Source organism: Magnolia sinica, chromosome 3 (genome assembly GCF_029962835.1).
Source record: "Magnolia sinica isolate HGM2019 chromosome 3, MsV1, whole genome shotgun sequence".
In the NCBI taxonomy this organism is placed as follows: Eukaryota; Viridiplantae; Streptophyta; class Magnoliopsida; order Magnoliales; family Magnoliaceae; genus Magnolia; species Magnolia sinica.
Genome location: NC_080575.1, coordinates 109,038,836 through 109,097,677, shown reverse-complemented (window position 1 = coordinate 109,097,677; position 58,842 = coordinate 109,038,836). Strand labels below are relative to the sequence as shown.

The 58,842-nt window shown below is 40.0% G+C and overlaps 2 protein-coding genes across 6 annotated transcripts; one reads left to right on the top strand and one right to left on the bottom strand.

Moving 5' to 3' along the window:
• The first annotated feature begins 26,430 nt into the window (after positions 1–26,430).
• On the top strand, positions 26,431–37,883 carry LOC131240650 (transcription factor PIF1-like). 3 transcript variants are annotated; one of them, XM_058239031.1, is made up of 9 exons: positions 26,433–26,793; positions 26,912–26,984; positions 27,102–27,885; positions 32,231–32,329; positions 32,446–32,511; positions 32,605–32,670; positions 34,019–34,411; positions 34,775–34,838; positions 37,464–37,883. In XM_058239031.1, exons 2-9 carry the CDS (start codon positions 26,920–26,922, stop codon positions 37,466–37,468), a joined length of 1,542 nt encoding a protein of 513 aa, XP_058095014.1. In that variant the 5' UTR covers positions 26,433–26,793; positions 26,912–26,919; the 3' UTR covers positions 37,469–37,883. The 3 variants fall into 3 exon arrangements, with proteins under 3 accessions (XP_058095015.1, XP_058095014.1, XP_058095013.1); XM_058239030.1 differs by having other exon boundaries at positions 26,880–26,984; XM_058239032.1 differs by lacking the exon at positions 34,019–34,411 and having other exon boundaries at positions 26,431–26,793; positions 26,880–26,984.
• A 9,283-nt stretch (positions 37,884–47,166) lies between these two features.
• On the bottom strand, positions 47,167–53,948 carry LOC131240649 (probable leucine-rich repeat receptor-like protein kinase At5g63930). Of its 3 annotated transcripts, none has more exons than XM_058239028.1 (4): positions 53,597–53,948; positions 50,095–53,099; positions 47,612–47,990; positions 47,167–47,468 (listed from the first exon to the last, which is right to left on the bottom strand). In XM_058239028.1, the coding sequence occupies exons 2-3, from the start codon at positions 53,042–53,044 to the stop codon at positions 47,614–47,616; spliced, it is 3,327 nt and encodes a 1,108-aa protein (XP_058095011.1). In that variant the 5' UTR covers positions 53,045–53,099; positions 53,597–53,948; the 3' UTR covers positions 47,167–47,468; positions 47,612–47,613. The 3 variants fall into 3 exon arrangements, with proteins under 3 accessions (XP_058095011.1, XP_058095012.1, XP_058095010.1); XM_058239029.1 differs by having other exon boundaries at positions 47,167–47,447; XM_058239027.1 differs by having other exon boundaries at positions 47,167–47,990.
• Positions 53,949–58,842: the final 4,894 nt, after the last annotated feature.

The following is a 58,842-nucleotide window of genomic DNA, read 5'->3' as shown; positions in this document are numbered from 1 at the left end:
ACTTTTTCATATCGTGGGACCCACCTATCCATTGAATCCATTTGAATTTTGGGCCCATACCCTAAAATGAGATGAGAAAAATGATGGATATAGGTCAGATTTCCTACAAGCATCACGAAAGTCGATCCCACCTAACTCCATCGGGTTTTTAAAGTGGGTTGCAAAGGTTTTCGTATAAAAAAGAGAGATGGATAAATTTTTTCAATAGGAAAATACTTTGGCCAGAGCGTATGCCAAAGTAGCAATGAGCGGTTATAGGACCAACGGTGAAAATAATCGGCAGTTTTGGAGAAATAGTTTTTTTTTAAAATAGTTTTTTTTTTTTTTTTTTGCCATGCTCCAAAATAAAGGCGGCTTATGGAAAAATCCCTTAAAAGAACTGCTGCATGCAGCATGGTGATGCATGCACGAGGAATTATACTATCCGTCGTATCTTTGTATAGTAACACATGTTTTGAGATCTGACAAGTAGGGCCCATGGTTCAATCATCCAGACCGTTGGTCTTCTTACTACTACTGTGGATGATGAATAATCCAAAAATATCCTGAATCGGAAGATCCCACGGACCAAGATTAAAACATTTCAGTTGATGTACAGCACTGATGTATTTCTCTTCATTATATATATATATATATATATATATATATATATATATATATATATATATATATATATATATATGTCCACAAATCTGAAAGATAAGATTTCCGTATCAAGAATATTTTTCAGGTACAGTCCATCCGCATGTATCAAATAATTCATCCCATAAGAACCCCTCTGAAAGGAGCTGTTGGCCTTATCATAACCATCCATTAAGTCGAGCCCACTCTTCTTCTTCAACAGTGCAAAACATCATAGCAATACGACAGTGTAAATATCCACGACTAGATTTCTCTTCTGCAGACGATCTTATCCATCCATTCCTTGGATGCCGATGATTGTATATTTGGATCATCAATCAGGATGATTTTTGGCAGGAAGACTATGCGAGGATGGACAGGAGGACCTGATTGGAGGTGCAGATGGGTGATGCAGATGCAAAAGAGTCCAAATGCAACTATGTGCAGTAGAAGGTTGCCATACACATCCGACTGATATAATACTTGTGGTGACTAACTTCTAAACTACACCTACAACTACAAGCCAATCCTGGCTAGTGATATTTGCCGGGTGGTAGACTCTCAGGAGTTTCAACACCCGGCCAGTGATATTTGGCGGGAAAATAATTCTATGAGAAACGGTGGGTCACCTAGTGGATGATCTGAACCGTTGTTATGATGGGTGACCTGGTAGATAGGCCATAGCCCAAAAGGAATGGGAGGGGACTATGTTAGACATCCAATCAACGTCCTGCAAAAAGAACGGTTCCAATCACTGCAATCTATTTCATATAGCTATGAGAATTTAAGAAGGCCATTTTCTTCAATTTTCAAACCTGGTTTTTTATCACACGTAAAAATTTAGATATTGTTTGGTAATTTCTTTAAAAGGGTATGGAATTTCAGTAATTTTAAGGAGAAAATGATACAAGTACACCGGATCGCATTTATATATTCTGCTGTCGCGGGTTTCTCTGTTTGCTTCTTTCAATAAAGGAGTGGTTAATAACTTAATAAAAAAGCTGTGGGAAGGAACGAAGATGGGTTATCGTGGGCCATACATGTGGGGCCCACCTGTCGTCTGATGGGCCAACATGTCATGCAAAGCGGCTGCCACGTTGGCACACCTTACGATGATGAGGGGATGACGCGTGCCTCCCTTATTGGATTGGATTCTTTTTATGTATTGAAAATCCCTCATCTAGTCTCTAGTGGACGCGGATTGAGTACCAAGTAACTCAGTACGTGTGGGGCCCACCGTGATGTATGTGACTTATCCACGCCGTCCATCCATTTTACCAGATTCTTTTATGGCATGATCCTAAAAATTGAAGCATATCAAAAGCTCAAGTGGACTGCACCACAGGAAACAGTGTGAATTGAACGCTTACTGTTGAAAACTTATGGGAGGCCATACAAGTTTTTGGATCGAGCTGATACAAGTGGACTTCATAAACAGGTTGGATGACAAATAAACATCAATGGGAGCCCTGGGAAGGCTTCGATGTTGGAAGTCACTACCCCCACCTTTTCCTGTAGTGGAGTCCACTTGATTTTTGGATATGCATCAATTTCGTCTTAATTACGTAAAATTATCTGTTGAAACAGATGAACGGCATGGATATGACACATACATCACGGAGTGTCCCACGTAGATTACTCGGTACGATATGACGTACTGAGTTACTCAGTACGCAATCCAAACTCCTCTCCAATACATACCATTGACTGGGTCCGCTCCTCTACAACAGTAGTAGAATAAGATCATTCTACAATGCGGGAGTGGGGACCACATTGATGTATTCATGACATCCAATCCGTCCATCATGCGTGCTACCCTATTTTATATATAGATCCAAAATATCAGGCCAATTGAAAATAATTCGGGCTACACCATGTAAATTCATGCCTGAAACCGATAAAATCACGTTTGCGGCCCAAATGAGTTTTAAAATACTCTTATTCCTGATTTTTTCATTCATCCTGGTGAGGTACATCTTATGAATGGATTAGATGGTATATAAATAAACAATTTGGGCCCACAAACAATCTGGAAGGTTTCAGTGGGGAGTGTCCCATCCACCGTCCCCTGTGGCGTGACCCACCTTTTTGCTTTTTTTTTTTTCAGATCGGGCTGATTTTTCCTTTGTACGAGCTGAACTTGAGGGCGCACCTTTTGGACGGATGGATGGATTGGATGTGGGCCGTACGGCATAGTGGACCAACACACCGCACTGCCGAACATGCTTCTCAGTCGTAGAGTATGCGGGCTACACTTTCTGAGAAACTAACATAGGAACCATTTGCACAATGGCAGGCGTTTGGACCCATATTTCGCAACTCCCCATTAGGACACGTGGCAGACATGTACAGGAGGCCGTGAGCCCCACCATGGAGGCGGCATGTGCGCAGTGAACAATCCTACTACCTGCTATATTTGAGGTAAAAACAAGAGTGCTACTGACTTTTGGCCAAATTGATTTGGTTGAGCAATTTGGATCGTCGATTGATCTTGCTTTTTTTTTAATAAATTTTATGCGGTGATTATTATGTGGTGTGGCCCACTGTATAAGAGGTAGGTGGAATCCCTGAGCGTGGGGCCACTTTGATATATGTGTCTTATATCCACGCCGTCCATTCGTTTTGAAAGCTCATTTTAGGGCATGATGGAAAAAATGAAGCAGATCCAAATCTTAAGTGGACCGTAATACAGGAAACAGTGGTAATCCACTGTTAAAAGCTTCTCGTGGGCCACAAAAGTTTTGCATCAAGATGATATGTGTGTGGTCTCTTCATCCATGTATTTTTGACCTCATCAACAAGGTGGATGGAAAATAAACATTCCGGTGGCCCCATGAAGTTTTTGATGGTGGAGATTCAATCACTATTATTTCCTTTGGTATGGTTTACTTAAGATTTGGATCTACTTCATTTTTTGGATCATGCACTAAAATGAACTTTCAAAATGGATGGATGGTGTGGATGTAAGGCACATACGTGACAGTGGGCCCCACAGGGATCCACGCAAACCGCGGCCTCTGGATCTACTCCTGCGGCTGCACTAAGCCGTGAGCAATTATCACGCTGCTAAAACAGGGTAGTTGTGAATGACAGTCTAATTTATTTGCAGTTGCACGGAGTTATTTGACACTCTGGCAGAGTACTGACGCTACATACTCCTGCATTAAGAAAATGCATACGTGGCATGCATTAACTCTATTGAAGCCGGTTAAATTGTAGAATCCACTGTAGATAATTCACATACCCAAAATAAGGTTGGTTGAAAAATCCTGACAGCTGATTCATGGACACTAATTGGTTGAAATAGAACTGTTGGATATTTTCATTTCTAACCGTCCAATAAATATCCACCAATCCGATAGTTTAATGGTCACATAAAATATAATTTTGGTCCATGATCCATCTAAACTGGGCTCCATAACTTGAACAGTTCAAATCCAATCACTAGTAAGCCACGTACACAATTCCTTAGTAACTCTTAAGTGCCAGCACAGCATTCAATCACACCCTGCAAGAGCATGTATGGTATTATTATTTATTACCAAATTACCCATACCTTAGTTTCTGCTCGTTAGTCAAGCTGGCTGAGGCAGTGAATTGCCTGTCCTGGGCCCAAATTTCTATTTCTGTCCAAATTGACAGGGTTCCATCTACATTGTCTCACTCTCTGAATCTTAGTAGTTCTAATTCCATGCTGCCAAGCTACCTTTTTTAGACGGCTGAAAATGAAATAGATCCAATGGTCATATTTCAATCAAGCAACCCCCCACGAGTCAGACATTAAGATGATTTAATCAATCTATTTCAAGCACCGTGACTTAATGAAAGTAGGTTTCACAATTTAGCCTCTTTAATTTAAGTTGATGAATGCATTGTGTATACTTTAAGCGCCTGTGTAGCAAGCATTATAGCAGACAGAGTATGAAATAAACGTTTGTCTACAAGGGCATTATGGACTTACATTTTATCTTGCTGTCCAAAAACAACATCTTTTGGGCTTGAGCCGGTACCTTATTGGAGTATGGCCCATAATCATCTGATTTCGCCTTCAAGTAGGGACCATTAATAATTTCCTTTCCACCGTCAATTTGATTGCATCTGATCGAATGGTCAGGATAGCATGATAATATAGATGGGGCCCATAATATAGATGATACGGATTGTCACTGCATGGTATGTGTGCGGTGCATGAGTAGGTGGATTCAGTACCTCGTGCTTGCCATTTCCATGTCCTAGACCACGTTTCATGTTTGCTAACTTGCTACCCTGTTGCACCGACTCCTCTCTCTCCCTCAGCTAGTTGGACCATTCTCTTAGCATGCAAACAATGAATAAAGGTAAACATATCAACTGAATAAAATAAGCAAGCTGCCAAAAAGGTGGGCCCCACTAAAAATAAATAAATAAAATAGTAAAAATAAAAACTAAGGCTAAAACCAGATTGATCCATGTGGGACACACTACATAAAACAATGGACAAGTGCCACGTGTTGACAACATAAGGAGTTGATTGGTCTGATTTTTTATTTTTATTTGCTAGATGATCTTAATGATGGGTCCGACCTGGATAACATACAAAAATGATGCTTTGGAAATTTCGCATTAGTTGGAAGGGAACAATCATTGTAAGTTATTGAAATCTTCTCTTTGTAAAACAAGAATTATTTCACAGCAACTAAAGTTTAGCATTTTGTTAGAAAGCTAGCTAAAAGAATAAAAACCGAGTTGTCAATGTTTTTTAGTCGTTACAGGGCTTCTATTATTTCTAAAAAAGATGAGACCTATTTATCTCAATTATGAAATAATACTATTCTATTTTCTTTATTGTCACATGTGTTAATGTGACATGTGTCACCGTCCAGGGAGGGGATTGCATACTGAGTAAATTGTGTGAGGACCACCATGATTTATGTCTTTTATTCAGACAGTCCAACCATTTTATCAGATAATTTTAGAACATGATACCAAAATTGAAGTATATCCAAAGCTCAAGTGGACCATACCATAGGAAATAGTGCGGATTGAACATACCTTTGGTTCAAAACTTCTTGAGGATACATAAGTTTTGGATGAAGCTTATATTTGTGTTTTCCCTTTATCCATGTCTGTATGATGTTATGAAAAGGTTGTGACAAATAAACACCGTTGTTGGCCCTAAGAAGCTTTCAATGGTGGACATCATTATTCCCATGGTTTCTGTGGCGTGGTCCACTCGAGCTTTGGATATGATTCAACTTTGGGCTCATGCCATAAAATAATACGAAAAATAGATGGATGGTGTGGATAAGACACGTGCATCTATTGTGGGTGCTCCATATAAGTATACTAAGTAACTCAGTACACAATCTACTTCCCACGTCAATTTTCAAGAAATGCAAATATACAATCTACTTCCCACGTCAATTTTCAAGAAATGCAAATATTTAATCTTTAAATTATCTTCATGCACTACATTTGTTACATATGCCACACACATGACACTTATGCCACTGTATATATATCCCCGAGCACCCCAAGTGATGTTATATATCTTTAAGCATCATGCACGTGCAACTATATATTTTTTCAAGCACTGAACATATAACATGTGTCAAATAATTTTTATTTCAAGTAGATAACATATAATATGAGAATTATTAATCCATGAAAAAATCACTAGATAAATAAAATTTGACCGTGCTTAACAAATATAGCTCTTTTAAAACTAAACTTTTACATCTTCAGGAACTACAAATACAATATTTAATCTTTAAATTCTCTTCATATTCAGCATTTTCTACATGTACCAAGTTATATTCATGACAACTGTGCCACCATATATTCTCAAGCACCCCACATGCAACTATATATCTTTAAGCATAACGCATATGCTACACAGGCCATCGTGGATCTTACGTCGGCAATATAGTAACGCGATCATCGACAGAATAATGTCGGTAAGAGATAGGAGCTCAGAAAAGACAATAGGGGGAAGGGTCATTCTAGTGATGATTCAGCAGTTAGGGAAAGCCAATTATGTGAGTGGTGCCCTAAAGATGTTCAACGTCAACATCCAACAAAGGTAAATTTCGCGCCAAAGAAACTTGTGAGTGTATTCGGTGCAAATATTGTTCAGAAATACCAAACTGCAAGCTTAAAGAGAAACCCATCACGCTTGTGGTAAAGAAATTCTTTTGAAAAATATGATAGAAACGACCAAGAATGGTCAAGCATATTGAGTCTATGGTTAACCAATAGGTTAGAGCTGTTAATCTAAAATTTTCACAATATCCACAGGAGATGACAAGAACCTAAAAATGATGTTGGCAACGCCAAAGAGTGGCAAAGAAATTCATGAAAATGTTAAGCTAGAGGTTTAATGGACTAACAAGACTAACAGTGTATGGTCGAAAATCTTTTGGTCGAAATTAAACTTGGGTGGTTAATTTTGGGAGACAGCATGCCATCAAAGAAGATGTCGTCCAAAGATACTACATGAACCAACCAAGGTAAACATGATCAGATCAGCAAAGTTAAGAAAGATAACATCTCAGAAGAGGCTTAAACGACCCAGGTTCCCTAGACGAAGGTTTATTGATTAAAGAGATGTTGGTAAATGCAAAAATTCTAGAAAATGGTGTAGACTTTCAACGAGCAACAGATCTAGATAGTTCGAAGAATCTCGATGAATAAGGAAAAATGATAATTACGTTTGGAACATTGTCATTGTTACGTGTGAATTGTCATATGGTGTTCAAACTTCCTCTAAATTTCTTAGCAAGCCCAATCAAGCAAATATTATTGAATGAGATGTGGAAGAAACAGAAGCCATAATGATCTCAGAAATAGTGATAACTCGAGAACTTGTGAAGTGCAAGAATATATCTGCTGTAGTTAAAAAAGTATCACAATCATATATTTCCTCTACAAAATAACAGACATAAATAACCGCTATACAAAGTTTAGATCCTAAAGTTTAGGACCGAGTATCTTTAAGCTAGAAACTTATATCTCTAATCAGGAAAAATATTTACAGAATCAAATCAGTCTATATATGGTAGTACATCAACTTGGAGGTGATTCTGGAATCACATCAATTGTCAACACTCCCCCTCAAGTTGGTGCATAAATGTCGTTCATTCCCAACTTATCGAGACCGTTATTAAATGCTCGACTTGACACGGCCTTGGTGAGTAGGTCAACGAGTTGGTCTTGAGACGGAACATGAGGCATTTCAATAATCTTTGCTTCTAGTTTCTCCTTGAGGAAATACCTATCAACTTCAACATGTTTAGTTCGATCATGTTGAGTTGGATTATGGGCAACATCATAAGCTGCCTTGCTATCACAATATAGCTTCATTAAACTGACGTATTTAATACGCGGATCTTTCAATAAATTCCTGATCCACAATAATTCGCATACTGCCTTAGCCATTCCTCTGAACTCAGATTCAGCACTGGATAGAGCAACGACAGTTTGTTTCTTGCTTCGCAAAGTAACTAGATTTCCACCTACAAAAGTGAAATATCCCGACGTAGATCGCCTATTTTTGATTGCTCCAGCCCAATCTGCATCGGTATATCCTTTGACATCCAGGTTATCTCCTCCTGTAAACATTTTCCCTTTTCCTGGAGATGACTTCAAGTAGCATAAAATACATGTAACTGCATCCATATGTTCTTTGCTTGGGGAGTGCATGAATTGGCTGACAACACTTAACACATACGCCAAGTCAGGCCGAGTATGCGCAAGATACATCAACCTCCCAACTAGTCTTTGATATCGCTCCTTGTTCATCGGAACTTGATCCAGATATATGCCTAGTTTCACATTTTCTTCCATAGGAGTGCTAACTGGACTACACGCTGTCATACCAGTTTCACTTAACAGATCTAAGGCATATTTTTGTTGAGAAAGAAAAATACCTTCCTTTGACCTTGACACTTCAATTCCAAGGAAATATTTCAATAGACCAAGATCCTTCATTTCAAATTCCCGGACAAGGTGATTCTGCAATGCATTCATTTTTTTTAGATAATTTTCTGTTACTATCATATCATCAACATACACAATAAGACAAGTAATCTTTCATTTATTATACTTTAAGAAGAGGGTATGATCTGAGTTACTCTGCTTGTATCCAAAAATCTTCATAGATTTCGTGAACCTTCCAAACCATGCCCTAGGAGATTGTTTTAGACCATACAGGGCTTTTGTCAATCTACAGACATGTTTGCTATCTTTTGACTGCATATTACATTCGGGGGGCAGCTCCATGTAGACTTATTCTTCAAGGTCTCCATGCAAAAATGCATTCTTCGCATCAAATCAGTGCAACGGCCAGTTAAGATTCACTGCTAGGGATATCAAAATATGAAAAATATTAATTTTTGCTACTGGTGCGAATGTCTCCATATAATTAATTCCATAAGTTTGAGTGTGCCCCTTAGCAACTAGTCTAGCTTTGAATCGTTTAATGGTTCCATCTACCTTGTATTTAACTATGAAGACCCACCTACATCCAGCAGGTTTCTTCCCTTCAGGCAACTCAACAACTTCCTAAGTTGAGTTCTTTTGAAGGGACTTCATTTCTTCATTCATTGCTTCCTTCCACCTAGGATCTCTCAGGGCTTCCTGCACATTAGTAGGAATAGATACAGTAGATAATTGATTCACAAATAACTCACTTTCCTTTGACAGTCTATGATAAGATATATGGTTGCTCATGGGATACTTAGGGTTGGAACTAAGAAAAGGTTCATAGTTTACTCTAGGTATACCTCTGGTGGCTCGATTAGGTAGCACTTTTAGAAGAGGTTAAGAATTTACCTGTGGTTCGGGAAAGGAATCGGCTTTAAAGGGCAATTGGTTAGATGGTACCTCGTGAAGGGTGGAAGCTGGTGCTTGGGGCGACTGAGATACCGGTTGCTCATTCTGCTCATTTGCCTCCTCTGGACGTTCACCACTATTATTCAAAGTTTCACAACTTGTAATGTCCAAGTTGTCCAAAGAAGGATTCAGAGTCTATAATTCATGTCTACTCTTCCCCTGAAGTGGAGACTCAGGAACAGAATAGTACATGTTATTTTCGTGAAATACGTCGTCAAGAGTAACATATAGCTTTCGAGAAGGGGGTGATAGCATCGATAGCCCTTCTGAAGTGAAGCATAGTGAACAAAGACACATCGGAGAGCTCGAGGTTCCAACTTACCTCTCAAGGGTTTAGGGAGATACACAAATGCTACACATCAAAAAAATTCTAAGTGATAAATTCGGGATAGGAGGAGCACTTACAGCCGAATGAAGGACATTAAAGGGAATTTGAAATTGTAAGGAACTGGAGGGTACATGGTTCATGAGGTAGGCCGCAACACTGAGGGCTTCATCCCAATAACTGGTGGGCATATGGGGCCCAAACAAAGAGGCACAGACAACTTCAATCAAGTGGCAATTCTTGCGTTCTACAACCCCATTTTGTTAAGGAGAATAAGGACAAGTCGTCTGATGAGAAATGCTATGTAACTGCAGATACTGCTTCAAGTCTTGATTAACAAATTCTCCACCATTATCAATGCGGAGAACCTGTAAGTGAGATTGATACTAAGCGGCGATCATCTTATGAAATTTCTTAAACAAGGAACTAACTTCATTCTTTGACTTCATCAAGCAAACCCAAGTCATACGAGTGTGATCATCAATATAAGAAATAAACCAACAAAAACCAATCAAAGAAGGGGCATTGGTCGGCCCCCATACATCAGAGTGAATCAACATAAAAGGTATGAGACTTTTATTCATACTCAATAGAAACAACACATGGTGACTTTTTGCCAGTTCACACATGTCACATTTGAAATCTGAAGTAGTTAACTGGGAAAACAACTTTAGAAATAATTTTTCAAATATCCAAAAGACGCATGACCTAAGCACCTATGCCACAACCAAATTTCGGAGGTTTTGTCAGACTTATCTGCTGAGAAAACTTAAGCCAACTGATTTGAGCTAGCAGGCTTCAAATCCAAGTAGTATAGGTTCCCCCTTCTAGTACCACAACCAATTGTCTTCTGAGTTCGGATGTCCTTAAAAATACAAAAGTTAGGCCAAAAAATTACAACACAATGCAAAGCACAGGTTATTTGAGCAATGAACAATAAGTTATGGTTGAGGGAAAGTACGACTAAAACAGAATCGAGATTTAAATTGTTTGGAAGAGTAATTGAACATTTTCCAGTCATAGGTGAGAGAGTGTCATTGGCTATAGACACTATATGTTCTGTGGATGGTTTCATAGACTGAATATGGTGAATGTCAAAGGTCATGTGAACTGTAGCTCCAGAATCAATTATCCATGTACTACTACTACTAAGTGCAGAAATATGTAGAACCTTACCGGTGTAACTTGAAGTAACAATCAAAGAGGAAGCTTTTGCAAGAGTGTCACTGGGAGGTTTGGCCACGGCAACAGAGGCCTGGTGATTCGGTTTCAAATTACATTTGCATGGTGCCTTCGTTGGATCCCACCAATCTAGATAGCCAATCAAGTCATAACACCGTGATTTCGTATGTCCCGTTTCACCGCAGTGAGTACATAAGCGTTCGGGTTTGGCAACACCTATTTCGTAACTGCTCTTCTGAGATTGTGTTTGGTCAGATTTGGATTTTGAAGTAGGATGTCGAGGCTGAGGCTTGGCTTGGCCAACCATCAGAGTGGAAGACTCAGGGTTGTTAGGTTCAACATTCAAGGTAGCTCGGCGTACAACATCCCGACGTACATAGGCATAAGTGTCTTTGAGATCCACCGGGGGGTCCTTCCGAAGAACTTCACTCCGGATCTGTTCAAACTCTGCATCAAGTCCACTAAGGAAGATGTGCACACGCAAGTGTTCAACCAATTTCTTATAGGTAATAATATCATCGAGATCCTTCATGATGATTTTATCACGATAATCTAATTCTTGAAAGATTTCGACGAGCTCACCGTAATAGGTTGATAGGGGGCGGCCAACTTGTTTGGTAGATAAGGCACGCTGATTCAGTGTGAAGAATTGTGTCTCATCCGATCCATCATAGAATGCTTTGGCAAGAGCACTCCAGATCTTCCGTGCAGTGCCCAGTCATAAGTAACGCTTCATTATTTCCGGCGACATAAAGGTCTGCAACCAGCCTTTAACCTTTTGATTTTTAGCATACCACTTTGCATAGGTGGCGTCGGTTCCCTTCAGGGGGTCAGTATAACCCATAATATATTCGAGCTTCTCACGTCCTGCGATCTATATCTCTAATATTTGGGACCATACGTCATAGTTAACTTCAGTGAGGACAACACCAGCATGGAAGCCAGAGTTTTCGGATTGGATATGGATAACTGGGGTAGATGATTTAGGAGTAGAGGATTCGGGTTTGTCGTGAGCTATATGGGTTCTTCGATGGTGGGGGTTTGGACAATACGGGAGAGGCTCTGATACCAAGCTAAAAAAGTATCACAATCATATATTTCCTCTACAAGATAACGAGCATAAATAGCCGCTATACAAAGTTTAGATCCTAAAGTTTAGGACCGAGTATCTTTAAGCTAGGAACTTATATCTCTAATCAGGGAAAATATTTACAGAATCAAATCAAATATTTACATAATCAAATCAGTCTATATATGGTAGTACACCAACTTGGAGATGATTTTAGAATCGCATCAATTGTCAACAGTTGTCACCATTGAAGAAGGGGTACATGCGGAAAAGGCAGTACTTGACCATCCTTCTCATGCAATGTCTCAACATCTCAAGCCATTATTCATATCTGCACATATGATGAGTGTCCTACTCCTTGCATTATAGTGAATAATGGAGCAACAATTAACATTTTGTCAAGAAACATAGCGAAGAAGTTAGAAAAAACTAGGGCTGAAAGTCGGGCAGGTTGGGTCGGGTTCGTGCTCAACCTTAGCCCAACCCAACGTTCCTATACCTCAACCCTAACCCAACCCAATCCAACCTTGGGTTTGGAATTCTCAACCCAAGCCCAACCCAAGCAGGCATGGTCGGGTGGATGCATGATAATATTTTTGTAATCATATTAGTATATTATATTTTCAATATACGTCTTATTTTTTGTACGTATGATTTTATTAATTATATATGTAGTTATTTATCATAAAGAACTTCCTTTTTTTCTAAACAAACAAACTAAAATATAGGACAACCATTGCTTTAAAAGTCATGTTGTGTAACAGGCAATCTATTTGGGAGAGAGAAATCCGGCATATCTTATTAGCTTGAGTAATCGAAAATGACATATACTAATGAAACCTGACAGCATTGGAATTTCTTGTGCCTTCAACACAGACGATCTGCACTCAATTATAATTTATAAGTAACTTATATATCAATCAAGTTTGGGTTGGGATAAGCAACACAGGACCTCAACCCGAGACTAAACTTGATGCATCATACCCGAGCCCAACCTAATGTCGGGTCGATCGGGTTAAACCCGCCCGACTTTCACCCATAGAAAAAACTCATTCTAATACAATTGCCCACGAGGTAACGGTCACGAATTTCACAGGCAGTATAACAAATATAAAATGGATTTTATCAATTGAGTTAATAGTTGGAAGTAATAAAGCATTAACAACCTTCTTCGTTGTGCCTTCTACTTCGACAAATAATGCTCTTCTGAGAATAGATTGGATTGACACCAAGTATTACTTTCCTTCATTTCTACATCAATTGCTTATTTTCTATAATAAAGGAAAAGTCAAATTGGTTTGGGTAGACAATAAGCCATCTCGGGCTAAGTCCAATGCGTTCAAAGCTTCTTTTTATGAAATGAGGTCGGGTCAATATCCTTCACAAGATGAGACCGTTTTGGCCAACCAACGAGAGTTTCAACATTGAAGAATCCATTGATCAAGATAAAGGATGTAAGCCTTGTTGCTAGTAAGGAACTTGTTGCGCCTAAAACACTTGTTGCATATCACCCAGGACAGTCTTCTATTGTTGAAGAGTCACCATGATCAAGACCCAAATGAAAGAACAAGAAGTAGCTAAAATCACGGCTTGGTTCGCAAAGCTCAAGTGAGCTTGGGATGAATGAGAATTAAAGAACGACTATTTTGTCAACGTAGCCGAATGTATATTAGAGCATGACGAGATTATTGAAGATGGCATATCTTTCGAAGAATTTGAAGTTGCACCGACAAAGTTAGATGATCTGAAAGCTGATTTACAAGATTCATTGAAGTCAATTTGGGAACCGACCAATGTCTTCAACCAATTTACATCAGTGAGCATTTACTGCCTAAAGAATACGAGGTGATGGTCGAATTATTACGCAAGTATAAGGATTTCTCTACTTGGAATTATCATAAGATGCTTGATCTAGACCAAAAGCTAGTTGAGCATCGATTGCTGATAAAAGAGGAGTTCCAACCAATCAAGTAGCCTCCAAGAAGGATGACAATTGAGGTCACGACCAAAGTAAAAGAGAAAGTTTAGAGGTTATTGAAAGCTGGCTTCATTCGGCCAATCAGGTAAGCCACATGGGTCTCTAATGTAGTACCGGTAGTATTTTTTAAAAAAAAAGAAAAAAAAAAGAAAAGAAAAAGGAAATAGAAAATAAGGGTTTGCATCGATTTTAGAAAAATTGAATTATGTAACTTTGAAAGATGAATATCCTATGCTGATTGTCGATCAGCTAATTGATTGAGTGGTAAGTCATAAAATAAGATCATTTATGAATGGTCATTCTAATTACAACCAAATTTATATTATGGAAAATAATATTACAAAGATGACTTTTGAGTGTCCAAGGCTTATCGACATGTATTGCTGGAAAGTAATTAGAGGTGTACACGAATCGAACTAGCTCGGTTAGCTTGCTCGACTCGACTCGAAAAAGCTTGGTTCGAAGCTGAGTTCGAGCCGAGTCAAGCTGATTTTTTTAGCTCGAAAATGAGTTTGAGCCGAGTTCGAGCTGGCCCCCAGCTTGACTTGACTCGGATCAAATCCAACTCGAATTGAACTCAGATCGAACCAGTTCGGTGACTTGGTTACTTTGATATTGATGTTGCTCACCAAGTGTTTGATGAAATGACTCAAAGAAGTGTGGCCGGTGGCAAGGACGGTATGTATATGAAACCAATACCATTTTTTTCTTGATTTTTATGTTGCTTAGAAGGTGTTTGATAAAATACCTGTAAAACCATTGCTAATGTCTCAAATACAGTGAGATTTTAAAGGTGCAGTCCAGTGTTTGTGAAAATGTTGCAATGGCAAACTCGACTCGATCTTGGCTTGAACTGGCCCTAGCTGTTGACCGAATCCAGCCGAGCTGGCCAGCCAAGCTTAAAGACCAAGCCGAGCCGAGTTCGAGCTGAGGTCAGCTAGTGGCTGAGCTCAGTTCGACTCGATGTACACCCCTAAAAGTAATGCTCTTCGAATTAAAAAATGCCGGAGCAACCTATCAGAGGGTCATGAATACCATTTTTCATGTTATTATTACACAAATGTTAGAAGTGTAGACGTACTATTTGACACTTAAATCGAGCCTTTGAGCATGTGAGACAACACATATTAAAAATAAATTCCTTAAAATGTGCATTTGGTGTATCAGCGGGGAACTTTCTACATTTCTTGGTTTATCAAAGAGGCATTAAAATTTATTGAAATCAAACACGGGCCATCGTCAAGGCCAAGCTTCCAAAGAACAAGAAGGAACTGCAAAAGTTCCTTAACCAAGTCAATTAACTACTCTGATTTATTTTGAATTTGACAGGAAAACCTAATGTTTTTTTTATCTCCTGCTCAAGTGGAAAGCATGAAGAAAATTGGAGGATATATAACTCTTGCCGCATGCGCAACATTAATGATCAAATGATGGTAGGAGTGATATTCGAGGCAAAAAGCTACTGCAACTACAACAGTATCTTATCCGGGTGATGTGTGGTAAATCTACAGAAAGAATGAAACGACAGAAATGCTATTTAAAAGTCTAAATGAGTGCAAATACGTCACATGGAGGAAGATCGAAAGACAATTTCATGTTTCTCTTCATTCTTTGCTGAATGACAAGAGGGGGTAGTGTTCGTACCAAAACCTGGTAGAACAATACCAATGGCGCAGATGGAGACACATGGCATATTTAATATCTTTATAGCATGCGCGAATATATGAAGGACAAATCACATATTTGAAAAGCTTTGTGTCTATACTATCTCCAGATAACGACGAGTAGCCGTTTGAGACACGTTAGCACTGAACACGTTCTGGGTGTTCACCAAAAGTAAGATTCATGATCGAGAAGAGAACCATTCTTTTCCAGCTGGTTACACGCGAAGACTTCACATGGACAAGCAATTATTTTCACACCTCTTCTGCGGAAGGCTATAAATAATAAAGGCAGATACCTAATCAAGCTCAATCCAATTCAAACAAATCAACCAGTGCAACGTTACGTATCTTAGCACAGTTAAATTTTAGTAGTCTAGTCCAATCTGTCCCTGTGATCACGCCGACCGACTCTTAGCTGTAGCAGTAGCTATAATTCCTTTCCATCTGCGCCTGCGTGCCAAATCTAAAGGAAGATTACAGCTTTAAGAATCGTCCACCTATATGCTCATACATTGGGCCGACCATACTTGTAACTTTTGGTATTGATATCACCTCACTCATCAGCATGCCGCTTTGCGAAGCGCCCTGCTGCTCTTAGTCAGGTTAGTGATTCCGTTTTAGTAGTAAGTATGACTTATCTCTATATCCATTTGTTTCTAATTCCGTTCAACCATATAATTGTTGTACTTTCAAAAGTCCTTAATTTTCAAGGAAAAAAGAATTCATTAGAGAAAAGGCCTCAAACTTTCACCAATCACTTGATATTACGCGCACTCAACAGTTGACTGAATAGACGATCCGTTGAACCACGAATGAGCAACACTATCCAATTGATTATGGCATGCCAGTAAACTTTACACGTGTTCTACATGGCTAGATTCGAGACCAACACCATCCATCTTGTCTAAACTTGGAGCCCTATTGTAGATGGTGGACATGATAAATTCATCCCAATCGAACATCCTAACCATCTAATTTTGCCTATTCAATTTAGATGACTTACAATTTTCTTATCAACCGTCTAATTTGTTATTAGAATTGTACAATCCGTATAAATCTTGGGTGCTCCATTTACAATGGGCCCTATGATTTTGACTATTAGCTTTAACATATATTTGTGAAAGATAGAGTGTAATTGTTAGACATATATAATTATCCATTATGTCACAAGTGCCATATGGCTGAGTCGTATAATTGGATGACCATGGTGGAGGGGTCTAATCACTCACTTGTTTATATTTTGTTGGTATTATTTCTCATTTTTTTTTTCTTTTATCTTTAACTCATGTTGAATTGCTACTTCTATATATAGATATTTTTGTACATTGTTCTCTTTCTAGGGTTAATATATATTGTTATTTTTCTCAATGGTTTGACATAAGGCAAATCTTATTAATCTAGAGTTATGTTATATGTGTGAATTTTAATGATTATCTCCTAGACTTACCAGTAATAGGGGTCCACCGTTTGATAAACATTCTTTAAATATGGTCCACCATTGGATAAACTATCAAATTACATCAGACTTAGGCCCCGTTTGTTAAATCCGAAGTCTAAAGCCTGAATCTGAAATCTGAAGCTGAATCTGAAATCTGAAGCCTGAATCTGAAATCTGAAGTCAAAAAACTTGTTTAATAATATGGCTGAAGTCGGAAAATTATGCACTGAATTTGAAACAATCTGTTTGTTAACAAACATCTGAAATGTCTGAAATATGTTAATTTGACACATTTGCCCGTATCTCCTGTTTGGAAATGTTTTACACTTGATGCAGATTTCCTGCCAACTTTGATCTCCTTTAAACCATTCGTACAACTCAGAGCTCAATGATCGTCAGCGTTATATAGCTACTGTTTCCTCTCGTGTGGCCCACTCGAGTCTTGGATCTACCTCTTTTTTGTGGCTTGTACTAAAATTAGCTTTCAAAAGAAATGAATGGAGTATATTTCCTAAAAACATGGTGGTGGGCCCCACCCAACATCCTTGCGCTGGAACTTCCTACGAACGGCTTTCGCAAGAAATCCACGTCCATCCAATTCGCGCCCGGTGTACCACACGGAAAATCGATTGATTCCTTCGTGTGGACTCGAGTCCTAAGCTCATGGGCTGGACTTGAACTATGCCCTAACCTAGTGCAACAAGTACTCGATCGGTGTACTCCGCTGACCTGAATCACAAATCAAGACAAAACCTCTCTAGTGAGCCATAGATGAAGAACTGCACCAATTTCAAGGTTTAATAGCTGTGAAGTAGAAGCCTAACATGCGTTGGTCTACTCCTATTTCTATCATTTCATTCAAATTGGGCTCGTTGTTGGCATTAAAGCCAATAAAAGCCTATGTTTGAAAATCCTAACACTTCAATTAGAGGGCATCAACCAGTCAGTCACAAAACAAATTAATCAACGTACCCAACAGGGAAATTGATGGAGATCCAATAAACATGATACCCAATAGGGAAATTAATCAGTTACATGCCATCCATACTGTTCATAACGTCATTCCTACTGGAATGAACTGAAAACACAAATATTAGCATAATTCAAAACTTCTGTGGCCCCACGAATATTTCAACTGTGGATGTTTAGTTATCATGTTTTCGGCCCACCTGAGCATTGGATACGGTTCATCTTTAGCCTAATGTTCTAAAATGAACTCACAAAACGGATGGACGGTGAGGATTTCTCACAAACATCCCAGTGGCCCCACCTACGTTCCTAGCGCAGGACCTTCCCACGGAAGGCTTTTGCAGGGATCCGCGTCCTGGGCTGGACGGAAACGGATTGGCTACTCCCCCAGCCACCGTGGTCAATGCTCTGTTAGCCCCTCCATGATGTATGTGTTTCATCCATTCCGTTCATCCATTTTTAAAGATCATTCTAGTGATTCAATACAAAAATTAGAGCGATATAAATCTCAGGTGAACCACACCATAGGAAAACAATAATGAATGGATATGCATCATTAAAATCCTCCTAAGGCCCATTGTACTGTTTATTTGAAATCCAATCTTTTTATTAGGTCATACAGGCCCAGATGAAGGGAAAAACAAAGATCGGCTTAATACAAAATTTTTATGGCCCCCAAAAGGTTTTTAATGGTCGACGCTCATTCAACATTGTTTCCTGTAATGTGGCCCACTTGAGATTTTAATATACCTAATTTTTTATCCCATACCATGAAATGATCTGAAAAAATATATGGATGGCATGGATGAAACACATACATCATGGTAGGGCCCACAGAGCACTGACCACAGCCACTCCGGTGGCAATGGGAGTAGCCACTGGCCGGTGCCATGTTTAACGAGGACGCGGACTGCGTACTACCCCCGCACATCCCTGGCTCCGAACGGGTAGTTTTGTGGGCGGGCCCACCTTGATGTATATGTACATCCAAATCATAAATCCCTTTTCTTAGATTATTTTAAGGCATGAACACAAAAATGAGGTAGATCCAATGCTCAAGTGGACCACACTAAATAATAATCTTGGTTGCATTAAAAAGCACCAGTTGCATTAAATGCAAGAGTCATCTTTGATGTGGTCCATTTGATCGTTGGATCTACCTCATTTTTTTTTTAATGCCTTAAAACAATATGAGAAAAGAGATAGAGGGTTTGGATGTACAGATACATCACGGTGGGCCCGCCCACAGAACTGCCCGTTCGGAGCTAGGGACGGGTGGGGGTATTACGCAATCCACGTCCCTTGTACGAATGGTTCAAAGAGATCAAAGTTACATGGCCTGCTATGATGTTTTTTACCATCCAACCTATTCATTAGGTCACGTAGACGTGGATGAAGTGAAAACACAAATATCTGCTCGATCTGAAACTTCTCAAGCTCTCAAGAAGTTTTTAACGGTGGACGTTCAATCCCCACCTTATGATCCAATTAATCATTGAACCTGCTTCTTTTATTGGATCATATCTTAAATTATCTGAAAAAGTTGATGGACAGTGTGGATCAAACACATAAATCATAGTGGGGCATAAAGAAGTTTCACAGGTTAAAGGTTGATTTTGTATTGCGCAAACAAATGGAAAGAAAAATTTTCCGTAGTAACTTGAAAATGGGTACTTTTGGAAGCAATAAATTTTTGTTTTATAAAAAATCACGAAGCGCATTCCACGCTCACCATTAGGCCAGACTCCTATCACGGATAGAATTAAGTGAAAAACTACTTAGCGCTTTTCGTCTTCTGCGTTAACAACACATTAACAAACACCACTAAACATGGAAAATTTTCCCCATTCCGTGTTAAGTGCAAAAATTCAGCATTAACAAACACAACCTTAGCTATGTAATTTTCTTTTCTCTCTTCTACAAAGATATGGACGTTTCTTCTTTTTAAGCAATTCCACCATACATGTGGCACTCATCCCGATCACCCATCTGGTGGGTCAGGGTCACCCCATGAGGGCCTACAGGTCAAAAACTACACCGATCACGCTATCACATTAGCATCCTGCAAATGGACGGTTAAAAGAAAGTGGAGAGAGAGAAATATGAGCAATGACAAATATTCTATAGCCTGTTTACGTGGTGGCCCCACAAAATGATGGGTCCATCCAAATGGTGGCCCACCAGTTGAATGGTTCTATTCAGACCTGGATGTGAATCTCCATGACCTCTCTCTTAATAACCTCATAAATTCCAATGAGCGGATTAGGTGAGACCGAGTTGGGTGGACCCCGACCGTGGGGCTCACAGTGATGTATGTATACCTTAAATCCACACTATCCAACCGTTTTGAAAGCTCATTTTAGGTCATGTAACGAAAAATAAAGCAGATACAAAATTTAATTATGTGGACCATACCACAGGAAACAGTGGTAATTAACCATTAAAAACTTCTCGTGTACCACAAGTTTGGATCAAGCTGATATCTGTGTAGTCTCTTCATCCAGATCTGTGACCTTATCAACAGGTAGGATGGTAAATAAACATTCCTGTATTATGGTCCACCTGATATTTGGATCTGCTTCATTTTTTAGATCATACCGTAAAATGAGCTTTCAATACGGATGAATGACATGGATGTAGTCACATACATCACAGTGGGCCCCACAGTCAGGGGACCCACCCATGGTGGATCCGGATCTCACCTAATCCACTCCGCAAATTAAAGAAGGGGATCAAAGCACACTTACTATCGTGGCACGTGGGAAAGATCAGGACTATTCATAAAACGCGGCGACGTGAACATGGTTGGTCTGAAGTCAGGCAGTCCACATCAGGTGGGCCATACCTGTAAAGGAGAATTGGCTGGTTAAATTCATTTAGAAGAAAATACAACATCTCGTATTCAATTCAGACATGGCCCACCTAACGAAGAAACGATCCCGACATTTGAATAGGGCATTTCACAGGAATCGTTTGCCTTCCGTCGCGAACTCATGATCCAGCGTACGTTGTACCTACTGGGGCCCACATGCTGAGATCGCTGGATGATTTAAACCGTGCAATTTCTCTCGACCACCATAAATAACCCATGAGCCCGTAATCACCCTTCCGTGGTGATCCTAACCTTTGATTATTAGAGTTGAATGCCAGCCGTTGATAAATTCTTCTCATGGTTCGAACTTCATCTGCACGTACACCGCGCCTGCGGCAATCATCCGCAGCGCGAGCCTGACTACACGTATAGTCATACAAGGCCTGCCTACAACAAACCGATCCGCACGTGGGGTGGGGGACAACGTGCATGAGATCCATGCCATTCACCAGGGAATTTACAGGTTTATGCAGATTTTACACTGTTTCCCGTGGTGAGACCCACCTGAGTACTAGATCAATCTGATGCTCCTGATCAAAGCGTTAAAATGAAGTATTGCACCTGATGGATGGTGTGGATCTAATAATCCACACGAAATCTTCCATCCAAGCCCGCAAATAATCTCACCCTAGCCTTTTGGTTTCTTGAGCCTACGACATAGACGGTCCCAGGGCAACGACAACACACGCTGAACTCTTTCCACGGTGCTGGCCCACCACACGAATGCTGGGCTCAACCGCACATGTACAAATCTGGCTCCTTACTCTTTAACGAGAGCGGAATAGGTAATACCCGTGGGGCCCACCTTGATGTATGTATTATGTATCCACTCCGTCCATCCGTTTTTTCAGATCATTTTAAGGCATAATAAAAAAATGAAACATATCTAACTATCAGGTGGACCATACTATAAGAAACAGTGGTGATTGACTATAAATGGGCCATAAAAAGTTTTGTATCAAGATGATATTTGTTTTTTTTTTTTCCCTTCATACAGGCTTATGTGACCTTATCAACAGATTGGATGTTAAATAAACACAATGGAAACATTAAGGTGTGCCATAAGAAGTTTTTAATGGTAGGACAGTCAATCACCACTATTTATTACGGTAGAATTGGATCTGCTTAATTTTTAGGATATTGCCCTAAAATAATCTGGAAATACAGATGGACGGCGTGGATACATAATACATACATCAAGGTGGGCCTCACGGTAAGGGCCGCACTGTCTCGGGTGAGGCCGGGGTCTCGCGTAATCCACTCTCCTTTTTAACAGTTTTATCCAGGAAAGAGGCCGTCTCACGTCATCCAGTGGCGACGCAATCGCCACTTAAGCTTGACTATCAGCCGTCCATTACTAGCCATTGGATCGAAAAAGTAATTTGAGATTAGCCGGCTTTAGCAGTAACTGAAGTCAGTTAAGACAAAAAGTAAAAAGTGATAAAGATATATAAATTGAAGATTATTATTTATTTTTTTTTCCTTCAAGAGTATCTCTCCACTTTTCTCAATATCAATTTCTAAATCTCCCCGGGCCCACCATGTGGTATGTGTGACATCCACACCACAGGAAAAATGAGAATGCCATGCTAACCGTAGGTTTATGGCAGTGGCCACTATTTTGTTATATATTTTATCAAATCTTGTATTCAAGTTTACTCACCATGATAGGTCCTTGCTCTTGCTCCTGTGGTAGACTCTCACGGGTTTCAACACCGAGTCAAGGGTTCGAGTACCATGGGAAGTGAAATCCAACTACGACGTGAGTGCGTGGAGGTGTGTGTGCGTGTGTTAAAAAAATTTTTAAAAAAAGTTTACTCACCATGATTTTAAAAAAAAAAAAAAAATTACAAAAACCAAGATGATTCAAAACTCAGGTGGGCCACACGCTCGAGAATATAAGTTTTAGGCACAATTTCATTGTTCCTATAGGCATGGCCCATCTAAGTTTGAGCATGGTGAATTTTACATTACGAGATGGTGGGCCCACATGGTGAATTTTGTGTCACCAGTTTTATATGTAAAATCCGCTGCATTCGTTGGGTTCGCTTTTAGGTCTTAGTATATAAATCGGTAACTTTCACAACTCAAGTGGACCACACCAAGAGAAATAAAGAAGATAAGATACCAACCATAAGTTTTTTTTAATGTGTATCTTTCATTAAATATATTATTCAAGTGGAGCTCACCAAGGTGAAGTGAAGAGGCAAAAATCAGTCTGACCAGAAACTAAAGTAGACCACATCACATGAGCTTTTAAGGTTTTATGAGTATTTTTACTCGCATTGGTGTTGCTGATTGGGTTTTAAAAGTAAACCTGCACATACAACATGGTGGGCCTCACAGAGATCCAGCATTTAATGTCATGTCGTAGACAATTCAGGTTGGGTATTTAGGCTGAGCCATATAGAAGATAGATCCAGAGAGAAGCAAATTGCCTCTGCCACCGGCTATAGAAATTTCCTGCAGGGTAAAGCTATGTGGGGGCTCACTATGATTTTCATGTGGCATCCGCTCATCGGTTTTGTTAGCAGAGCACACCATAAGAAATAGTGGGAACTGAACGCTCACTATTAAATTCTTCATGGGGCCACATAAGTTTTGCATCATATTAATATTTGCATTTTCAGTTTATTTCAGTGAGAAAAACCTTATTAGCAGTTTGGTTTGGCATGTAAATGTCATGGTGGGCTCAAAAGGGTTTGAACGGTGAGAGTTTTGTTTTCTATTACGTGACTCACTTGAGTTTTGAATTTGCCTCATTTTTTAAGTCTCATGTCCTAACATGAGGTGCCAAAGGTAATGGATAGAGTGGATTTCTATCAGAGATTGTAGAATGCCCCCATAGAGCTTCTGCAATAAAGTTTGTCCAATCTAGACAAGTTATAGGAGTGAATTCTTATATCAAAGTAGGAAATTTCACAAAAAATCATCACTTAATATAGAATTTACATTCCCAAACCTTTTTCAGGAAGCTTTTTAATAAGCTACCTTATTAATCTAAGTAATTATCCTTATATTATTAAGGTGTTTGAATTGCAATTTCGCAGGGTGATTGCATGTAAAGGTGTAACTATTACAAATGTTAACATTTTTCTGGTAAAACAAGTTATTTTGGCCCAAATTGAACAAAAATGATATACCCACGATGCTTGTACTTGATTATTATTGAAATGTCATATCAATATAGAAAATACACCCGTTCTCACGTTTGAATAGGTGATTTCTAATGAAATATGTTGTAAAACTTATGATGATTGCTCAATCCTTAACCTCTCTCCTTTATATTTGTAATTGACCATTAAACTACATATCAATTTATCTCTTTAAACAAACAATGTAGATTTATAATAATTATTCTTTTACATTCATTTATCATGGCCTTTTCAATCCAAGCACACCCTTAAATATCTTAACAACAACTTGGGTCAGACCTGTTAAGCAAAGGGGCAGACAGCTTGGATGGGCAATGTACTTGACCACAGAGCACATCACCGCCTGTTAGACCTAGGGCCCAAAACTCAGCTACCTTCGTGATTTGGGTGGACTACAAGAATTGAAACAATGCATAAGGCAATACTCCCTATCTAAATTGTTTCCATTTGTACCTAAATCACATATGAGCCTTATTTTTGCACCCTAAAGTAAAATTTAGTGTGCCATCTAATGGTTGGAGATGATTTTATACAATAACCATTGTGCATTCTATAAAAATCATGCGTGGACATTTCTCCCAAGTGTTTCCTTTAGTGTGGCCCACTCTTCTTTTTTTTCTAGGTTAGCTTGTTAGTGCACACCCATGTCAGTACACACACTCCATGTTAGCCACCCCCGCTAGGGATTGATGCCAAGATCTCAAGTGTTGAAACAAGGTATCTCTACACAGTCTGCTAGTTGAGCTATGGATCTGGGTGTTAGTGTGGCCCACTTGAATCATAGGTCAACCTCATTTTTTGTGTTAGACTTAATGTAGGATGACACATGTAATGATTGAAGTAGATTTCACCGGACACATTACGGTCCATAAAAAAATAATGGGTGGGCCAAGAAAATGGGAATTTTATATATGGGATGCCCACCAACCCTTTGATTGTTGGTGGGCCCACCATGTGTATGTGAGATCTACTCCAACAATGCCTAGCCCCATGTTAGGTGCAAAACAAAAAATCAAGTGACTTTTGGTACAGGTGGGCCACACCAAGGATACAATTGAAAAAGTGTGTTGGTTTGATTTTTATAAGACTCACCATGATTATCATATGAAATCCACTCCAACCATAAGATGCTGCCCTAAAATTTATGCATGGGACTAAAAAATTAAGTACATCCATCATTCAAGTGGGCACATCAAGAGAAATTTTTTTAAGACTCACCATGATTATTATATGAAATCCACTCCAACCATAAGATGCCACTCCAAAATTTATGCATGGGCTAAAAAATTAGGCACATCCATCATTCAAGTGGGCCACACCAAGAGAAATGATCTTGAGGGTTAGTTTTATCAGGTAGATTGTTTTTAATTGTATAGCCTATCTGAATCATGAATGGAGCTGATTTTTGGGACTGGCTCAAAAATCATGAATCATGAATCATAAATCATGCATGGGGCTGACTCAGCTAGCGGTACTCCAGGACTGATTCAAAAATTGTGAATCATGAATTATGCACGAGGCTGACTGACCTAGTGATAAGGTGGATTTCACATAAACATCATGGTGGGGCCCACCCAGCCACTGACCCTGTTCTCGCATCAGTCAAACAGCATGTTAATAAATTTAACGGAAACGTAGTCCAATGATAATTACTAACATTATCGTGGGAGCTTGTCGAATACCTTTTTAAAAAAAGGTACCATTTCGAGAAAAAGGCACGGTAATGTATTTTCTATATTAAGCAGCCCGTTTGAATTAGGGAGATTTAGACAAGACTTAGACGACTGGACAGTCCATTGGATCCAGCTAGTGTAAATATCACACTGATATAAGACCTCAAATATGTAGCATGAAGATCATTTGCCAAAATAAAAGACTAAACAACAATTCAATCCATTTATTCAACACCTACCATCATGGAATACTTATGGTTTTCAATATTCCTTTTATCAGGCAATCCTAACCATCCAATCCATAGATTGAGAAAAGGTCAAATCTTGAATCATATGAGTCTCTCTTTTGCAGGGTAGCTCTTTATATATGTTCTAAAGTTAATGGACGGTTTAAATCAATCCGTTGGACCATCAAATTCAATCGACCCAACTTTATTTTATCTGTATTTTATTTTATTTTTTATTTTTCATCCAAACCAGTTTTAACAACTGATAAAGCTAGTTAATTTCAAATTACCGGTTTAATCCGACGGTTAGTAATTGGCGACTGACGCTCAAGTATAAGTCGCGACGGAGGTGGGACCGCCTCTCCAAGTAATACCCGACGCATTGAGATCCTATTCCCCTGAGCGGAGAGAATGGGAGATAGCAGCTAATCTTATCTTCCTCCATCCATCCATCCCAAACAAAAGCAAAGCAGAACGGAACGGAAAGCTCTTTTCCTTTGTCTCTTTTCCTACTCTCTCTCTCATTAATGCTCGCTCGGAAATAAAGAGCAGGTTCCTGCATCCGCCCAAAACCCCTACCCATAAGATTCGAAACTCTCTCTCTCTCTCTCTCTCTCTCTCTCGTTTCGTTTTAGATTGAGTTCCATGCCGATTCCTAAATTCGGCTCTCAAATCCCATCCACATACAATTCTAGGAAATCCATTTCCTAGTGAAGGCAGAAATCATCATCAGATCCTCACGCAATCAAGTACGTTTGCTTGCTCTAATTCCTCAACTCTCTCTTCTCTGTCTCCGTCATTTTGATCCTCTTTTCTCTCTCTTTTTTTTTTCCAGTCATATACCAACGATGAATCACTGCGTTCCAGATTTCGATATGGAAGACGACTCTTCCGTCCCATCTTCTTCTTCCGGATTCCACCATCTGAAGAAATCTACTCTGTAATTATTTACGGAAATACCTTTCCTCACTTTCAATTTCACTTTTTTTTTTCTTTTTAGTTTATTAGAATTTCCTTCTTTTTTTTCTTTTCTTTTTTTTTTTTGAATTTTTTTCAGGCCGGAAGATGATGATCTTGTGGAGCTTTTGTGGCAAAACGGACAGATCGTGATGCAGAGCCAGAATAAAAAACCTCAGAAGAAATCGCCGAAATTCTCCCCTGCCGACGCCGTTCTTCCCGGTCGGCCGGGATGCGGGGCTGGAGACGAGATCGGATTGTCCACAACGGTGCCGGCGGCGAATCAGCTCTTCATCCAGGAAGACGAGATGGCGTCGTGGCTGCATTATCCGATCGACGACTCCTTTGACCGGGATTTCTGCGCCGAACTCCTCTATCCGGCGCCGGCAGGGGCATCCCAGGCCCCGGCGGATCGGAGGCCGGAGGAGAAGCCGGCGCTGGTGCAGGAACCGGAGCAGCCGCCACTGCGGCTGGCTTCTAGCTCCCGGCCTCCGGTCCATCCGGCGCGGCGGGCCGAAGTGGAGGCGGGCAGCTTCGTGAATTTCACGCATTTCTCGAGGGGGAAAGGGAAGGGCGAATGTCGGCCGTTGGATTTGGAGAAGGCGGGGAGGGAATCAACGGTGGTGGATTCGAACGAGACGCCGGCGGGGGTTAGGGTTTTGAAGGGAGAGAAGGCGGGGGCGGAGCTCTTTGGCGGGAATGCGGGCGCGGGCAGCAGCACGTGCGGTGGAGGCGGGGAGAGGGAGATGGGCACGTGCGAGCAGACGTTGACGTCATCTTCGGGTGGGTCCGGTGCCAGTGCTGAGCGGCTGCTGAAGTCGTCTCCGGCGGAGGACAGGAAGAGGAAAGCCAGGCAAGGAGACGAGTCTGAGTGCCAGAGCGAGGTGAATTTTTCTTCGTTCTCCTTCTTTTCTCCATGCACAAGTCTAACGTGCGCCGGGGTATTGCTCGTAGAGTTCGTTTTGACCACATAGCTAGTGGAGCTCCCCAGTCGGATGATCAGAACCGTCCATCTTGTGGGAGCACCCTAGACGTACCGCATTAATAAACTTATCGCGGCATGGATGATTCTGACCGTGTATATTTACAAATGAATGTGGACCATTCATCCTCATCATAGCCTTGTCCTGATTATTTTGGTCCGTACAATTTCGACTATTGAAATAAAATGTCGAGTGGTCAACATTCAACTCAAAAAATGGATGGCCAACATCACCTTTTGGAGTGGGGCCATCAACGTTCTCACAGCATGCTTTAGGTGCACGGCGAGATGATACGGTAGAGGAAGAACCTCGGTATGGTGGAGCAATCTCTCCGCCGTACACTCTGGCAGGGTGATGCATCGATGGGGTCCACCCATTTGCTGGCATGCACAATCTTATCCGTTCCTTCTTTTTACGTAGTTTATTCCGCTGCATTTTTTACCGTTAACTGTTTTTTTTTCCTCACCATTACTATAATGGCCTTAACGGCCACAAATGATATGGATAGGATTATCTAATGGTTTTGATTTTGAGACATAAATCAGCCATGCTATGCCCTCCAAATGGGCGTACCTGATTTTCCCATCTCCCTGCCACGTGTCCTATAGGAAAATTGCTCTGCCGTATCACGGTTCCTCGTGCTCCGCCGTATCATCTCCTTGGTACTAAGCACTAACCTTTTTCTATTTATTTTCTTCCGTACTTAGTTTATTAACCCTACATTAAGTGGTACGGTTTTGTTTGCTATGTCATCGTTCGTGAAAATTAATGGCAACCCATCACGACTATACGTGGCACGTATTCAGTCAATCTAGATAATCCAATCCTCACATCCGTGATACTTGAAGTACGATCCTAACCATCAATATTTGGATGGTCAGGATTGATGTGCACGTATGCAGTATGCTACACTTGGTAAATGGTGGCTAATGCACAAACGACGTGCCGCCGAATAACGAGCTTTTCACTTATCAAGACTGCTGTTGCCGCGCTTCTTCTCTCAAAGGGTGGTACTGTAGTGGATTAGGTTGCGCTTGGTGCGCAATGTTCGGGCTCAGGTAGCACTAGTTTGTCCATTGATTTCAGGATCCGTGCATTGCTCGGCTGGAGTGCCAATTTACTCCACTGGCCTCCAAGCTGGTTCAATGATGACGTGGAAATGACTCAACAGATTGTCCTTTGTGGGCCTTCTACACTAACTACCTTCGTACGTATAGGTAGTCTCAATGGCATCGTCCATCAACTGGGCCTTGCCGTGAGTGGCCCATCCTAGCATGACTGAACCTTCAAATGGACTAAAAGACAGTGGGTGACGGTTGGTCAACTTAAGATTGTCTGATCAGTGTAGCTTTTGGGCTGTGGTCGATCCATCACACCGCCAGAGAGATGTATGGTCCTGATCCACGGTTCCGGTTGTGGGGAGTTTCAGTAGAGATAGCCTGCTGAATCATTTACAATGACGAGAGGTCACAACTGTATTATGGGTCACAACTTATATCCATTACAAACAAACAATTACACTTATTTGTTTATCTATCTGATTAGTGGACATCCATGGAACGGTTAAAATTGAAATATATCCAATGGTCCCATTTCAACAAACAAGTGTCCACGGAACAGCTATAACTCATAATTTAATGTCCCATTTTAACAAACAAGTGTCCACTGAACAGCTATGAACCATAATTCAATGTCCCATTTTAACAAACAAGTGTCCACTGAACAGCTATGACCCATAATTCAATGTCCCATTTTAACATCCCACGGCGTGCGTGTGTGGGGTGTGTATGTGCGTGTGTAAAAAAAAAAAAAAACGTCCCTTTTTAACAAGCAAGTGTTATTGGATCAGTGGTCAGGATTATTCAGCCAATTCGATTTTTGGACTGTGACTGAGTGATGGTGGGTTCCACAATTTCGCTGGTTATATATGAGTTGGTATATCCTGGGTGTATAATTTCCGAGTGCCTGTGTATCAAACATCATAATCTGCTGGAGTATCAAATAACTCCCCAAAAATTAATTTATAATGAATGAGGTTTTACCGAAATGAAGCGTGCGTAGGTAATAATTTTGTACTCCACTCTTCATTAAAAAAGGAAGAAGAAAAAGAAAAGAAATTGGATTCTGATGCACTGCCGGGAGAAGGGTAAATATGATTGCGAATTTGCATGGTATCAGGGGAGGTTTCATAGTCTGTCAAAGTGTGACGGTTCATAAGCATGCACTTAGGACTGTACACGTGGCTTTCAGGTACTCCAATTAAACCTATCAAATCGTTGGACCCACAATTTGGGCGGTTTAAACTGAGTTACATACATTTCCCACATCGGATTTTGAGTTCCATGCGTACGAACCACCACATTATGCCAGTAGTATGGGCCATCACTTATTGTCAAGCACTCTTTTGTCCATACACGTGGCACGAATTTGGAGATGCAGACCGTTGAGCTGTTGTCCCTACCTTAGTGGTGTACAACGCAGAATCACTCTGGTTGGATAATCCTCGCTACCAATTTGAGCATTTCTGTGGATTACAAATGGACATTTAGAATGGTGCTCATCCACGCATCCTTGATTAGCCGATTAAATTGCCGCGCTGTGATTTTTTGGTTTGTTCCTTCCAAAGTAGGACCCAACTAAGATCAGTTACAGCAAGTGGCGCCCATGGTGCAGGGATCCAGACCGTTGGTCGGACGGTCTGATGAGCACCACCATGGATGGGCTATTCCCTTTTTAGGAGAATCCTAACCTTTCAATTGCGGCCCAAAAACATTATGTTGAAAGATGAAATACCAGATGGTCCACATTTGACTGAAAAACAGCCCAAGATTGGACGCTACGGTCTTCCAATCTGTGAGAGATATAGGGCACGGTCCATCCATGGTTTGGATTACCGAACCGTTGGCCCCATTTGTCATACTGAAAACCCTAGTACCCTGTGCAAAGGTCTCGGCTCAAGCTTGCATGTTTTGCAACTTTTGGCTAGACGACTGTTAGTTTAGAACCATTTTGAAAATTCTGGTGACTCATCCTCCTCACTTGTGGCGCTCATGTACAGTTATCCAGACCACCCAAGTTGCAGCTCCCATTGTGGATGAAGCATGCATCTAAAATCACTCTGATCAGGCAATCCTTACCATCCAATGAATGACTATCAAATGGATGGTTAAACGAAAAAAAAAAGTGAGTGGTCCAAATTTGAAGGGGAAAGTCTGATGGTGAATGTTATCTTATCAGTACTTCTTTTTTTTTTTTTAATGCTCAAGTTGGGTCCAAAAATTTGAACGGTCTAAATTGTTGTGCAACTATGCCAAGTGTACCGTTGAAGAGTCCCACCATTTTAAGCCTTGGGCAAGTCCCGTATGACTCATCCTAGTCAACTCAGATTCAGTACCACCAGCTGCAGTTTGATACCATGAGCCGCCCTGACTTGGGCGAGTTGGGCTGATCCTCCTCCATCTGGGCAAGTCACTACTCGACTTGAGATCGAATAGGATTATCGGAGTGTTTTTTTTTTTTTTTGTTTGTGCATACACTCGGACACCCACCCACACTACATGGGCACTGGATCCCTGCTCTCAGCGTTGAAACAGAGTTTCTCTACCACTGAGCCATGGAGCTGGACCCAAGATTATCGGAGTTGCCAAGTCTCAAAATCATGCTTTGCAATGAAAGAGAATTATTAAGGATAAAAATTAGAATATAAATAGTGCTAATTCTATAGTTTCATGGTAGACACTTAGAAATGGTGAATGGTCCATATTCAATGTTTGCACATGACCCAACTGATGACTAGCTACATTTTCTGGGTCTTCTTCGTGGTGGGCCTCGCCTGATGAATGGCTCGGATCTCAACCCCTACATAATGTTGGCTCGTTTTCTGTGAGGCCCCTTCATCTCACATACGGGGGCCATCCTATTCTTTTCGAGATATGGGTGGTGAAAATTCAAGGCTTATTAATATTTCTCCATTCTTAGTTGAGTCATTTTTTGCTGGAGTAACCCTTTTGGCTGAAACCATAGAGGAGCATTGAGTCTGTTTCTCCTACACACCAACCAACTTGAATTCATGCCGCATGTCTTCCTTTCTTTACATCTGGTTGATTAACCATTTTGCCCCTGGGAAGTGAAGAGTTCCATACTTGTTTGTTTATCTTTGTTTGGTTGCTTTTTTTTTTTTCCTCTCACCAATACCTCATCTTTTCAATCTTACCTTCAATGATCTGTTCAATTTTGTGTGTGTAAGGATGCTGAGTATGAATCCGTCAACGAAAAGAAAATTGCTCGTCGATCCACATCTGCCAGAAGAGCCCGTGCTGCAGAAGTCCATAATCTTTCTGAGAGGGTGTGTTCTTCTTTTCTCTAATTTTCTTTCATATTAGGAGTTTCGTTCACTGGCATACGAATCCATTTTTGTTGGGAGAATTGCACCATAGTTTCATACATTGCTTTGTAATGCAGAGGCGTCGAGATCGGATCAATGAGAAGATGAAGGCATTGCAAGAACTCATACCTCGCTGCAACAAGGTTATACTACTTATCCATTTTATTTCTCTATTCATGGACTTGAATCTTCTAGGACTGAGGGATAATTTTCTTATTTAAAGATCTCTTTTTCAGTCAGACAAAGCTTCAATGCTGGATGAGGCAATTGAGTACTTGAAGTCCCTTCAATTGCAAGTGCAGGTGCAGTTTTGCTTCCGAACTCCTTATTTATTTAAGAGAATGATCCAGTTTGAAACAACTGCAGTGCAAGTTTGTCACAGTTTGTCTTCCGAAATATCTGATAAAATCGGAACAATACAGGAACATTTGTCACAGTTTAATCTGATGATTAGTGCAGCACACTTTATTTGGCCTTTTAGAAGGTGACAGACCCACTTTCCATCTCCTTGATCAGATGGTGATAGATTAACTGTAATAAGATCTCCTTACCCGTGTTTAGCACAGTATCAGTTCTCTATTCATGAGGAACAATGAACAATGACTTAGAATTCATTTAAAGTGGAAAGTAACTTAACAATGTTTGATTGTCAGTTGGATGATTTTTATATGTGGGGATCACCTGGTTGTGTAATGAGCCCGACACCTGGTCAGTTTTAGGTGGTGCTTCCCTCATGTGATTGCTATCTGATCAAAAATCAGATGATTTTAATGATTTCTTTCGAGGATTCCTCCTGATCACTCTTATTTTTTATTATTTCCATGGCTTATTACTTAAGGGCCTGCTTGGGTGACACAAAATGATTTCATCTCATTTTAGTTAATAGTAATTAAACATTAGAGATTATAGTTTACATAAGTTTTTGGTTATCAAGATTGTTTTTAATCCTTAAAAAATATCTAATTCTTATTTGCTATTGACTAAAATGACTTAAATGTGATGAACTCATTTTCAATTAGCACCCAAACAGGCAGTATGGTTTTATTGGCAAATTGAGGAAACCATAAGAGTGTTACTAGCACTGGCAGAGCTTCTGACTTGACATGAAATGGTGGGTTGAGATGATAGAGGGCCAGAAAAATGTATTGCAGTTGTCCAAATCAACAATGATTTAAGATTCAACTTTCCTTTTTATTTTTTATTTAAAAAAAAAAAAAAAAAAAAGAAAAAGAAAAAAAGGGTATGTGATCATGGAACTCAGAAAGTGGAAATTCCAATTGCAATTGCATATGGGAGCAGAGATTGTTTATGTCTGGGATTAATTTAATAGATTGGTGAAGCATTTGCTCTACCTATAATGAAAGTCATATGCAATTGTCTGGATTTCTGGATCTTAAATGTTTTTCCTGTATTTTTCCTAGATTATTTTTTTCACTCGTTAGATCTGGAAAAAGAACTTCAATTTTTCGGCATGCTTTGCAAGTTGTTACCATCACCCATTGCATTTGGGCACCTTCATGGTTTGTCTTGAAGGTCTGCCCTTAAAAATGTTCTTTTCTTTGTTTCTCTTTTCTTTTTCTTTTTTCTCTTTTCAAAATGTTAAAACCTACTTATTTAACAAGGAAAGTTCATAATAATCAACTTGTGCAGATGATGTCAATGGGGTGCAGCATGGCCCCCATGATGTTTCCTGGTGTCCAGCAGTACATGCCTCCAATGGCGATGGGGATGGGGATGGGCATGGGCATGGAAATGGCAACCAACCCCGGCTTCAGCCGACCGATGCTGCCGTTTCCACCAGTCTTACCAGCCACAGCCACTCCTGGATCTGCTGGAGCCCATTTAGGTCCAAGGCTCCCTATGTCAGCTTTCCATCTACCACATATTCCTCCATTTGATCCATCTAGAGTACAAGCAACCAACCAGCCTGATCCTGCATTGAACTCGGTCAGCCTACAAAGTCCCCATCCACTACAAAACCCAAATCTTGCCGATCCATATCAACACTACCTCAGCCTTCACCACATGCAAGTGCAACCTCAGGTGTGTGGCCATTTTCTCAACTCTTGTAATCATCATGATAACCATTTCTATCATGGTCAATTTCATTGCCGTGGTCTTTGGTGTCATTGTCACATACCAGATGATATTCTTCATTTACTATATTCTTTTGGTTGCATTTTTGCAATTAAAGCTTCTCTTTATTTATTATATTTGTATGTTGTCAGGATCATTGTCGACAGTCCTCATTATCATTATTAGAAATTTGAAAAACACATTTCTCACTTTCAGAATTGCAGCACCCTTAACATGTGGATCTCATAGGTTGTTTAAACCCAAATGAATATTTTGTTAAATTTATGAACATGAATTTCATATTTACAAGTTCATCACATCTTTACACAGAATCAGGAAATGGCGCAGCCGGGCCCCAGCAAGGGAGCTGAAACTCCAGAAACTCACGAGTCCGGTAGGTTGATTTGTCTTGTATATTTACTTGGATTTTCTTTTTCTTTTATATCTAAACGATGAAAACAGAAGACCAATTTGAGGCTTCATAAAGGAGGTGTTTACGAGTGGATATGATTGCCATTTTGAGTAATGATCTCCTACAACCAATCGCTGGTGAGCTTAACATACAACCCACTAGATGTGCTTAGGCATCATGTGTAAGACACCCAAGCCATGCAAGAGAGGTTGGGAACAACATCACAACACAAAAAATCCTGGTATTAGGACAACAGACAGCTTAAATCTAACCTGCTGAGGGTCTGACTCAACGTACTCGTGTGGCTCACCCCATTAGTGTGACAAACATTGCCAATATATTGAAAATCTCTCAATATTCTCGCAAAAACATTAATGAAACGATATTATCGTGATAATATCATGAGGATTTTAAACTACTGTTAGTTTTCAAATTTTTGTGATTTTTTTTTTTTTTTTTGCCGAAATATCCTGATATTCATCTGACAATAATTTGAATTTAACTAATTCATTAATAACTATATATAAAATTTTAAAATCGCTCATCAATTTATAGTAGTTATTTTTAATTTCTAATTTTCAGGGAGATTTTTCTTGATACTATCCTGGGAAAACCCCTCAAAATTTGAAAATCTCCTGAGAAATATACAGAGAAATTCTCAAGAATGAGATTTGTCACTATGCACCTGATTAGCGGACTAGCCTCACTTTCACATCAGGTGATCTTCATTGCGTGGCCCCCACCTCTTGCACAGCTTGGATTGCCAACACATGTGACAGGTTGTGTCTTAATCTAACCTAACTACTGGTTCTATGTGATTATCACTTTCCATATCTTCTTTGGTAGGTTGTATGTCTTGAGGCCCGCCTTGTGTCTGGCTAATTTGTATTGGGTTTCATTACTTTAACCACCCACCCTTAACTTAGCACAGGAATTTAGACAAAAATACCATCAACTACTAGATAAAAGACGGAATTGAATGTCGTTTAGCAAAATCATGGAAGTGTGTACATATGGAAAAAGTTGTAATGGCATTTTCATTATTTTGCCGGTCAATGGCCCTGGTTCCCTTGTGTTGTAAAATAATGGAAATCTCTCTCTTCTTCTTCTTCTTCTTTCTTATTACGGAAGTACCCCAATGATGTTGCTAAAAGATGTTTCTTTATCATCAAACACCGCCATGCTAGTGACCTTTCATGCAATTTTCTTTGCTAATAATCGTGAGGCCTGTATCCTTCAAAAGAAAGAAAGAAATTAAAAGAGCCATATGGCTTGGTGATATGCTGCTCTATTGGCAAGAAATCTGATTTAGTACAGGATATCATTCCTGAGGAAGCAGCTATTAAGCTCTCTTTCTGTCACAGGCACACCTCCTTTCAAAATTTTGTTTTGGAATAATACCAACATGGCTCAATGCTAGCACCAGAAGTGGAGAAACAAGGGTGCATTTATCTATAAGAGAGGATTTAAATATCAATTCCCCATCGAGTAGCTGAAACATGAACAAAGAAAAAAACTGCTATGATATGGAGAATGATGTCAAGAACCTAACCAATACGTCAAAAGCCCTAGGACTGATGGAACATTTCAAGCTAGGCTCCTTAAATTGTTGGGATCGTAACATTCCACCATGCTCTGCAGCCGACATCTGTGACGGCCCACTATGTGGCGGCACTCACTTTGGCCTCTTGTCCAAGTAGCCCTTTCCAAGGTGTGGCAGTCTGGTTATCCAGGTAGTCCGTTCCACTTGGTGGCTGCAATCTGGTTGTCCAAGTAACCCTTTCTACGTTGTGGCGGCTTTCACTCTGGTCCAGGTTGCCCTTTCCACTGGTTGCCCCTTCCGTTACTCGAACAGTTGTAGGTCATTTGAAGAGGTAAAGCTCCCAAGGGCCAAAGATCGGCGGGAGGATAGGGCCTTACTTTAGATAACTTTTTAGCCAGCTAACAAATGCGCACGCCACTCAAAGTCAGGTAATAATCCCATAGTTCTGGCTCAGCGGGTAACAAACTGCACATTTGTCACTCAACGGGACATGGTCTTGGCTCTGATACCAATTGTTAAAAACCTAACCAATACACTGAAAGCCCTAGGACTGAAGCAACGTGTCAAGCTAGGCTCCTTAAACTGTTGGGATTGTAACAAACGATGAAGGGAGACACAAGCTTGCGCTTAATTACAGGGGCTCATGCACATGAAAGCAGCTGTTTTTTCCCCCTCTAATCTAGCCTTTTGCTTGTGTGTGGGTCCCTTATATGGTGCAAATCATAGGCTGCTGCAATTGCAATTTCTCTCTCTTCATCATTTTGTGCTTTTGATGTCCAAAGATTCATAATCTGATAATGACTCATTTGAATGGTCAGTAGAAGATAACAGAATATGGAAACGATCAATATAATTGCTTGCACCAAACTTCGGTTTCAGCAATTGTTAAAACCTGACTTGCAAACCATCGTTGATCAGATAATGGTTGCATGCGGATCCCATCGCCAGATATATTCATAATGTTTAATTAAACATGAATCATGTATAAATTTCTTTTTTCTCTTCTTTTCTTCCTTTTTTTCTTTTAGTTTTGTTTTTTCAATCTTCTTGCTTGGGCATTGCAGGTTGAAATGTTGGGCCAATGAGCGGCGAGAGGCTGCCCCACTAATTTTTGTAGAGTAAGGACAGCATCCTCCTACTGTATACCATCACCCTCAAGACTAAGATGCGGCTAACCTGTAACTATTACCATATAGAGTGCCTTTCTTTTTCTTAAATCATCTATGCCTTTTTCTCCTTCTCTTCTTTCTTTACGATCTGTATGAATGTAGTTGATGGTTGTTATAGTCTGTGTGTGGCTGTTTGGCTAGGGGTTGATCTTCTTTATGGGTTTTGCTTCCCCTATGTGCTAGTTCAGGATCACCAGCATGGGCCCACATGTAGAGATGATCCAAAGATTGGAACGGTTCATCATCTGTGTAACTACCATATATGAGCTAATAGTGCAATGACAACACCCCAAGAATGACCCTGACATTTGATTCTGTCGAGTTAATGTGATCCATTGAAATTTAGCTTCACCTAATGATGGTTAGAGTCATCCGTTAAGCTTAAGTTTCTTGGAGTAGACTGTGACCAGCATCCAGAACATGAACCGTTTCGATAATCAGCGCATCTCAGCGTGTTTGGCCCCAATGGGTCGACACACAAGTTGCTGATCATGAGCCATGAGGTAGGCAGAACGAACCCTTCATTGTGTGGCGAGGAATTGCACTTTGAGAATGATGGGTTTGGGTTGAGAGGTAAATATTGGCTTGAAATTCATGAAAGTTTAGTGGCCCACCACTTGGGTTAATGAGTGGAGAAGATAATGTTGTAAATGGAAAACAGTGGAGGAAAGGGATCATTGTCACGAAGAGCTGTCTGAATCTTGTTTTCTTTTTTCTTTTTTTATTATATCAACGGTGGTTAGGCGTGGGGACTCTCTATTGGCTTTCTCATAAAAGGAGGGAGCATGGAGGCATGACCACTGATAATTGGGTAGTTGAGAAATCAAGTCAACCAACTGATGTTCTCCGCAGACACCATGACCATTGTCTTAACAGTGTAACCTCAAACCTCTTCTTCGCTAAGTGACCATGATGACGATCCGTCCGTCCATCCTCTTTGACCGTGCGAAATTTCGAACCGAACTTGTGTGTGTGTGTGTGTGTGTTTTTTTTTGGTTTCTGTGCTTTTCATGGTCTATTGTGAAATCGACCTAGTTACTGGTTCCAATCCATAATAGAATTTCTTGCAATTTCACTCTAGTATTTGTTGAATGATAGAGTGCTGGGCAGTATACTGTAGCTATTGTGCTTGGGAATCCCCCCACCTTACGACAGGGCACGCACTTCATATCCCGACTGCCCAAATAGTAAGACCCGCTGTTGATGGATTACGACCCAACATGACTGGAGTTATAGCCCATCTAAAGAGGGTCTTAATTGTTTGGGCCGTTCGGATTCAAGGGATGTGCCACGTGTACAGCCGGGGAAGCCCTGGTGCTGTTGTTATGGTATAATGCCCAGCAACCAGTCAGTCTCTGTTGTTTTCTAGTTTCTGTTTTTTTTTTTTTTTTTTTGTTGGTCTATGGTGTATGACAATTTAGGTACGGACAAGGTAACCTGCTTGCGTTTTTGTGGACCATCCAATGAATGTATTATTTATTTAGCGGTACATACAAGGCCACCTCCAATACATCGGCCACGCATTATGTTTTGATTTTTTTAATAATTAGTATGAACAACGCCACGTATAGGTGAAGATGCAGGGACATCTACGACACAGATCATTCAATTGGTGACCCCAGTGTGTTATGTTGACCCATGATTCGATATTGGCCACACTTGCATGAAAGAGGAATGCTATTATTCCCTCATGTTAGATGAGGTATCATTTTGCAGGTGGGCCAAAACACAGCACTTGTATAGGATTTGGGACCGTTGATAGATAGTACCTGCTCTTAAGATGCGCTGATCTAACAATCAAGAATGACCACTCATCATGTCATCACCAATCTCACATAAGTATGTCTTCGCATGTGTCCATATATAGTCAGGACATGTTCTTCATTGAAATTCAGAGAAAAACTTACCCACCTCCGATCCATTGATCTAGGCGGGCCATGTTTTTACCCTATTGAATGGAATGAGACTTGCTCACAGAACACATCACAAAAAAAATAAGTAAATAACTATCGGTTTTAAGCTTGTAAATGGAGGTAAATGGGAAATGTAATCGGAGTTAAATGAATTGAGAGTAAATGGCTTTGTTGTATGGGAGTAAATGAGATGAATTGGAATGTATTGAAAATTTTCAACATATTCACCGGTACATATGTGATATTCCAAATTAGCTTTAATATCCTAAATTAAGTAGTAATGATTGTAATATTTAACCTAAATTTTCAATACATATGTGATATTCCAAATTAGCTTTAATATCCTAAATTTTCAACATATTCACCGGTACATATGTAATATTTAACATAATGATTGTAATAAACTCATTGAAATATATGCTAGAGCTAAATACGAGGAACTTTCGAGCCTCGGGTTGGCTACAAACGTAAGAATCATAAACAAGCAACTTGCCAATGTATTTTTAATTGTACATTTAGGTGGCCAACGTTTGGACAGTTTAGATCATTCTATTATTGTGATTTTAATAATGTAGCCGATAATTGGATTGTTTTATAGTATCATTAGAATGCCACATTCATGATGAACATGTACATAGCGGCACCTTTGTTTACTCATATGACTCTTCAATGGAGCTCAAAAAAGCATTTCAACTCATTTAATTCTAAATCCTTTCTTGCGGAGAGTATTTCATTAATAAGTGTTATATTTTAAAATCATTTTGTTTCAAAATTCAATGTTTTTTCTCCATGTTTCTTCTTTCAAAGTGCTTTTGTTTTTAATGTTACTCTCTCATCCCACGTAGGAAAGAATGAAATAAATCTCATGTATATAAGATAAGGCTTGAGACGCCAATGAAGAATAGCCATTTGGGTTGGACCATCTCTTTACAACGTGTGCGTGCACACCAATCCAAGCAGTGGCCATGTGACATATGTGACCGGACCATGGCTAAGTTTAAGTTCGGGTCTGAGTTTATGTGTGAATTGCGAGTACACTCGCCCTGACGATTTTCCAACAGACCTAACCCATTTGAAACGGTGCTTTAAGCACCTAATCGTGGTTTATATATATATACCTATTCCTTTTTCTGAATTCATTCATTCAAACCAACAATTTCTTTCTTTGTTTCTTCAAAATTCATTTCTGATTGAATGTTGTTTTGCCAACTTAGTTTGTTGTCAAGTCAACCTACTTTGGTTTGGGTCTGAGTCTATGTGTGAATTGCGAGTACACTTACCCTGACGATTTTCCAACAGACCTAACCCATTTGAAACGGTGTTTTAAGCACCTAATCGTGGTCTATATATATACCTACTCCTTTTTCTGAATTCATTCATTCAAACCAACAATTTCTTTCTTTCTTTCTTCAAAATTCGTTTCTGATTCAGTGTTGTTTTGCCAACTTAGTTTGTTGTCGAGTCAACCTACTTTAGTTAAGTTTCGCACACTTGTTTGAGCCTGTGTACAACGACTGCACCGTTGGGATCGGGTAATAGTCGTTGTATCCTAGAGGCCGATTATCCAAGAATCCTGTTGCATTTAGGACACAGTCCGCGCGGGGGGGGAGGGATTTGGTTTCAAGCCGAGTGACTCAGTCACGTATCGACTCAAACAAATAAGTCATCTTTTCTTACTTCATTCTTATTATTCATATTTTCTGTTTTTTCTAAATATTATCTACTATTTTCGGTATATTATTTTCAATAATCTTGAAACCAAATATTCAATTGTTTTAAACAATATACATCTTATTCAATATTTGGAAACAGAAAACATTTTCTTCTTCTTTTCTTTTCTATAATCCGTGTTAGACTATTTCTCTAACTGGTTGAAAACTGAGTTACAACCCAAATTCTATTGTATTCCGTGGCCACCATCACAGTCAATCTTATGACTAAACTATCCAAAATTGAACTGTTTACTGGACAAATTTTAAAAGATGGAAACAGATAATCAATTTTGCACTGGAAACATTAAATATTTTTTTTACATTCTTTTATATTCATTTATAGCTAATCCGGCCAACGAAAATAAATTTAGAGATGCCAATAACTATAAACATTACATCCTGAAAACCTTATGTAAACAATAAAATACTAGGAGATTATGAAGCATTGCAGAAAACATGTCGCTTCCTATGGTATACGCAGTGCAAGTAGCAACGAGAGGGATGATGAGTTTTTAAACTCTTCATGAATCCATAATCAAATGTGGTGGTGTATCTAGTTGTTGTATACACTTGGTGAAATTCACCTATATAAGTGTGGAAGTGGGGCCACTACCTATGAGAATATATAGATTGTTTCTCTAAAACACTAATGAAAATTCATGTAAAGGTGCATGGCCAAAATGCACAAAATCATAAAATTAGTTGTTTCAAAAAAGTTGTGTGAATGACATGTATAGTCGTTTATGCTTAAAGGGTCGGGTTAAAGACCGATAGCCACCTGATTCCTATAAACCTGTCTTACTTATCCTAAATGTCGATTGAAGTCGGATAGATATTAACACTATTATACAACTTTTCTATCATATACCAAAGTATTTTGAATTTGAAACATGTGGGAAATTGTTGTATTTTTAAAAAGATTTTAAAATAATTTGGTTTCAAAATTCAAAGTTTTTCCTTCATATTTCTGTTTTTAAAGTGTTTTTGTTTTTAGTGTAACTATCTTGTCCTATATTGAAAAGAAGCAAAGAAATCTCATGTATATAAAATATGTAGTTTGTGTAAGGCTTGAGCTGCCAAGGAAAAATAGCCATTTGGGTTGAACCATCTCTTTAAAACATGCGCGCACACTAAGTTGAGCCAAGCCGAGTTGAACTGTGGCCATGGCCGTGGCTGTGTGACATTTGCGTACATATGTAGCATCACGCTGGGCCAAGTCTAGGTCTATGTGTGGACTGAGAGTACACTCACGTTAACAATTTTAATTCGCATTGTACGAGTATACTCATATACTCGCACCTATCATTTTTGCGCGAATTTTCAAACTAGCGACACATCTATTCAAGTGGTCGCACCAATTGGGTTCAAACCCAACACACGTAACCTATCACGTATCCTATTTGAAACGGTGCTTTAAGCACTTAATCGTGGTCTATATATTGGCCTACTCCTTTTTTCGAATTCATTCATTCAAAACAACCATTTCTTTCTTTCTTCAAAAGTCGCCTATGATTCAGTTTTGTTTTGTTAACTGAGTTTGCTGCCAACTCAACTTACTTCGGTTAAGTTTTGTACGCTGGTTTGAGCCCATATACAGTGAGTGCATTGTTGGGATCGGGCAATAGTCATTGTATCCTAGAAACCAACTATCCAAGTATCATATTGCACTTAGGACGCGGTCCAAGGAGGGAAATTTTGGTTTCAAGCCAAGTGACTCGATCACGCCTCAACTTAAACAAATAAGTCATTTTTTCTAACTTTATTTTTATTATTCATATTTTCTATTTTTTTAATATTATCTATTCTTTTCAGCATATTATATCCAATAATAGGTTCATTTACTTACCTTTCATTTCATTTCCTTGCATTTACTCTGAGCAAACACACCTCAAATTTAAGAACTCTCGTATCACTAGAATGATATTGCTTTGCATTGGGACACCTAGACAGTCCAATCCATTGATCTAGATTGTTTATTAGGTCCATTGCCTGATTCACAGGGCTACCATGGAAACATCACACTAATTGGACAAATACTAACTGTTTAATTAATGGTCCTAAATATGGACGGTCAATATTGCTTACACAAAAAAGGTACAATCAACAATTTGATCCGTCTATTTGTCAGTCCATCAGTGGGCCATCATGGGTTGCTTACGATTCTAAAGAATCATTCTTTAGCCTCTTTGAAACAACGTAATTTACGGAATTTATTACTTCCCACACATATTTCTAATGGACGGTATGCTGTATGACTTGACAGCAGCAACTTTTAAGACACAGAAAACGAGCTGAGACTCTGTGGGTCCCATCAAGATGTATTTGTTTTATCCACGCCATGCATTCATTTGGCCAGATGATTCTAAGGCATGCCTCGGAAAATGAGTCAGATCCAAAGGTCAAGTGGACAACACCATAGGGATAACATTTAAATGGTTAGAGTTCAATATCCACTGTTTTCTGAAGTGTGGTCCACTTGAGCTTTGAATCTGCCTAATTTTTTCGCCCCTATCCTAAAATGACCCATTCTAATGAATGGATGGCGTGGATATAACACATATATCATGGTCGGGCCCACGAAGTTTTGGCTTCCGATAACGTGTTGTTTCACGAGGGGTAATTCCTCCCCACTTTCAAACGGCTCCCCCCCACGTTTATTGCTTATTTGAGACAAATTACATGTAAATGCACGTCATTACATATAACCAAACAGGCCCGAGAAAGTTATAGCTACCCCATCCACAGCCTGTAAAAAGAGGATGGCTGTAGAATATAAGGCCAAATAAAGAATGGATTGTTTCATCTGCTCGGCATGATTTTTGTATGGTGGCCCATAAAATGTGTTCTTGACTTAATGGATGGTTTAGATCAATCAATTGGGCTGTCCAAGTGTCCCAATGCCCGGAGAGCATGAGAGCATCTTTCATTACTAAACAAATAAGGTCCTCTTTAAATATGTATAATCTCTCTGAAAAGAAAATATTCTCTCTTGAATTGAAATGTTTTATGAATTCCACAAAGTAATAATATTTCTATCTTTAAGAATTAGAAATAATCTTAAGAACCAACAATCATAATTATAATCAACTAAAAGAAGATGAACTCATTTTTATGTGGCACCCAAACAGGCCCAACAATTTTCTTTGCAATCCAAATAACAGAAAATTCAAATCAAGGGAAATTCTTTTCCAGTGGATTCCACCTATCCAAAGAAGCCCCAAATAAAATGGAGCTGGTCCTGTATACTTATCATCCACAGGTTGAATCCAATTGCAGAGATGATCCAACCTAAAAACAAGCTGGTCCATTCATCAACTGGGCCTAGCTCAGTAAGACTGAAGACTTTTCCACCCCATCTATATATTTCTTAAACGACGGACCAACCTTGCTTCTTGGGTCAGGCCATACTACAGTGGAATCCACCTGATGGACGGATTGAAACTCATAAGCCGTGCGTGCGCCATGCTAACATGTGTGGGGCAATAAGCAAAGTACATGAATTAAAAAGGCAACAATGCAACAGCGATTAGTGCATCACAACAGTCTTGAACTTTTTGTCCCTTGGCTATGTAGTGGGATGTGGTTTCTTGATAAATCTCCATAGCCAGTCGTTTGATTTTTCAAACTAATCATCACTCAGAAGAAAAAAACTACATGTCTGCCACTAGCATCTGCTTTCCTCATTAGGGCCCATGATCCTATTTACTTATTAGGAAATTGTGATTTTTTGTCACCAAAAGCTGAATATTATCAATTCATATTTTGTTTTGAGTTGGTATCCGACAAGAAGCGACAATCTTAGGGTGACCCAGAATCAACCATAACCATTACTAGTTGAAGCACTAATGCCACAATCCACTAATAATTAACTGCCTATGAAAAGAGTACGGTCATAGTATATTTATCAATATCAGTATATATCTGCACAAATGTTATTAGAGCAAGCTAGGACGGATTCACAGTAGCATTCAAACTTTAGAGCATGCCAACGATGAGTATTAGTTGATTAAGACAAGCAACATTGTCAAACAGCATAAGCGTTCCCTTGTGACACAACTCACAAGGGAACTGTGCTCATATGTGAATGCATAGCCCCCAAAACTTTTTTCTTTTTAGTTTAAAAAAAATCTAAAAAATCAAGGGAAATTGGAATTTTTTTATATGAAAATATACATGAAAATACTGTTTTTAAAATATATATATATATATATATATATATATATATATATATATATATATATATATATATATATATATAATTTATTTATAGTTTTATTATCAATTTTATTAAGATTTTGTTAAATTTATTACATCTATTAGACTATTAGACTACAACAAGTCAACTAACAAGTAATCAAATGAATGCATATTTATGAAACTGATAGAGTAAGAGAGTATCAGAGTAAAAGTGTAAGGAAAATGTTGGGTGGGAGCTCCTATTTATAGGGAAAGGAGAAAATGATGCAAGGAGGAATAATAATAATAATAATAATAATAAAAAGAAGTAGAAGTCCCAACAGTAAAAAATCTGACCGTTGGGACACTATGCCATTGCATATCAGTATGCAATGGCATAACCACATAATGATGGCTTATGCGGTCACATACTCGACCGCAAAAGGTCCAACAATCGTATAACTGCAAATGCCACTGGTATATGTGGTCCGTGCTACGCAAATGGTCCATGGGATCGCATATGATAACACTAAAGACAAGCAAATGGTGGTCATGGAAGTCAACTCGTACTAGGGGTGTAAAACAACTCACCCACCAAATCAATCTACCCCAAAAATAGAACATACGGTTTCAATATCATTAAGGGCCCGTTTGGCTGGGTGGATTGGGAGGGATTGAATGGTATTAGGGTGGATGGCATGGATTTCTAGGTAATGATGGTGTTGTCAGTGGATTGTCTGGAGATCCATGGGATTGCTATATCCAATCTGTTTGGCGCGTCCGGCCAATCCTGGGATTAAACCTTCTCATCCCTTCCAATCCCTCAAACCAAACACGTCCCAGGCAAATTTGAAAGGATTAGGTTGGATTGGATGGGATTTAAAGGTAATGATGGTGTTGTCAGTGGATTGTCTTAAGATCCATGGGATTGGGATCAGATCACCGACTCTGTTTGGCACGCCAGGCCAATCCCGGGATTTGACTTTCAATCCCTTCCAATACCATCCAAGCCCTTCCAATCCGACCGGCCAAACGGGCCCTAAATATTTATACAATGTTGGAGCACACCGGGTTCATTGTACATTATATACCTGTATGAACTTGGAGTACCTGAATGGAGGCATGTATTAGTTGATTAAGAATAGTTCAAAAACCCGAAAACCTAACTCAAATCTCCAATAAGGTCGGGTCACCTTGTAGACTTGACCAAGTCATACTCAACTCAACTCGAGATATTAATAATTAAGATATAAACTATTTTTTTATAATAGTTAATTTCGAACTTGCTGGACATGAGTAAAATAAATAAATAAATAATCTAACTTTAACACAGTCGAAACATTTGGCAAGGTGATTACAAGTTTACATGCTTTGCAACCAGGCCATGGGTTCAAGTTCTGAGGCTTCTTTTATTATTATTATTATTACCGAAATAGCAGCTGACAGGGTAACTTGGTCAAGTCGAGTGAGTTTACGACCTGACTTGTCAAGACTCGATGGAGTAAGTTTCGTCAGCAAGCTTCCAAGCACCTCAACTTGAAATCCAGTTGAATGAAGTTGACTTGGGGAGTTTCAAGTCGAGTCATCGAGTTTTTGAACTGTGATTAAGATCATGGGATGGATTTCCCGCGGCACAGCAGTTCTTCCAAACCAAATTAGCAGCCCGGCACTGCTTTAGTGCTTGCCTAGCTACTTTTATTTTATACCCTTTGTTTCATAATGGCATATTTTTCAATATCATAATATACTTGTACCGACTTAGAGCACCCAAGCCAAGACAGTTTCATGGTAGCATACTTTTCAAAATCAATATTTATATGTATGAATGTTAGATTTACATGAATGGCACATATTAGTTGTTTAATGAAAAGGACGGTGGTCATGGATGCCGAATCCCACTAAGGAGTGTATAGCAACTCACCTACTGAATCAACTTACCCGAGAAGGAACATTCATCTCCAGAGATTTACTTACGATATGAGGAAGGCTTGCCTTTAAAGAAGAGGCAGTGGAAAAGCATTTTCAATTTCAAGATCTTTGCGATTCCTTCTACTCTCTTAAACAGACGCTTCTGCGTCCTGCCCATGATTGGTGTATGTCTATCTCAAGAGATGAAATCGAACCACCAAAGTATCATCATGTAGAAATGTACACAACAATTATATGGAATTACTTTTGCAAATATTACATGAATCAATCATCGAAAAGGGACCATTTGGTTAACATGAGATATTGGGTGTACCTTCATGATGTATTTTCCTCTAATGGGAGATCAGGAGTCGAAGAGGAAGTAAATCCACCTCTCTCTTTAGTCTCAATCAGCATCGACACGACTTGTCGCATAGATGGTCGGTCATAGGGCGACATACTTGTACAAAATAAAGAGATCTTAAGGACCATGAGCATGTGATCGATGGTAATCCTGTCTTCTAGATCTAAACGGGGGTCGAATATTCCAGAATCCATTGAGTGATTTTGAATGTAGCTCCTTGTCCATGTAACAAGGTCGCCTCCTTGGTCTAGCGGTTGAACGGGTGTTCTACCAGTCAGCAACTCCAACAGTACAACTCCATAGCTATAGATGTCACATTTTTCAGTGACTTTCATGGTATATGCATATTCTGACAAAGAGAGAATAAGGCATCATTTCAAGTGATCTCCAGAACAAAACAATGCGATTGGCATAAATTAGATGCTGAACATGAGCTACAAAACTAAAACTTTTCTCTTAAAATTTTAAAATATGAAGAAACAGAAAAAATGTAGTAAGCAAATGGAAGAATCGGATGACTGGAATCGCAACTTAAATCTATGCATTTGGAAAGGCAGTTAGAATTCCTAACATGAGGGTGAGAACCAGTCGAATCACGGGTTTGAAGATCAAATAATGACTATCAGTTCTTGGTTACACTAGGATACCCGACAAATGATAGTCGGACCAAATATATGAAGCAGGATCACATTACCAATACAAAAACCAGAATTAGCAATTTCATGCTAACAGCCTTGCTGAACTGACACTTGTGCACTGCAGTCCATCTACATGACACCACATATGCCAGTGTTTTTGCACATGGGTGCAAGATCCAAGCTGTCCATTGGGCTGGTTCCGTGTAGAAATGCCCCGGTCCAAAAATCAGGCACTCCACTCATCATGGGGGCCATAGTAACCAAAAAATGGCCAAGTTTTTTTGTAAAGCTGATGGCCTGTTTCTTGTGGACCATCCTGATTTTTCTTTGGCAAGGTCCTCTACATGGTCAGACTCGCCCGATGGATGGCTTGGATCTCACATTCATGTGCCTCACAGGCCAATGTGGTGGCTTTTAGATGGCTAGCCTTATACACGTGGATTTAGCAAAGCTCTCACAATTATAATAAGATACGAACAGATGATAGTCTGACCAACAACATCAGGACGCAAGAAAATGTTCCAATTAAAAAGAGTCAATCTTCATCTAGTGTCTTCTGTTAGCATTGGCAATCTCATTTGCTTCTCTACCTAATGTGCAAAAATGAGCCGTTTGGGCTATTTGCTCGTGATAGGGTCTTGAGAAATAAGGCTGAGAACTGAAATTCACCCCGCGCCCTCTCTCTCTCTCTCTCTCTCTCTCTCTCTCTCTCTCTCTCTCTCTCTCTCTCTAATTTGGATAGCTAGGACTGATCCAATGACTCAAAGCATTCTGAAGGACGCGGATTGCATGGTGTGACCCCTAACCTCAATGGTGTGTTGACGTGGCAAAGTTCTGTGGGGCCCACCGTGATTTATGTGTTATATCACACTGTCCATCTATTTTGCAAGATCATTTTAGGGTATGAGCCCAAAAATTAGGCAAATCCAAAGCTCAAGTGGACCACACCACAGAAAGCAGTGGGGATTGAAAGCCTACAACTGAAAACATCTTGGGGGCCACAGAAGTTTTGGATCAAGCTGGTATTTGTGTTTCCCTTCATCCAGGTCTGTGTGACCTTATGAACAGGTTGGATGGCAAATAAACATCATGGTGGGCCCTAGGAAGGTTTCAACAGTGGGTGTCACTGTCCCCATTGCTTTTTGTGGTGTAGTTCACTTGAACTTTGGATCTGCCTCATTTTTTGGGCTCATGACCTAAAATGATCTCCCAAAACGGATCGACTGTGTGGATATAACACATACATCATGGCGGGGCCCACAGAACTTTGCCACATCAACACACCACTGAGGTCAGTCGTGTGTGTCACACCATGCAATCCGTGTCCCATCCTGATCCTTAGAAAACCTCTTTCCACACCAAGAGGAATAATTTGGGCTTGCAGCAGATTATGTTAAAGAAAAAGATACCCATTAACAGATTCAAATGTTTGAAAATGAGATGGATGGAGATTGAAGATAGTGAAATGTAATCAAATCATGAAAGAAATAACATCCAGGATGCTTATGATACAAAATCGACTACTATGTTCACATAAGAACCTGCATAATCTTCATAGCTAGATAGCATGTTGAAGGGAAAGAAAAATATTGTGTGTCATCTTCAAATGCCCCATTCAGATTAGTGAGGGTAAAAGACGCTCAGTCAAAGAAGAAAGTACTAAAAGTGCGATGGTAATCTAAACTTGGTTGTCATTTCCATGGTTTCATATGAAATGCATAAGATGCTGATAAAGCACAGAATATCCATCCAATACAACCACAAACTAATAAGGCAAAAAAAAAGAATCAAAGAAAGTATTAAAATTTCACTTACCAGGTGCAATGTACCCATATGATCCTGCCACAGCAGACATCGATTTCGATTGCGGCATGTCGATCACCTTCGCCAATCCGAAATCCCCAACATGGGCCTCGAAGTTATCATCAAGTAGGATGTTATTGGACTTTATATCTCGGTGAATGATCCGGGGCTTACAATCATGATGCAAGTATGTAAGCCCCTGAGCGGCCCCAAGAGCAATCATGTAACGGGTCTCCCAATCCAGGCTGCAAGACTCCCCATGAAGCAGTTCACCCAAGCTGCCCCTCGACATGTACTCATAAAGGAGAAGATTGGAGCCCTGGTGGTAGCAGAATCCATACAGCTTCACGATGTTCCGATGTCTTATCTTTCCAAGAGTGAGAATTTCGGCATGGAAGCTGTTGTCGACATTGTTCCCTTCCCTCTGCGATAGCAGCTTCTTTACCGCAATTGTCTGTCCAGACAGCATAATTGCCCTGTAGACTGTTCCACAAGCCCCCCTTCCGATGATAAAACCGTCATCGAAATTGTTTGTGGCTTCGACCAGATCTTGAAATTTGAACCCTTCCTTTGGTGAGAAATACATGTCTGAAAGCGATGATGATAACTGCTTATCTTGCAAAGGAGTGACAGTCTCGATCGGGCGTCTCATGAAGAATACAATAACAGCAATGAGAACCAGAGAAACCCCACCAACGGCTGCAGCAACGATTGCCATGATTTTCCCCATGGGGGAACTTGTTTCTTTCCATGGAGGAAGTGTGGATAGAGATGGAGAGTCACCACATGTATTGAGTGGCCTACCACAAAGACTGTTTCCCGTAAAGCTGCTGACGGCCATGTTTTGAAACAGTGGTGTAGAAGGTAGAGGCCCTGTGAGATTATTGTACGAGATGTTGCACCCGAGTAAGCTTGATAGGTTTGTAAAGGTGGAAGGAATCTCACCAGTCAGGTGGTTATTGTTGAGCAGGAGGAATTCCAATAAAACGAGATTACCGAGCTCTGGTGGTATGTTCCCGGAAAGATTATTGTAACTGAGATTCATGGCAATCTGTAAGCCTGAGAGCCCACCCAATTCTGGTGGTATTTGGCCGGAGAATCGGTTACCACCCATCTGCAGCTCAGTCAAGCGGGAGAGGTTTCCTAAGCAGGCAGGTATGGCTCCCAAGAGAACATTTTCAGAAAGCTTGAGCAGTTCCAATTGAGAAAGGCTTCCAAGTTCCTTTGGCAAAACACCAACGAAGCCGTTCCGGCTGAGATCAAGCCGTTGAAGCATTCTACAATTAATAATGTCTGGAGGAATTCCGCCAGATAGCCTATTGGATGAGACATTGAAGCTCACCAGCTTGGACAGATTACCTATCTCGCTCGGTAGCTCAGATGTGAAATAGTTCTCAGAGAGATGAAGCCTTTGCAAAGTTTTGCAATTCCCAATCTCTGGAGGAATCAGTCCACTAAACTTGTTCTGGTCCAACTCAATGGCAGACAAGTTCACCAACTTGCATAGATCTGACGGAAGGCTGCCCGTGAAGCTGTTTCTGCCCAAACGAAGCTGCACCAGAGATCTGCAGTTTGTGACTCCACTTGGGATATTTCCTGTCAGCTTGTTTGACCAAAGGTTCAACAAAATCAGGTTTGAATGCCTGCAAAGATGACTAGGAATTTGGCCAGTGAGGTTGTTCTCTGAAAAATCAACAACCCAAAGTCGGCTGTAAACCCCAAGCCCTTGAGGAATGCTGCCACTAAGAGAGTTATGGAAGAGCTGAAACTGGAGCAATTCGGTCAGATACTGAAACTCGACAGGAATAATACCAGTGAGGTAATTGATAGAAAGGTCAAGTTTAGTCAGATTCATTAAGCTTCCCAGTTCGACTGGGATAACACCCGTGAGCTCGTTCTGGAAAAGGTGGAGTAAGTGTAGACCCTTTATGTTGCTGAGCTCTCTCGGTATCTCTCCCATCAACAAGTTCTCAGAGAAATCGATTTCCGTTACCAATGTAAGGTTCCCAATCTCCCTCGGGATTGTTCCATTCAACCCATTCCTGTAAAGATACAGCTCCTCCAGATTGCTGAGGTTCCCGATCTCTGCAGGTATTCTGCCCTCCAGATTGTTCGCATACAGAGCAAGAATTCGAAGGCTTGTACAGTTTCCAAGCTCCTTTGGGATGACACCAGACAGGACATTATTATAAAGAAAGATGATCCTTAAGTTACTGAGCATCCCGAGCTCTTTGGGAATCTCTCCCATTAACTCATTCTGGGCGAGACCTAGGATTTGCAGACTATCGCAACCGCTCATCTCAGCAGGGATGCTCCCAGAAATCAGATTCTGCCCTGCTCGGAAGGTAGTTAGATTCTTCAGCTTCCCGAAGGAACGAGGCAATGGACCCGTGATATTGTTAGAATATGCTACTAGCTCAACGAGCGACAACAGATTACCGATCTCCACTGGAAACGGTCCTGAAATTCTGTTGTTGTACAAGTTGAGTTTCTGCAGGCAATTCAAATTGCCCAATTCGCCGGGGATCTCGCCTTCCAAGTCATTGTTGTTCAGAGAAAGAATCTCCAGCCTCGAACAGTTCCCAATCTCCTTTGGTATCCTCCCCGAGAGCTTGTTGTCAGAAAGATCAAGGGAAGTCAAATGGACTAAACCACCTATGCTTGGTGGCAGGGTCCCAGACAGATTCATGGACTTCAGATCGATAGATGAAACTACCGGGTCATATCCCATTGTGCAATTCACGCCTTTCCATCCACAAGGCGTCAGATTGTGTGGATCCCAACTACCCAGGTGGTTCAATTCATCGGTGAGACTACCCTTCAGCTCCAGAAGGTATTGCCCTTCAACGTTCAGCCCCTGACCACTACTGACCAGCAAAGAAGCCGCTACTACTACTATTACTACTGCTATGAACTCGACAACCCCCGAAGCAGCTCTCTCGGATTTGAAAATCGAAGGCATCTTATCCACCAGTGCAGAGATTTGAATGAAAGAGAACCTCAATCCAAATTCATTTCTACAAACAGAAGAAAATTCAGGACCCAAAACTACAATCACTCACAATGCAATTCTAACAAAACCCAAAACCGAATTTTCAATCATCCACTATCACAATTGAGACAAAAACCCAAAACCCAGAATTCAATTGACATTAAAACCATTCTGATTAATGTTATCTCTATTTTCAATCACTCGACAATTGCATATCTGAAGAAAAAAATGCTCAGTCACCCATAATTGCATTTCCGACGAAGCCCAAAACCCAAAACCCAAAACCCAAAATTTAAATCACCGAAAATTGCAATTATGAGAAAAGCCCAAATCCCGAAATTTCAATCACCCGCAATTCAAATTTCGATAAAATCCAAAACCCAAATTTCCAATCACAACAAAAACCATCCTCCCCCTTTTTCTACTTCAGAACTTCCTACCAAACTCAAACTTCATAAACAATTCAAAACATCAGCAAGAAAGAAAAAAAAAGAAATCATTCGAAGGAATGCACAAACATACCTCCAAAACACTGCAAACAAACTCCACTTTCGATCGCAGCTTCTGGAATCAAAGATAGGAATATGGAATTCCGAAGATGAACGGAGAAAACCCAATTGCCTTTTTCAAAAAGGAACTAGAAAAATCAAATCTTCCCAAATTTCCTGCAACTCTCTGCATCAAATCTACCTCTTCTTCTTTTTTTTCGTCTGGACATTGCAATACGTTTAATCTACCTTATTCTTTTCTGAAAACTCTCGTGCAATGAATCTATTGCCTTTTTCTTCCAGAAATCAAAACCATCTTTTTCTTTTCCGTAGAGAATGAACGAATTCAAGAGAATGAGAGAGAGAGAGAGAGAGAGAGAGAGAGAGAGCTCGAAACTGAAGCTCTAATGGCCGGCAAGCGTGCTTTCAACTATCTCTCTCTCCAAATCAGCACTCCTTGTCCTTTTATCGCCATAGAAATGCTATAGCCATTCGCACGAGTAGGTAATGAAGAGCTGATCCTCGGGACACGTACAAAATTGAGACACGTGTGAGAGATCCGTCCATTGACATAGTGGTAAGAGAAGCAAGTGTTCTCTGTACCTAATCTCAGACTGGTTCAATCAGCAGATGAGCTCGCTTCTAGTTTGAATGTAAACCGTTGAAGCTGTTCCTTCAAATTCATGCGGTTTGGCCCACCTGATGATTTGATTAATATGATTTATGGTATATAGGTTTTTCATGATCAGATATAACTAATGGTTGGACTGGATATCTAATGGTGAAGATTAGTTCACAATTTTTCTCCGATTCATCTCTTCAAACTCTTCTCCTGCGAATCACCGTATCTATCTAATATCTTTCGAGAAGTGCTCAAGACAGAATGAAGAGACGATCCACGCAGCACGTGCCTGCATGTCACACGTGTACAAGACGATGTCTATTCATCAGTTGGGGTCCATAATGAACTTGATCTTTCTTTAAAAATAATAAAAATTGGATTCCTCATCAGATGAGTCACAGCGGTATAAAGATGTAAGGTTAGAAAAAGATCACTAGTTGTCTATCTTCATCAAAACCTTGTGATCGATTTTGATTTTAATCAATGAAATTTTTACTGCCCCATCTGATGAGTGGCTAGGATCACTTACCCATACGCCACCTTCGAAGGTTCCCCGCGATTCGCCTCTTCTGTTCGTTTCTCACGTGAATCACCTCAGAAATTCGTACTATGATTCTGAAATGTGAAGGAAATTCGCGCGTGGAGAAATTTAATAGGTTTACGCGCGAATTGTACAAACTTGGAAAGGGTATGAAAGATCTTAGCCATTCATCATGTGATTACCTAATCAATCATCCCATTTTCCAAGAATAAATCTGGTGACTTTATACTCTCTTTTTTTTGAAAAAAAGGAGATAATTACACGAGAAAAGGACGGCTAGAAAAGGCAGATGATAATCTGCGTTAAAAGTACACGTGTAGCCTTAATGATTATATTTGACAGCTTGATTTCATCAAGGATAATCATCATGGTGAAGAGACACCTGATGAGTAGCCCAGATATTTACACGTGTCCTATTTCTCTGCACGTATGGCATGAACCACCTCTCCTCATGCGGATCGTCGAGTAGCTCCTAACGTTTTCTCTACGGAAAAAGGTCACTTTTACATGACAATGCTTCAAAAGTGCGGCACCTTTGGCGTTTTCTTGGAAGACGGTACGATATATTGAATTTATCGGAGAGATTTTTACCGGCGAATTGGCGGGGAATTCCCGATGTCGACCTGGTGGAATTGACGTAATCCACGCATCATTCTGACTTCTGTGACACGTGAGCACCCGTAGTATTAGCTTTTACACGTGTAAGGCGATTTTAACTGACAAAAATCGGAATACAGGTGGCCCAGCCCTGGATGCATAGATCTTGAGTCCGGATCCTCTCTTATCCGGTCAACAGAGATTTCCTATACCCTAATTCTCATTGGTCCACGTCACCACCCACTAAAAAAATAAAAAATAATAAAAAAATAAAAAGCTTCGGACGCCATACCATTGGGGTAACAGGAAATCCTGTTGACCAGATAACAGAGGATCCCGACTCATAGATCTTATATGCGGATTGCTTGGAAGCCCGGTCCCCAAGGGTATCCCCGGTGATCCGACTCGATGTATGCGTTTTATCTACTCCGTTCGTCCGTTTTTCCGGATCATAAGCAAAAAATCGAGGCAGTTTTAAAGCTCAGGTGGACCACATCATAGAAACGGTGGGGATAAGATACCCACCATTGAAACCTTTCCGACCCTACCATGATGTTTATTTGCCATCCAACATGTCGACGTAGTAACATAGTGGGTAGACATATCTGCTTGATCGAAAACTCCCGTGGCCCTTGGGAAGTTAGCCATTCAATCACCATTATTTTCTATGGTGAGGTTTATTTGAACCTTGAATATGTGGGCCACAAACATCTCTGCAAAGGATTATTTACAAGAATAAGATTCAAGAAGTCAATAAGTTTAAACCTGACTGAAGTTCTTTCTTCTAAATGCATGCCAATAATTCTAGATTAATCAAGGAGATTTTATATCTAAAACTGTGACATGAACGTGAAGGATCAAAAAGTAAGGATTTCACCACATTGACAAGCTATAAAAGGAACACACAAAAAATATCATAAGGCCCCACTCCAAACACATTTATCTATTTTACAATTATCTTTTCTTAGTTTAGCCTACTTTTACTATAAATAGTCATTGCATAGCAGCTCCCGCTATAGTACTCTAAGAATATAAGTAAATATCATTGACCTTAAGTTACAGGATCATGTTCAACTAAGTTTTGATTTGGTTAATCACACTAATCAGGTCACATCTTACAACCACTTGCCTCGATCGTCTATTCTAATAGATAAATCAAGTATTTATCTTTTGTTTTGTTTTTATTTATTTCTTTAGTTGATTATTACTTAGTCGATTGGAATGGACTATATATATATTTTAAACATCAATAAAATTGATATTGTTTAGCCCTATTTTGTTTATCTGTACATTCTTTTTCATTTAAGAGGCATACAAAACCTAAAGACAAGTGAAAGAAAAAATCTTTAAGTCCGTAAACTCATGTCTATTGTCATAAGGTAAAAAGAACTCATTTACAATGGTTCATCCTTACCTTTTTACAAATCCCTTAAACGGAGTGCAAACATATGGTTGAGAGGATAACTGGATCCTGATGTAGTCTCCAATCTGTCCATCTCGACGTGGGGGACACCAACAATCCAATTAAAACCTTTGAGTCTAGTAGACTCTAACATGCCCACGCATCTTACCCTAACACGAACAACCAATCCAGGCCCTCGCTTACACGTGTGGCCTTTTTTGATTGAATTGCCAACAACAGGATGCTTTCATCCATCCCCATGGACCCTAACAGTTTATTTTCATTCACTAATCCAATGTTTAGAAATGCTTGATATGAGATTTTTTTTCCATTCACTACCCATTTACTATGGCTCCTTTGGATCAACAATCCGAACATATATAGAAAATGGAACACAAGTACTTAACACCATAAAGCGTTTGGACATAAAGATTGCTTGCGACACATGTACGTGGCCCAATCTCTATAGGGCCTACCATGTTGTATGTATTTTATCTATGTCGTCATTCCATTTTTCTGGGTCATTTTAGGGCATTAGTAAAACAAAAATGATGCAGACCACACCAGAAAATAGTGGAGATTGAATGCTTACGATTGAAATGCCATCCAACCTGTTCATAAGGTCACACAGACTCGGATGAAGGGAAAATATAAATATAAGCTTGATTCAAAACTTTTATGTGTAGACACCCCACCCTTAGTTAACAAGTTGATTAAGTTTGATCGAGTTAACTCCACCAGACCCTAACCCTAGAACCCAATCCAAACCCTAAATCAAACCTTAAAAACTTACCCTATTCCTAAACCAAACCTGATCCAAAACCCTAACCCTCAAACCCAATCAACTCACCAAGTCAAACCTAGTCAAAATCCAGCCAAACTCAACCTAATCAAAACTCAGCTAAACTCAACCTAGTCAAATCGGGTCCTTAATCTTGCTCCGTTGGTAGACTCACAAGAGTTTCAACACCAGGTTAACAGTTCGAGTACCCATAGGTGGTGAAATCCCACTATTGTGTGAGTGTGTGGGTGTGTGTGCGTGTTTTTTTTTTAAATTATAAATAATAATAAATAAATAAATAAAACTAGTCAAACCCGGTCCACTCACTGAGTCAACTCACCCAATCAATTCACCTAGTCAAATCAAGCCATAAACTAACTCTTATCCAAAACCCATACACCTAAAGCCTATTCAAAATCCAACACTCCAGAGGAAGCAAAGCCTCCACACGTGTATGGGAGTTCGCTTGCCGAAGTAGTGAGCTTTATGTGGCTATAGTGGCACCCAAGGTGCCACTAGCCACATGACATTTTCCCTACCTTGGCAGGGAGAGGCAACACATGTGTAGTCTCTTTTTTGCGAGGGTTAATAGTATGAAAAGCTGAAAAGACTCTGGTACCCTTCCTTAAAACCAAAATTGCAATATATGCCATTCGATCCAACCCTTGAGATCTTGCCATGTGACAATCTCAAATCCAGGCCATCAAAACCATTTTCAACCCTGAGTACTTGCCAAGAATTATAAGAAAGTCGAACTTGGGGGTTATAAATAGCCCCCTCCCCTTCTCATCTAGAGATCCATCATTCCTTGACACACCTCTTTACCCCTTAGCCTCCCATTTTCATCCCTACACCAAGGAGATGAAAGAGCAATAGGAAAGAGTCTAGCCCAAAACCTTAGCCACTCGAGTAACCAAAGCATCAATCCAAGCCACTCGATCTAATTCTTGCAACATTACCATCCATCCTACCTCCAACTTTCAGTCAGCTTTATCTACATTATATAAGCATTGTGCAACACCTGTTCCTAGGGTTGTACACAAACCGAACTAGCTCAGCTAGCTCGCTCGACTCATCTCGAAAAAGCTCGATTTGACTCGGTTCGAAGTTGAGTTCGAGCCGAGTCGAGCTGATTTTTTTAGCTTGAAAATGAGTTCGAGCCGAGCAGGCCGCAGCTCGACTTGACTCGACTCGGATCGAATCCAGCTCGAATCGAACTTGTTCGGTGACTCGATTACTTTTCCATTGATGTTGCTCACCAACTGTTTGATAAAATGACTCAACGAAATGTGGCTAGTGGCAAGTAAGGTATGTACATGAAACAAATACCTTTTTTC

Excerpts from the sequence above, each read along its gene's own strand:
- LOC131240650 (XM_058239030.1), top strand. The coding sequence starts at position 26,893 with ATGAATCACTGCGTTCCAGATTTCGATATGGAAGACGACTCTTCCGTC. Across the intron at positions 27,886-32,230 it reads AGTCTGAGTGCCAGAGCGAG|GATGCTGAGTATGAATCCGT; the intron begins GTGAATTTTTCT and ends TGTGTGTGTAAG. Across the intron at positions 32,330-32,445 it reads TCCATAATCTTTCTGAGAGG|AGGCGTCGAGATCGGATCAA; the intron begins GTGTGTTCTTCT and ends TTTGTAATGCAG.
- LOC131240649 (XM_058239027.1), bottom strand. The coding sequence starts at position 53,044 with ATGCCTTCGATTTTCAAATCCGAGAGAGCTGCTTCGGGGGTTGTCGAG. Across the intron at positions 47,991-50,094 it reads ATATGGGTACATTGCACCTG|AATATGCATATACCATGAAA; the intron begins GTAAGTGAAATT and ends TCTCTTTGTCAG.